This window comes from Platichthys flesus, chromosome 20 (assembly GCF_949316205.1).
Source record: "Platichthys flesus chromosome 20, fPlaFle2.1, whole genome shotgun sequence".
Taxonomy (NCBI): Eukaryota; Metazoa; Chordata; class Actinopteri; order Pleuronectiformes; family Pleuronectidae; genus Platichthys; species Platichthys flesus.
The window spans coordinates 10975397-11046943 of NC_084964.1; the positions used below are offsets into that span (position 1 = coordinate 10975397).

Here is a 71547-nt window from a genome sequence, read left to right on the forward strand (position 1 = left end):
CTGGTCCCTGACATATACTACGGGGGCAGTTCCCCTCTGCAAAGGAGGCACTTGGCTGATTAGACTTTTGGATGAAGAGAAAAGGTCTGACAGAGCTTTAAAGACAATAAACACAAAAAAAATTCTTGGTCATTTTGGGAAACACGAACGATGAGAAGCCAGTTGTGAATCTGATGCGTCAGTGAGCAGGAGTCTTGCTGCAGCTCCACAGCTCATATGTGGGGCACCACATGTGTGGGGCTATTTCTTCAGTGAGTTTGTGTAGTCATGAGGATGCCAGCCAACTAGCAGGGACTCACTGTGTTCATTCCGATACTAAGTAGCCGTCAATATCTGACCTCCTGTGAGACAGTGTAGTTCTGGCTGAGGTTGAGTTGTATCGACAAGGTTGTTTCTCTTCTTTTATATGCCGCTTTAACCCACTGAGGATGTTTCATAAAGAATTGAGGAGCAAAGGGAAGATCAACTTTTTCTTCAATTTCTGGAAAAAGTTCCTTTCTGGAGTGGAGTGGAGTGGAGTGGGAGGAGTTGTGTTGCCTCTAGAAGTAATATAACCAGCATTTTCTGCTCTTCACTTTTCAGAATATGCAGAATCTGTTGGCACCAGAGGCTCATTTGTCATCAGAAGATGGCCGACGGGCTCGTAGATTACTTTAACCCTAACCACAAAGCTCTTAAAGGACCCGTGACTATAAACCATTAAATGAAATAAATTGCATAGACATGACATATGTGATTTGGCTATTTAAACGTAATCCCACCATAACACAAAGCTGCGATTCGTTGTCGCCTGGAAGTAACTCGAAGATATTTGCACAAAGTTAAAAGTTTCTCAACTTTCTCAATAAGCCTTCTCTAATTCTCTTCAGCTCTCGCAGCCATTATTATCCCTGATTTTTTGCAATTTTAGTTGTGTTGTCCCACATGCACACACAGGTTAGGCCACACTAAGGCCTTAACAAATTAAGGACAAATTTAATCGTTCAAATTTGAGAGACGTCCACGGCTCCGAGCGTCACCTGTCCCGCTGAAGTGTCCTTGAGCGTAAATACTGCAGCTCCAGTTTGCTGCGGGACTCTTCGAGTGCCTTGAAGGGAAAGCCAAAAAAAATCCTCAATTAAACGGAGCACCTGCAGTGTATGGAAAGTATATTCCTGCAACAATGACGTAAGACGCTCATTAGCATGTTAAAGACTATTAGGAGTATTGGGATAATCTGAAAAACATACTGGGTGCTGAAGAAGAACCAAAGGAAGGCACCAGAGGCCGTGGGCTTGTGCCGTCACTGGGGCTGTGTGCTGGAGAGGCTGCTGCTGGAGCCGTGTTCCTTTGAAATCGAGGGGGGGGGGGGGGGGGGGGGGTTGTGTTGAATAATTGATAGTGGCTGAGAGCGATATGAGTTTAGTTAATGTGCCCAGCAGCGCCGGCTAAGAGAGGAGCTGTTAGCGAATCCACCTCAGGCCTAAAACTCAGGCGGTGGAGAGGGCCTGGGCTAGAGGTCACCATTGAGTCATCTATCTTCCTATATGTACAACTCTCTGCTACATACAGCACAACTTCTTCAGTGGTTAATGCATATGTGTGTGTGTGTTGAAGATTTCTCTTAATGTGCATGGGTTTGTCCGTGTGTCAATGGGTGTGTGTGTGTATGTTTGGAGGCATGTGCACAGCTGGATCTCCCTGGTAGCAGTGTTGTTTCCGCCCTCAGGTTCCTTCCTCTGAGTGGTAATAGAGTGCTCCTGTCAGCCTCCCCAGATGCCGCTCCATAAGGACCCGCAACTCCCTCAACTCGCCAGGAGAGTTGTGCGTTCACACGGCGCGACTCCACCGCTTCAAATGTGTTACTTTTCCCTGTGAACTAACAGACGTGTGCCCGCTGATATGTGTTCGCTTGTCCCCATTTGTTTGTTTGTTTGCTGGTTGATTTGTGCGTGTTAGTCAGCAGGATTGCGCACACACTACCGAACAGATTTCCATGGAACTTAGTGGAAGAATGTGAAAGTGTCAGGGGGGTGGATCCAGGAATTTATTCTTTACTTTCTTAAGCATTGCGTGATAGGACCTTTTTTTAAACATTTTCATTGAGAGGATAATACCTGAATTGCATTATGGGAGGTGTAGGATTTAATATTTGAATATCTGTGGCATTTTGAAATTATTTTTAAGGATCTGATACCTTGTGTGTCCCCCTAGATTTATGGAAGTGCAACGCAAACTCACTGCAGATAAGCTGATATAATTTATATGATTAATAATCAACTTAATTTATTATTAATTAACTGGATCCATCTGAAGTTTGAAGATTAAATTTAGTTTTTTTTGTTTTATATCATTACCTCGACCAAGGAGGTTATTGACTCTCCATTGTGCATTACATTGTGTTCTGATCACACAACAGACACTACAGACCCTAACCTGGTCCCATGTTAAATTTTTAAGATACAGTGATCACTCAATAGCTATGTGGATATATTATAAGTAATGTAATGCAATTTGAGTCAGGGGAAACATCACATATTACTCTACTTATTTTCTATTTAAAAAACTTAATATTACCAATGGATCTGAAATTATGTTTTATGTGAAATGTCCCTTATATTTTATATATGTTTTTTCCAGTGCTCCACTGTAGTTACTAGATATCATATTATAAATTATAAACAAAATATCAGGGATAACCTTTGAATCATCAAGCAGGCAAACGACTAGAAATCTAGAAATTATACAAACATATTTTACACTTTTTGATTTTTAATCTGTGCATTTTGGATATCTTGACATTTAAAACCAAATTGAAAAACAGCTGGATCTAAAAATGTGTCATTTTTAAAACTCCCAATCTCTTGTAAAACCAGAAAGGACAAAGAGGATGAAGGAAGTGTCAGCGCTGAAGTTGGTCAACACTTAACACATTTACACTTAACAGAGGAAACTGACACGTCTGTTTCCCAAGTGTCTCTGCAGTTGGAGAGAAAAACAGCCTCTTACTCCCTGGGAAAAATCTGACAACATCTCCCATGTGCCTACGCTTTCAGAAGAAGAGGATCCTTCTCCTCCTCCTCCTCTACCCGCTCCTCCGTGTCACAGTGCGCTCCTGTCGTTCCTCCTGATTTACCAGACATCCTCTTTCCCCTGCTGTCACATTTGGTACAGATGGTTAGGCTCTATGGAGTGGCCTGTCAGTCCCCATTCGGCCGCCTCCGTGTGACAGGGGGCCTGATGGTTCGTGAAGGGCCCCCGACTTCCCCCAGCACACGGACACTGAGGTTCCTCTAAAGGGGGGCTCGCATGCGCACTCCCCACCGCGCCACAGGAGAGAAATGAAGAAGTCGGAGTTCACCCAAAGCCCGCCATGGGCTAGGAAAGCCAGAGATGGAGGGAGGAAAGAGGGAAGAGATTGACAGGTGGAGGTTTGATTTGGGAGGAGACGGAGGAAGAGGAGGAGATGAGGAGTGAGTGGGAGACAAAGAGGGGGATGGAGGGGGCACGAGGAAAAAGGGTTAAAAAGGAAGTGAGTCTGAACTGTCAGTCATGGCCTGTGGATGAGGTCTTTTTAACCCATTCAGTGCCCTTTACCACTAATCACTCCCATCAGAGAGACGTTGATACAGATACCCCCCCCTCAACCCAAACACAATTCAGCTCCACGGCTGTTGTTGTGGACGGAGGTGAAGTTAGGATGAGATCTCCCAGCCGTCCCAAACACACCTCAATACCTGAGTCACACACACACTGACAGACAAAGATGTGGCAACAAATTGCATTTATTCTAATACTGTTACAGCAAAATCCTCCATATCAATAACTGAAATATTGATTGAAATCAGGAGGTTTAAAAATCAATGATGAGCAAGATTGTATTTTTGAGAGACAAGTTTTCGGTGTGTGGAGGATTTTAAAACTTGAAACAAACAATGCCCAACACTAATCAGCTATATTATAAAACAGTAGTAAATCTGTGTGGTGTATATTGTAAGACCTTAACTCTATCACAACGATGCTCAATAAGGTTTTCTCATGTGCCATTAATGTAAATTACAATGACAGGAGAGAAGAGCACGACCACTCGCTGCTGGAAATCGTACTGTTATATTATGAAATATTTGATCTTTGTCAAGTGAAAGTTGATTGAAAATTTGAAATCATGGATAACATTTTAGATGTTTTTTTTGTTTTTCCTCTCCTCTTTTTGTTCTTCTTGTTTTCCTTTTACCTATTTTTTTGTTTGGTATTCTTCTTTCTTCATTTTCTCTATAGAAAGATTTTAAAGAGAGAAAAAGAGAGAAACTCCAGTTTCATCTACTCCTCACCTGGATACTATTAAATTCCAGAAAAACACAAAGAATGTAATTAATTAATCAGTTAAAGTGTATAACTGTGTAGTATCAGTGCAAAACATTTGGTTTTTAAATTAAAGAAAACATGTTTCTCATAATGAATGAACTAACGGGGACAAATGCCACCTCCACCCTCCGTTATACAAAGAGAAGCCATCGCCATCCAAACCTTTGCCAATTTTGTGTAAGTTGTTATATTGCATCCTGGCTGCAAGGTAGAGAGAGAGTCTGACAATCCAGTGAGGGGCGGTGGAGGGTGCAGGATGGAGGGTGGAGGGGGAGCTGCTGTATTGTAGTGCCTCCGGGCACTGCTCCCAGTCAATATATATCTCCACACACTCGCTCCTGCGCTCCCCATTTGAGCGCTGCCCTCTCAGAGCCGCTGCAGAGGAGGAGTGACAGCCACACACACTGGGACAAGCTCTAGGTACGGACCAATGCATCCCTCCTGCACTTTCAAGTAGCTCATGGCACGAGAGCAGGTCAGTTTGTTAAGATTAAATTGTATTGTTTTAAAAAAAGAGTTTGAGAAGAGGCCTGTTACATGACGCTTGAACTGATGAGGATACTTTTAAAGCTTATTGTAAACTGCAGAGCTTTTATTTTGTAGTACTGGAACAAGAAAAAGCACAAGGTTTGAATTGTAAACTGTTTTTTTTAAGACGTAATTATGTTGATTTATATATCTATATGTCTATAATGTTATTAGGAGTAATTTATATATTGTACATACTTTTGAATTCAGAATTTTTCCAATTTTAATTTTCTATTCAAAATCACTAATTTGGCACATTTACATGTTACTGTATAATGTAGTTTTGATCCCTGTTATATTTGTTTTAATCTGAATTAATATTATTTTGATATATTACATTATTATTGTCACATTGCTTCATCTGGTGTTTTTCTTTAAAGATAAAACACCAACAAAAAAAACTAAATTTCATAAATAAGAATATTCACCTAATATTAGAGAATCTGCTAACAATGGTTTGATTGTAATATCATATGAAATTCAGGCAACTCTTAAGTTAAATGACAATAAAACTGCAATTTTTTAAATCACGTTTCTTCTTTTGCAGGTTTTCTTTTCCAGAGGGAGACCAACACACAACAAATCCTCCTGATTTTAGGTAAAGTATTTCTTCTTTCTTATATATGTAATTTTTTTAATAACCCAAAAGCTGTTAAACCTTGCATTCACCTTCCTTGTGTGATTTCACTGTACAGTGTATATCTGTCCCAGAGGTCGTCCGTGGTGTGGTCGCTGTCCCATGTAACTTGTCAAAGCTTTTACTGTGGTGAACCTCCTTAATTGCAACAATAGATGTTCAAGCGGTGAAGCTTGTTTGATCACTGGCCCTAAAAGCTTAAAACAAGACCGCAGGGTTGGGATATGGGGCAGCGGCGAGGGGAGGGAGGGAGGGAGGGCGAGCAAAGTGCACAGTCAGTGGAGAGTGGGGCGGGTAGCGGTGGCCAGGAGAGGCTAAAAACGACAACTGTAAAAATGATTTTTATTGATCGACTCGTAGCAGCAGCTGTTAGGCTCCATTATGAGCTCAAAGCCCAGGTCAGGGGCCCCAGGGAGCCAATCAAATGGTCCGCCACTAACGGGCCAACGCCGAGGGTCCAGTTGGGAGAGCGGTTGGCAGCGGCCTGCCATCCTCTGTTAGACTCACTGTGTCTTTGTGCCATGGCTTTTAATGACGAGGCTGCAACATGAAGGCCTCTCCATCACCTGTGTCTGCTTCACTGACCCCCCCATTATATTAATTTCTTTAATCTGAGACACTGATCAGATCAGCCGGGGAAGTTTAAAATTTGTGTTTTAACGCGCGACCCTGAACTTCCCACACACACTTTCATCTTTGAGCAACCCGAGGAAAAAAGACAAAAATAAAAGCCTCACAGCAAGTGAGTGTTTCAAGTTGAGGAGCAAACTCGTCCTCACATCTTCTCCCACCGCAGGCTTCTCCCACCGGCCTGGCTCCGAGAATGAAAAGTTTTCTTTTTCAATTTAACTAAAGAAAAAAAAACACACACTAAAATTTTTGTGCGGTATTTAAATTCATTTTGTAGGAGTGTAAGAGAGAGATATTAATTAAAGTTATTGTTGTGGAATTCACGTCTTTTAAAATGAAGAATGAAGAAGAGGTGGAAAATAAAATTGTTTTTAAACAGGAAGAGGATAAATCTAAACATGTGCATAAGAAAAAGGGAGTTAACTTGAAAACACAAAATATTAGGTGGACACACATTTCACAAATGGATTTGGATAAATTAAGATGTTATTATATTTCAAACAAATATGAAAAAAGTAAGATTGTTTTCAGCTCCTCTTATAATACATCTCAAGTAATCAACTATTACAATAATCAAAGAATTTTATAAATCTTATTTAAAACTTGAACATTGAAGCGAAATTGCTCAAAGTCAATGTTAATATTGCTTATTGAGAAATAAACTGAGCCAACTCCAAATGCAGACGAACAATCTGAGTACAGGAGATCAGTTGAACTTATGCACCATGTCCTGACCCAGATCCCAGTCCTGGCACTAATGACGCCCTATAGGCACGATGCCAGCCTCTCATTAGGAACCAGGCCCCAAACCCCCCCCCAAACTCCTCTCTCCTCCTATACCCGCCTCAATGCAACCCGCAGCCTGGCCCTGCACCGCCTGTAGCCGACCTCCGAGGGGCTCCGACCCCTAAACTTGAGCAGGACCCCGTGTGAGAGTGTCGCAAGGGCCCCCCCCCCTGCACAGGTGCAGAGTCCCCTGTGACGACCTCTGTCAGCCCCCCCCCCCCCAGCCCTGGGCCCTGCTATAGCGCCTCGTGCTGCACTGGAACTAATGAGTAGTGGCAGGTATAGTGAGAACGGAGCAGCGCGGGCCTCCCTGCAGTTAGGCTAGTGGCGACCCTCGGCCCAGGCAGACAACAAATGTGCTCTCATAAAACACATATGTGCATAATGATATACGGCACCCTTCAGTGCACACACAACTTTGTCTCGGATGTTGAGATTCTCAAGCAGGGCTTCGTTTCTGCAAGCTGTCTCCATTTTCTCAGAGTGAAATCAGGAAGAGAAGAACATGTGACATGCAGGCGAAAGATGAAATATCTGAACTTTCAATCGGTGTTTGATATGTTGATGTTCTGCAGTTGTATTCATACAAATCTGTTTTTTTTTTTCACAGATTCTGCTTCTCCTCATCGAGAAAATGTTCGTTTTCATCTCCACCCTCCTGCAAAACTGAAGCAAAACTGAAATGTACCCTGGCACAACAGATACACAACCCTAACAAAATCTAATCTTGAAGTGCCATCATTTGAATACAATCACAAAATCTTTATTAATATCAGAACTCAGTCATGTCCAAGGACGACGCGTGCAAAGTGACGTCTGCCAGCAAACACAAGGAGCGCAAGCCCAAGAAGCCCCACTACATTCCCCGGCCATGGGGCAAACCCTACAACTACAAATGCTTCCAGTGTCCCTTCACCTGCATGGAGAAGTCTCACCTGTACAACCACATGAAGTACAGCCTGTGCAAGAACTCCCTGTCCCTGCTCATAGAGTCGGACTGGCCCTATAAGAAGGGCAACATCCTGCACCCGGACCAGCTCCGGCCCTTTCAGCAGGCGCACGGCCTCCAGGCTCCCGGGAAAGAAGAGCTGGAGCAGGCGACGCGGGCCGCGGATAGACAGAGGCTGCGGAGGAACGTGGAGGAGGAAGGGGAGGACAGGGAAAACCAGGGACTAGAGGAGGAAGAGGAGGGAGGACAAAGTGAGGGAGCAGAGAGCACCAGGCTGGCGAAGCAGAGCTCGAGTAACAGCAGGAGCAGAGGAGAGGCTACAGAGTTCGCAGCCAAGAAAACCCAACAGCCAGAGTCAGAACTTCTGATGGCTGACATGCTCTCCCTAGAAGATCAGCTTCTACGAGCCCGCTCAATGGAAGTAGAGGCCCAGCTTAAACACTACAAGTTATCCAAGGCGTGTCTGACCGCTCCCGGGCTGCTCTCGGAGCAGTGGCGGCTGTTAGCGTCCAGCCACACGAAGGCCAAATCTGATGGAGCTCATCCCAGAGTGAGCAGCTCGATTCCCTGTTACCCTCCTCCCCCGAACCTGGTGGATTACCAGGATCCCACTGGACTCAATCTGTCAGTGCTCGGGGTGGGCTATCCCATCAGCCCCAGCCTCTTCTCCTACATGAACTCAGCCATTTCCAGCCCTGCCGCGGGTATGACAGCCCAGACCCACGCGCAGCTCGCCCAGCTTCCCTTCCTGGCGTCAGCGGCCCAGCTGATGCACCCAGCCTCCGGCACGCACGCGGACAGTGCTCTCATCCCCCCTCGCCTCTACTACCCGTTCCTGTATGAGCACGCGTTCGGACCGGCCTCCAGTCAGAGCGACGCCAGCAAAACCCTCAAGACGCCCACAAACAGTCTCGAAACAAATCCCCTGTCTGGCTTCCAGCCTAAAGTCAATCTGTGGAAAGTGCCAGCTCTACGGCCTGGTGCCACCGCTGGCTCCCCGACCGGCTGGGTGTCACCTCAGAGAGACTCCCTCGACCAGGGCTACAGGCCGGGGGATAAAGTGCAGGCTGCAGCCAAGGAAGGCAAAGCGAGCTGGGGTCTAAAGAGGACGGGGGCCCCACTGGGGAACCACGAGGCCCCCGCGGAGAAGAAGCCGGCAGTGGGCTTTACTCTGGACCTCCTGAAGGATATTCAGACTGGATCAACTTTGAACATGGCAGCGGAGAAACTTCCTTTCCACAACAGGTAAACATTTTCTTAATTAATTATTTTCTTATTTCATAATAATTATTGTTAAAAGAGTATCATAATTAGTTAAACCATAATATCTACAGAGATTCTTAGTCTTTTCTGTATAACTTCAATAGATGGCTTGTTGGAAAATGTCTAAATTTCTCTAATCCTTAGTTTACAGGACGCTCAGCTTCAGACCCGGCCCACTGAGCTGTGGTACAACAAACGTCTCACCAGTCCCAAAAGTGAAACATCCTCTATCTCAACATGTGGAAGGCCCATCCGCCAAGACTCCACTGCTGCCCAGACTACGGGAGACGATCCCTCGGAGTCAGTGGGTGCTCTGCTGAGTGACCTCTCCAAGGCCCTGCAGGAGTACCAGGAGGCCGAGCGCAAAATCTCCCACCTGGAGAAGGAGGACCTTCCCGCTCAGCTCCACCTCTGGGATCACCTGAGCAAAATCCGCAGCGAGCTCTCTCACATACACCAGGCGCTGGAGCGGACTGCACGCCAGAGCGACGGGCCCCTCGACCTCTCAGTCAAGAGGGACTCAACGAAACTGGCCGTCGACCAGGGCTCGAAGGAGGATGGCAGTCTGAAGGGCAACAGTACAGAGACGGAGGAGGACGAGGACGAGGAGCTGGAGGAGAGGAAGGAGGAAGAGGAGGATGAGAGCGAGAGGAAGGCGATGAAGGCCTCGCTGGAGAGCCGCAAGCAGTCGTTGGACATTTTGATCAAGATGAGTCAGGCATCAATGGTCAACACAGAAGTCCTCTCTCCGGGTGGACTCGGCATCAGGCCCAGTCCGGCCGAGGCCCTGTGGCCGAGCAGAACGACAAAGTGTGAGGCCGACTCCAGCGTCCTGCTCTGCCCCGACGGCCGCTCTGTGGTGTTCACCGACATCCCGGCCTCGGCCAAAACCTCAAAGAGACCCCCGTCCATACAGCGGCTGGAAGCTCAGTGTCCTCCGAGCCCACTGACAGCTACTGACAACTAAAGCCGTCTCTCTCCGACTGTAATATAACTGATTCTGTCCACAAATGCAGTTATTGTTACCAGCATGCCTTTGAGTTTCACTGGCTGGATGGTCACTATTATTCTCAGTTTACCTTCACAAAAAAACCTCAAACATTTTGCACCTTAAAAGAAAAATGAATGATAATTTGGATGAGAAGGATTTTAATGCACTAAGAACGTTGATTGTTATGACAATATTCTCCAGAAATAAATTTGTAAAGGTAAGCTCAGCACTTAGTTATTCCCATCAGGACGATTTAAATGATTAAGTCCATTAAAATGATGCTGAGAGACAATCCTCTGAGGGGATTTGTAAATACTGTATTTAACATACATGTAAGTAAAACGTTTTAAAAGTGTAAATGGTTTTATATGGATGATGTCATGTTGAGATGAATTAAAAAATTAAATGTATTGTACACACACCGTATTTCTTTGAATAAAATGCAGAAAAAAAAACAGCAGTGTGTCAGTGTTTTTATGAAGGTCGAACAATAAAAGAAAATTGGTAAACCCAAGAAATAATAAAACGATAATAGATTTTGATCGGATTGTTTAGTGAAATTATTTAGTTTGAATATGAATGTGTGCCTTTTAAAAATCAGTGAGGTTAAATCTTATCATCACTTCCTTTATCATTTAAAGTTTATGTAACAGAGAAACAGATCCACAGTGGCAGCTCAACGTCACTCTCCTCTATCGGCCCTGACAGAGTCGGCGATGCTAAAGGTGAACTAGCTCCTCGAGCTAAGTCACCGTCAGTGGACTTACCTGTGTCTCTGCTGCCGAATCCTGAGCCCCTGTAAAGGTCAGGGACCCCGGGGCCCGAGTACCTGTCTGCCCCCAGGAGGGGCACCCAGCGCTGGGTGGTGCGTCCCCTGGTCCCGTCACCACTCTCTCACACGGTCGAGATGCAGCTGCAAAGGTCACAGCTGCCAGGACCGGAGAGCTTCCACAGGACAATGAGCCTGAAGACGTCAAAGCACTTACTTTATTTATTGGATTTCGATTTGATACCAGAGAAACCTCCTTTCCTTTAATAATTTTAAAGTAAATATTTTGAATGAAGGTGTTTTACATATTATACACAAACACACATCCTTGTCTTACTGTATCAATGGGCACACAGTTGATTTATATAACCTAGTCCCTCTAAACCGTAACTTTAACCCTCAAGTGAGGCAGAGCAGTTTGGTCCCTACTGAGCTGACGGACCCCACAAGTACCGTGGCTCCCGGTTTTCAATCTACAAACCAGTTCACTCAAACCCACACACACACACAGTTTAACGCATCCTATACATAAATCAACTATGTGCACCATCGCAAATATTTACCGACGTAATATTTAGTAAAAATGTCTGTAAATATGTATTTCCTTGATTTTGTCCAAAAGACAAATCTTGTAGATCCTCCAGTCCTTTATAAGAGCAAGATTTAATTATTAAGTTTTAAATGAGTTCATGAATTTACGATGAATGTCTCATTAGAATCTTAAAGTTTCTAATGAGTTTATAAGCAAAACACCAGGCAGGACAGCAGCATGGCTTTGCGCTGTAGCGGAGGTGAAACCAGGCCCTGCTGATAGCGCCCTCCTGTGGACAAAATATTTGAAACCATTAATTTACAGTCCGAAGCTTTGATTTGCGTCTAGAACAAAAACCTCAAACAAAGACAGAAAAATAAATGAAATGGAGATACTCAAGAAAAGTAAAAGTATCTCAGACTTGAATTGAGGCAGTGAATGTACCGAGTCATTCATGAGGCAAAAGGGGGGTTTGTCAGACCACATGACTGACCTTTAACCACCAAAGTGTGCAGGATATCTTCAATTATTTGGATTAGAGTTCAAATTTATTACAAACAATAAATGTATGTCACAATCAAAACAATACATAAAACGACAGAGCGATTGGGAGGTCATCCTCGAGTCCAAGTGAACAATTGTTTGAAAAAAAAGCAACTGCAGAATTTCCAAACACTTCATTTATTTGACGTTATACATTCAAATGAAAATAAAAAATATTCATATATATATATATATTTCATATAGAGCTAGTGAGCAAGGTACAAGTTTAAAACAAAACACAGAAGTCGTCTCTGTGTGGCATATATATATATACAAGGCGTGGTTTGAATACTATACAGTGTGTATCCATAGCTGCACAGGTTTTATGGATGTTTATAGACTTCACTCAGTTGAGGCACGACTAGATTTCAGTGGGAGGTCAGGGACTGGGCCAAGTGCTTCAAGACTGCCGCTTACAGTAAAAACATTTCAATCTCAACACCTAAGCAGTAGGACTTGCAAAGCCAAGCTTAATAAGTGTCAAAGAGCTCCACACTAAAGCGTGAACGTAGGAAAATGAGGCAACGTGATCATTCTGCAGTTCTGTACAGTCATGCAAAGTCCCAACTGGTTTTTATAGGAGATGACACCCTCTCACATCATGAGTCGAAACTGAAGCAAACACAAATTCAGGTTTAAAGAAATTTTAAAAATTAAAAAAATTAAATCCAGTATCACTAACAAGTCACGGCTGCTCACTACAGAAGTCAGGATGTTTGGTTGCACTGCAATAATCGACTCAATGCCACAACACCGATTTGAGACGGAGAAATAAAAAGAAGCTTCCTCAAGTAGTCAAGTGATAAGTGCAATCCCACCCCACCCCCCCATCTCCCCCTTCACACACAGACACTCCCTCTTTTTGTTTCCTATAAAACTTTCATACACAAGCAAGTTAAGCATCACATTGTTTCTCCACTACCAGTCAAACCATAGTTATAATACAGCAGATGCCCCAAACGATCAACAGCAAACCATACTCTGACATATATCCGGTAGTTATGTACAACACAACTGGTGCAACTTTAAACACATTTAAAATCATTAGATATAGAAAATGTAACAATAATAAAATACAGCAGATACTTAATTCATATTGGGAAATATATATTATTACTTATACTGTGTACTGCTGGCTGTTTTGGCATTTTGGAGGATCAATAAAAATGTTGTCGTGAATCCCTCTCACAGCTTATTTGACACGTCTCCAGTTTGGACAGATTATACATCTATATATTCTTTAAAGAGATCTAACACAGGATTTATTCAATAAAACTGTTTTATATTAATTAAAAAAAAATCAATCAAACTAATGACAACTTATCGAAGGCATGGAAGCAGCAGGTCCATGTTCAGAATTGACCTTTGTGAAGAATTGTCTCTATTTCCTAGGAGAGTCTTCAGCTGATGTTGCTCTTTCGGACCAGGAACCAAGACAAGGAAAGAGAAACTTCAGATTCTTGATGTTCAAATCTTTTTGGAATCTTTTGCCTCAAAAAGCTTCATGCGCTCCTGCACAGTAAGTCCCTCTTTCAAGCTCTGTGGAGGATATGGAGAGGAAAGTGAATTATCTTTAACAGATGGTGAGGGCACATGTGGGCAAAAGAAAGGTATTCAAAAAACACAAAAACACTCAGACAACACCACACACATGTTTAAAGAACCTGTTGAACCCACAGATTTCTCTGCTCTGGATGACAAACTGTACTTTAGGTCAAACAGTAAGACGCACAGGAAAAGGTGGTTAGGAAGGAATACGGTCATGCCACACAAGAGCAAGAGATTCAAACACAGATTCAAGACTCACGAACAGGAGTCATCAGGAAATTTAAATAATCCTCTGACACAGACCAAACCTATTTACCTGATCTCATAATATTTCCTTCAGTGATAAAGAAGAAGATCATTCCTCTTTATAAGCTCTCTATGATCCAACCCGGCAATAGCTGCTTCCTTTCTTTCCAGTTTACATGTTAAGCTAACTGTCTATACATTGATATTTACTAAAGAGGTTTCGATTTTCTCATCCAATTCGTAGTGAAAATCCCCAAAAGTATGCTTTCGTGGTGCAGGCTGGGACAAAGTTGGGGGAGGATATGGGAGATCATGCGGGGGGGGGGGGGGGGGGGGGGGGGGTTAGGGCATGCTTTGCTCTATGTCATGCTATACCTACAGCACATCTTGGAGTGGGGACTGGGGGGGGAATCAACCCGCAATGGGAGTGTCAGCTATCCATTGAGACCTGTTCAGTGACAGACTGACGGACAGAACAGACAGATAACAGACTAATGGGACTTTTCACTGACAGCGTCCTGATCGACAATTATGGAACACACTTCTACAAATGTGTGTTAAGTCTGCACAACACAACCTTGATACACAATGTCACACACACAGCAAACTGACATGGTAGCTTTAGAGTGTGTGTGTGTTTGAATTTGAAATAATATGCCAGTAACCAGCAAAAGAACAACTCACCTTTGACCTTATGCCTCTCAGTTGCCTGGAGGCTGCTGATTTTTCTTTTTTTATGATATCTGGATTACTCTTGGATTTCATGATATCTAAAAAAACAAAACAAATTGTTACTATCATCATTTACCTCACGAATTATCGCATGAAGTGTAATTTCCAGCTACACAGGTCGTTATCTGTGTCAGAAGTTTCATGACATCGCTCATAAATGGTCTAATTTCTAAATAAAAGTAATAAACTTTGGTATGAGAAATTTTTGTTCAAACAGTGCTATAATAATAAAAAAAAAATTGTTTACTCTCTGTACCGTATCCAGATGTGACTGTTCCATCGACCGTCTTCTCGCCTAAAGCTTCCGTGGCGATGAGCAGTTTCTCCTTCAGTTTGCTGATGTCACAGTCAGCCTTTGCTTTCACTATGCTGAGCTCTGTATAGATGCCCTTATATTTGTCGGTGGCATATTTCTTGTCCTGGAGGAATGAAGGTTAATGATTTTTTTTATTCGGTTAAAAGACAAACGGGGTAGAGGTAACATGGCTTCAGTAAATAAATTGTCTTTTCTTACCCTTAAAGCAGACTGCAGCTCATCTTTCAAAGAGTGTATTTCCTGTTTAAGATACTGGATCTCGGACTCCTTAATACGTAGCAACACCTACAAGATGGAAAAAGAAACCCAGTTAGATTAAAGAGATGGAAGAGCAAGTCAATAGTATATTTGTGTGTTTGTGTGTGTGTTTGCACACACCTCTAGTTCATACACATCTTTGCCTTGGGTAAGTGGTGACAGCGCCGTTTCACCGCTGTAACAGGAGCGCATCCGGATGATCTCCGCACTCATTCGATTATTCAATTCCTGCCAAACAGACACACATTACTCTGCATCTCTATGGACAGTGATGGTTTTCGTATGTGTATCTACATGCATGTGTTTTCATACCTGGTTGTGAGCATTTAGCTCCTGGTTCTCTCTCTGACACTGCCTGAGGGCCTGCCTCTCAGCCTCCAGCGCCTGGTTCAGGTGAGCGTTCTCCAGACACTTCTGAGAGTACTGCTCGGACAACACCTCCAGCTCTCTCTGGAAGGACTGGAGCTCCTCCCTGGACAATCACAGCATCAGAAGATCAGCTGGAGTCTGATATTTACATGTGTTTATAGTTTTCCTTAAGATAAGAGGATGGATCATTTCGTAAATCAAAAATAACATACTCGTATTGTAAGCGAAGCTCATCGATGTCAGAGTTCAGTCCACTCACTGGGGAGCGCTGGTTCTTCTCCAGCTCCTCCTTGTGTGCATTTTTCATAGCTTCAATAGCTGCAGTGAAGATCGATCACACACATTCAGTTAGAGTATGACAGCGTTGTTTCAACCACAGCAATTATGGGTGGTATCAGAATTATTTTCTTTACCAGCGATTGTCGCAGCAGTTTCCTCAGCTAAGAGTCTCTCTCGCTCTTCCATGAGTTTGCAGATCTCCCTCTGATGCTGCCTCTGGATGTCTTCTATCACCTTGTGGTGGGTATCTTCCATTGCAGCGAACCCACGTTCACACGTGGCCTAAAAATCCAAAGGGTCCGGATTCTTTCATCACATAATTCATTGTGCACACAATACAGCACCTGCATTCTATTTTGTGACTATAGATTCAGTGCAACATCCATTACTGTTCTAGCTCACTACATGTTGTGTCATGCAAGATCAGTGACAGGAGCCATGCAAGCATTTTTAGGATTTTCAAACCCAGCTATGTTAAAAGGTAGCGAGTTAAAGCAGTTCAATTCTAATCCAGCGAGGCTGCACTTTTGTCGGTTATAGAGCAGACTTCCCTTTAAGTTTTGAATATGGGAAATGGTGTGTCAGTAATGCATGAATGAAGATGCTCTTTAGGAATTAATGAGACATTTTGGATATTTAATTGTCTGAGTGTGCTTAAGTCATGACAACCTGTAATTGATTCATTTGGCTTGATAATGTAAAACTAAGGATGTCCCATAGTAATTCACTGGTGTAACCAGATCCACATTGTCGGACACTTCTCAATTTAAAGTATTCAAAGACTATCAAGACATTATACCATAAATTATAATACTTCATGTGACGTATTCAAACTGTGACACAGGCTTTACGTTCCAAAAATAGTTTTAATATAATATAAATAGAGCTTTATATTTAGAGCCCAAGCAACATATGGATGTTTTTTAAATACAGATATAATGGCCAATATATATATATTAAAAGTTAAGTTGTTTATATCAAACCCTCATATTAAAAGAAATTATTTAGAAAGTAATTATAATTGAGGATTGGTATTTTACAGTTTAACCGTTACCTTTATTATAAACAACTACATATAAGAGGAAATAAAATACAACTAAATTTATAGAATTTGAATTAATGCAATATATGAAATATTTTTGGTAAAATACAAACGAATACACATGCTCTTTACATTATTCAGTGAAATAAAAGTTTTTATATACGCCATTATGGTTAAATATACTCTACCAATATATCTCAGTCTAGAACAAAAAGGTGAACTGAAAAGAAATTTCCTAGAACCAGACAGCTAACGTGGCTAAAAGGCTAAATATAAATATTCCGGAAGATAACGAAAAACGCAAGCGGGACATCCCTAAGAGCTCTGATTACACTTATTATAAAGTTTGCAAACTTATGAATTTAGGTTTGCGGTTATTCTGAAATCACACCATTTCCCAATTCAAAATGATTATTGAATATTAGTTGATTGACGAACAAAAGCAAGGTTAATTCAAAATAATCCTCTATTTATCTACTAGTCTAGCACTGACACAAACAGATAAATCTAACAAAATATTGAAAGAGCAAAAACCTTAAGACTTTCAAAGTCTCTCTGGTATTTCTCTTTCAGGCTGGCCACATCTCCTTCGAGGTGCTTGCTCTCCAGTTCGTCCCTCATGGTGTTCATCTGAGTCTCCAGCTCCTGGATCCGGTCCTTGAGAACCACCATTGAGGCCACCTCGGACTTATTTTGAGCATCTTCCCCCTTCCCCTGCTCCTCCTCTTCCATTGGCATTATGGCCTCATCACACAGTAGCGACTGTGAAACCTCAGGACCCTTTTTGACCTTCAGGTGCTCTTTGAGACACTGAATGTTTTCCACATACTGGGAATGTAACTTTTCAATCTCCTCTGTGTGGATGTGCTGGAGCTCACAGATCCTCCGTTCAAACTGCTCCTCCAGTTTCTTCACATGACCCTGTTGCTGCTCCTTCATGGTATCCATGTCCACCAGGAGAACCTCTAACTTCTGTTGGCTGTCGGCCATTGTCTCAATGAGGGCCAGCTCTGTTGAAGCACAGCCTTGCTCTGCTCGCTGTAGCTCTTTCTTGTGCATCTGATTCAGGTTTTCAGTGTCCTTCCGGTAGTGTTCCTCCAGGAGGGCCAGTTGCTCCTGCTGCTGGGAGAGCTGATTCACACGTTGGCTGATCTCACTCCTCAGGGTTTGGTTCTCCATTTCAATAGTGGCCACTGTCTGCGTGAAACTCAGGCGCTCCTCCTGTAAGGATGCTTCAAACTTTTCTTGGATTGCACTGACATTGTGGGCATGCTGCTGGACAAGAGCATCCATGTTCTGACCTGTCTGTTTGCACCAACCCAAGTCCTGTTCATGCATTGCCCGTAACCTACATGCCACATAAGCCACCTGAGCCTGAACTAGGGCTTCACGCATACACACAGAGGTACTAGAGAAATTCTCTGAGGTTTGCTGCCCAAAAAGAGCCCGGATCATTTTAGCCAGCCCTGGATGGGTTTCACCACCTTCCATCTCTTGAGCGTACTTATGAAGGATTGCTGCTTGTCGCTGAAGCTCATTGGCCAGATTGTCGTGTGCATTTTGCAGCGTATCGATAGAGTCAACACCACAAGAGGGCATTTCTTCAGCCAAGTGTCTGTCTACAATTTCCTCAGCCAGATCTCGCGCTGCTTCCATTTCAATCTGCTCCATGTAAGGAGCAAGTTCAGGGGGTTGAACGTCAGCTAACCGTTGTTGATTAAAGCCAAAGTTATTTTTGACTTCCTTTATTACATTTTTCAAATCAGGCCTTTTGGAAGCTTCAATAATCGCTTTCAGAGCCATTTCCCTTTGATTTAGGTTCGTGTGAGCTTCAGTCAACTCCCTTTTCAGTATTTTGAATTTCTCTTCATAGCAAAGCTTAAGGTTTTGAATAGAGTAAACTAGTTCTGCTTTAATGAAGGTGTTAAAGATTGTGGCGTCATTTACATCAGCTGACGCACTGCCCTCTTTGCATTTTGCAACATCTGCCTCAGTTTTCTCCAACTCCTGCCAGAACGCACTCTCTAACATCAGCTTCCTGGTCAAGACATCAGCATAAACTATAGCCAAGCAATCTCTGTCACTCTTTTTAATGTTGTCGATGTCTTCCCATATCTCTGCAAGAGCATGTAGAATGTCAGACTTTGACGTTTGTATCGATAAAGCCATTTTATTCAAAATTACTGCCTCAAAAGACAAGGTTTTGGCAAAGAGCTGAAGAGCTTCTCTATCTCGAGTCTCTGGGGTTTGATTCTGATGGACAGCTGGTGTTTGTTCTTCCAACGTCTTTTGTCCTTGTTGGATGTACAGTGATGCATTGAACAAATCGCTCTCTATCTCCGACAATGAATGCAGCTGCGAACCAGTGGAAGTATGAGATCCAGTGAGAATAACACTGACTTTCTCTCGACTCTTTTCAACGCACATCAGAGCCTTGGCATAATGCTTATTGGCAAGACAACTACTCTGCATCCCACAACTCAACTCTTTCTCTGGGTGATGGTCTGTTTCTGTCATCTGTACATCAATCTTGGACATGTCGTCTTCTTGGGTGGATTGCTGCTCTTCTAGATTCTGCGTGAGGTTCCTTAGCTTGTCCTCAGTGGCAAGCAGTTTAGTTTCGAGGGCATGTATGATTGAGATAAACTTCTCTGGGTCACTGGTATGCGGCATATCAGAGGAGATATTTCCTCCAGTTAAACCGATGTCTTGATTTACATCTTGGTCATCTTTTTGTCCTGTCTCCACATGACCACCACTTGCTTGGCCCGTGACCAGGCCCTCTAAGCTAATGTATTTTTGGCACTGAATACTGGAAAAACGTATCCTTGATCTCTTAGCTAGAGACTCCTGATCATCTGGGGCTTTCTCTGACTTGGATGTATTATTAAATGAAAGAGAAAGTTCTGTGTTTGGTGATATGGAGGCTGATGTTTTAACCCTTCCCTTTTTCCTCAGCTCTGGGGTCTTATGTCTTTCCATTTGTAGGTCAGCGTAGCCCAACTGCAGGGCATTGAGATGCTGTTCGAGCTCCGCGATACGGTCCTCTGCGACCACAAGCTTGGCTTGCAGATCCTTTTCAGCACTACAGGGCTCAACCTTTTCTAAGAGGCTCCGACTCATATGACAGAGAAGCTCCTCCTTTGCTTGCAACTTCTGTTCTGTTTCCTCCAAGCTGCTGCCAAGAACTGTCATTTTAATAAGTGCCTCTTTTAGGTCCTCTTCCTTGCGTTCCACTAGCCGTTCATACATCTCCTTAGTCTGCCGGATCTCTTCCTCTTTTTCCCTAAGGAACTGACTCATTTTCTGAAACTCCTGGGTAGCCCTATCATATGACTGCTCCAGCGTGTAGTACTCAGCCTCTTCAGTTTCCAGACATTTGCGAAGCTTATTCACCTCACGATCAGCTTCTGCAATCTGGTTGATAAGCTCCTGACAACGGCAAGTGAGGTGGCTCTTCTCTTCTTCCAGCCTCCGAACGCTCTCCCTCAGTGACTCAACCATGTCAAGCTTATGAGTCAGTTCCTCTTGTAACTTCAACATTTCCTCACTGCAATCTTTGCCTCCGGAGGAGCACCTTCCTCTCAACAGAGCCTCTACCTGCTGTTCTGCCTCTAGCAGATTGTCCTCCATCTCTTTTTGGGTGATTTCAGCCTGAGTTAATTTTCTGCACAGATTCTGTCTTTCCCTCTCATGACTCTCTTGCATGCTATGCTGCTCCTTCCTCAGACGCTCCTCCTTCAAAGCTTGGCCCTCCTCAGTAGCAATGAGTCGAGCAGTCACCTCTTGCAGCCTCTCCTGCAACCTCTGTACCTCTCTAATGTGGTCTCGTTGCAGGGCCTGCTGGTGCTCGAGGTGCCTGAGGGCCTGGTTCCTCTCTAAGAGGCAGGCCTCTACTTCACGGAGTTTGTCCTCACTGTCCTTTAGCTGGGCACGTAGGGTGGCCTCACTTTTTCCATTTTCTACTTCTTGTTCCTTTGAACGCTCCTGCTCTAACTTGAGCTCATTGCGCATTCGGGCCACAGCCTCTTCACTGGCCAAGATTTCAGCCATTGCACAAGCTAGTTTACCCTGCAGAGCCTGAATGTCAGCCTCGTGGCGGTCTACAGCGTCCTGGGCATCGGTGTAGCTTCTCTTTAATGTCCGAATCTGCTGCTGAGCAAGGTCCTGCTTGCGCCTTTGGGCCTCCAATTCGCTCTGCAAATCTTGATTAAGCTTGTGCAAGCGTTGCCATGGCACTCTGTGCGGTGAAGAGGAAGGGGGTGTTGCACTCTTGAAAAAGATTGATGAGACATTTCATTAATGACATCACCATATTTCCCTACCAAATACGGAGAGCCACATCTCGGGGGTTACCAGGAAAACAAGTTTTGTTTTTCTCCTTTGTTAATAAGCACCTCTTTTGTTCAGTGCTTTTCTCCACGCTTCCACTGTGCTTTTTCAGAGGTGACTTGCAAACACAAAGGTGTACATGAACACACCTTCCCAAAGAAATAAACAAACAAACAAAGAAAAACCTTCAATGGGTGACTAACACAGAATAACTATTATGTGAACAAAAAAAAAGGAAATTAGTAAATGTATGCAGTTATGAAACACAAAACAGCATGCAGATGTCAAGCTTGGAAAGGACACACACAAAGCACAGATGAACAGAGAGAAAAAGCACAGCGCAAGGCCTATTGATTACTTTTCTTACCTTAACATATCAGATCAAATCAATTGTTTTCCCAGGAAATGTGAAACTCCGTAAAAACAGTTAGTGAAAACTCATGCCAAGAAAAACCACAACCATGCGTTAACAGTTTCAGTTTCAGAAAGCACCCACACCTGTTAGTTGAATGCTAGGAGTAACAGTAAATACACACCAATCTGTGATGAGCCAAAACAAATATACAATCTATCGAGTACTGTGGCACAGTTGATAACATTACTGCACCACACATTTCACCAGCAAATATAGCATAAGACCTTACAAACCTTGCAGTAACATTTTGTACATTGTTAAGCTTTCTTTGTCGATACTTGTATTGCTATGCTGTTTGTATATGGTTACTTTTCTAAAACCTACTTATCCTGTGTGATGGATGGTGAGTGTAGTACCTGCAGCACATAGCCCTCTCTGGCACTGTGTTCTCTCCCTAGCGCATCATCCAGCTGTTCTTTTAAAAGGTTGTTCTGCTTCTGTAGTTGGTCCAGCTCCTTCTGCTTCTGTCCCAACTGAACAAAGACGGAGAGATAATATAAGAATAAACATCACAACATGGTCTGATAAAATACATGTACATGACCACAGGCAGTACACAAACCTCTTTGTCTAGTAGTGCAGTGAGCTCATCGGCAGGCAACCTTTCAGAATCAACCAAGCTTGCTGCAGCCGTGGCGATCGGCACTTGCTTCTCTTCCCTCAAAGGTGTCGTCTCCACCTGATGCCATCGCTGCTCAATCTCTTTATGGACACCTGAGGTTCTGTTGTCCTTCTTATCCTCACTAGCAGGGTGCATGGCTGTAGGGTGGTCCACTTCCATGGTCCCTTGCACTTGGCTTTCAGGTGTTGATGGCTGTACTGTTTGCGTTGTATTAAGTGTGGAAGTCATGGTAGCAGTAACAGTATTTGGCATGTGGGTTGGACTAGTAGTGCTGTGTGGAGGGGCGCCCCTCCTGAAGTTCCCCTTCTCTGCTTCTTCTGTCATAAAGGGTGGATGAGCCCCTGATACTGAGGAGGTAGAGACCGGAGAGGACGCTAAAGAGGAAGCTGAAGAGGAGGGAGAGCAATAAGAGGAGGTTGTGGAGAACGATGAGTTGAGATCGACGGTGTCGGCTCGCTCCTTCACAGGCTTTTCTGTCTGCTCCATCTTGAACTCAGACCAGTCGTAAGTCTTGGAGCGGCCCTCTGGTCTGCGTTCACGAACTCGGCTTTTACGCAGCTCAGAGGGAGGGACTGAGACGTGGTTGCCAGCTGGCTGTCTGTTGACATCAGACCTGGGGGCCTCACGAACGGGGCTTGGCTCACGGGTGGCCTGCGGACAGGGCTCCAACATCACTTGGGCTTTTATCTTCTCATCAGGGAGAGATCTGAATGAACAAAAATGAAGCACATAAAAAAGATATATAGGCAGGCTTCAACATAAGCTGACAATTAGTTTTGCACCAACTCAAGCGATAATACTATTACACAAACCTTTGCTGGACAAGACAAGAATGCAGATAATTCCAGCAGTGCAGTATCAATTGCCAGTGCGTTTCACAGGGTTTCTGCAGGTTTCACCAAGACTTATGAAGACATCATTTTTACCACATGGAATTAAATCTTATACAAATTTAACAGTCATGCCCGGCAAGGTAAGAAAGTATGCTGGCATTATTTTTAACCAAATTAGATATGTACTTCCATAAGGCATATGCAATACTCAAATGCTTATTATGATATGATGAGACTTTAAGCGACTATAAGTAGCAGTAGTGACAGTCTTTGCTATAGGTTTGATGATGCGGACTGAAACTCAACAGAAAGAATTGAGCAGCCTTTACGAACTCTACTGCCTACACAGCAAGCGAGGGAAAATATTTTTGCTAATTAAAATGATACCTTCTAAAGTTTTTTTTTATTATTTATTTTCTAAAACCTTTTTCAGCACCTGCAGAGACCCTGATTGACAAACAGAAAAACAATCATTGAATGCATTAAAGTCAAAGCATTAGCATCGGAACATTTATAAGGCACACGTTGCACGGGGCTGAAAGCAGCTTTGGGGTTCACTCATGATCCGTCGTAAGCCTGATGGCAGACACCAGCCTATAAGCTACTACGTTATTACCATTTATATAATGGCTAAATGTGAAGAATGTGTTTGCAGTAAACAGCATGCTGATTGGCACTTTCGAAGTAGAGGGGCAGAGCATTTTTTTTAAAAGTGACCTGACGGAAGGATCTATTTTTACCTTGTTGCGTGGAGGTGTCGGGAAGAGGAAAATGAGAAGGGACAGGAGCTCAAGAATGAGCAAGAGATGTCTGCGAGGTGTCTGTGCAGAAATACCAAAAATATCACGCATTCTCCCCAGGGAGAGAGCTGCCTCGGAGACACTGGCAGAATAAAACTTGTGACTATATTATATGTGACGAGCGTTCTGAAAGGTAATACTCCTCTTAAAAACTCTGAAATAAATGATTGGGTAGTTAAAAGTATCCTTAGGTGAACTGTTGTTCTGGAGCAATTCCAAAAGAAAGAAATGATTATATCCCAGGTCCTCTACTCAAGCTCTTTTCTTTCTCCGTTTCAGTTATGATTCTTCTGTTGTATTAGTTAACAGTCACACAACGGCGATGATCAAAATCAGTCTCTGCTGCTGATCGAGGCAGGGCCGGTGGATTATTCTCGTATGTTGATGTGATTGCAGCTTGTGTCACTACGGTGGCACAACCGACACGGAGACATTACTCAACAATCACATGACATAGAGCAGGACGACAAACACGTTGGGGCGGACATTGCTCAGCAGTTACATCACTGTGTGAGGAGGGGGGAGATATTCAACACATAAGCACTCCAACCTGGGCTTCAGAACGGATAGTTTCAAAGAGATGTTTTTCCTGGCAGCAGGTTGAACATACCCAGTGAGGGAGGAAGAGAAAGAAGGGAAGAGAGGGTGAGGAGGACAGATGGATTCAAATAAAATAAGTGAGAAAAGGAGCTGTTGTTATCTGCCAGGGGTTGAAGCGTTAATCCTCTTTGGGGCTTACCGGGTGACGTCGGGGGCAATAGTGGGTCGCACATTCTTCATAATGGCCTGAATCCAGTTGCGGCGGATTCCAGAGGTCATGGCTGACAGGGTGCACGCTCCCTCTGTGCACTGAAAGCAGACAGGGATGGTATTAGTGGGACTGACAGGGATGGCGACAACTTGCCGATTAAAATACCTTTTGGTTACACGTCAAAGAAATTGTCAGCATGTCTTTGTTCGAGCTTTAGATAAAGGTATGTAGCCATAGACAATGGAAGCTCCTCTTTCACTTGCTGAAAACAAAGGTGGGTAGAAAAACACACTTTACATTGACTGATGTACTTAAGTAACCTCTTAATAATAACCACATTTGAGAGTAGTGTTAATGCAGTACATGTTGAACTGATTCGAGAGTAAAACTTTCCCCTATGTTACTATCTCAATTCTCATACCCCAGTCTGAATGCTGTTTAATGAGCAGAATGATAAATGCTGAAAAATGAAAGTGAAATGAGGTAAACATTCTTGGCTTCACTTCTCCTTTGATTTACTCTGTTGTGCTGTTAAACTGAATTGAGTTATTGAATGATTGTGTCCAGAGCATTAAAGAACCAGTGTAACGGAGATGAGAAGAAGAGTTTGTAATTTAAATTGTCATCACTAGTCTCACATCATCTAGACGTAAAAGAGGATGTCAAATCAAATCAGTATAACACAACTCATATTTCTAATATTACTCAATGTCAAAATGAAACACTTTCACCAATGAATTAAATGGAGCAAGACATTTTAAATGTCAAGGTGCAACTTTGATTTGACTTTAAAAATGAGTTCAGGCAAATGAGATATGCATTGATGTACTTACTTATACAGAAATATAGATTTAAAGCAATATAATGCAACAAATTCAGTTTTGATGCTACACTGACTTGTAATAGGGAGAGTGGTGCCTCTTTCATTCTGCCAAAGTCTGTTGTTGCTCTATGCAACTTTGGTAAGCAGGTATGATATTCTGTGAGATTTTTGTACTTAACTCAATGATTAGTCATCAACTTAAACTGCCAAAATTAAGTTATAATGAAATGCCAAAGTATAGTTGTAAAAGTCATTAAAACAAGCTTTCATCTGTGATATTCATCAAGGACAATTTAAATATCAACAATAATTCTAAACAGAGTTTGTTACAGTGGCAACAGATGTGGTTTGGTAAGCCAGGGATCATTAGGAATAACCGGTCAGTTGTGATTCAGTTCAGTGAGAGGGACTATGCAGTCTTAGATATGTTGACGCAAAAGATAGGCATTGTTTTCCATATATGACACAAATTCACAAACTTGTTTGTTTGGACATGGAGTCCAAAATAATTACTACCAGCTTTAAACTGAGGTATCATGCACTCAGCTTTTGTGAAGTACATTTAACTGTATATACAGTGACCTCTAGTGGCACTCTAGTCTAATTTCTGCAAGATCAAACGTAATGCATTAAAGTCTCTGAGGACACAGTGATCAGGTTTGAGACACCAGGTACCTCATCCGAGTGTTCAACTCTACACTGAAGCTCAGCCACTGAGAGAACAACAGCACTATCCAGTCTGACCACGGGGAGAGCAGATATAAATACTGGAGTTATTAATTTCTCGACACACAATCCCATGTTGTTCTCAGCCAAAGAGACAACGATCCCCTCGACTACTCTATTTCTGACTTCCTCCAGAAAAGAGCTGTGGAAGCTGCTTCAGGCAAATGTAAACAAAAGAAATCACCTTGTAGTTCCTCTTCTCCTCACATAGGATTAGTAATTGCGTCGGTCCTGCTACATATATAAATCTATATGTAGCAGGAACAAAACCCCTGCTGACATCAAATGGATAATGTGTGCATTGCCAGCCACTAAGTACAGCACGTCCAGTAATTTGCCAGGAACAAGTGCTAAACCATTTTAACAGCCAAAGGATTATATGAAGAAAGACCACCGGCTTCATCCCAGGATCAATATAACTGCAGGGTTGTTGTGAAGATGTGTTACTGACCAAATGTGGACAAGGACAGGGCCTTTAAATGCAGGAGGTTATGTAAACATATTGTGAAGGATGAGGGGCACACAGGGTCAGAGAGACACACGGCGCTAGCAACGGCTGGAGCAGATTTAGACTACCATGATGTCAGTCTTGCATGGAGAGATGACAAGTCAAGTGACATCCCTCGTCGCAGACAAAGAATCATTTCAACATGAGAAATGGTCAAACCTGATACCTAAAGTTCAGCTGCATGCACGGTGTCTAAAGCTGTTTATAGCCTAGCAGAACAGTGCAGACAATAGGTTTCATCTTCTCCGGTGATTAATGATGCTGGACAATCGATGACACGAAGACTCAACACTCACCTGGATTTGGAAGCCGTAGTTTCTCTGAACCGGGAACTCTTTGACGTCGCAGCATGTGGAAAGGTCGATCTCCCCATCCAGTTCGGAAGCCTATGGAATAAAAAAAAACATCATCATCAACATAAAACATAAATATATTAATTCACATACAATCAAACAGCTTCAACATGGCTTGGTAAAGTCTTACCTCCTCAGCTATCGAGTCCTTGTAGTACCTCAGACTCTGGTCTGTTAGTACAAACCAGTGTTTCTTCCACTAAAGGAAAACAAAAAATTGTTAATTGGATTCCATGACAGCTCGTTGTGTGTCATGAGACAGTTCTTTCAATTCTGCGAATGAAAACTATTTACCATTCCGTCCTCATACAGCTTTGTCATCCATCCTTTTTTAAAGTTCAGCAGATCTGGCTGTTAAAGAGACAAACCAGAGTGATGTGATATTAAGTACAGCAACTAGAATATTTTAAATTAAACGATTAAGAAAAACTATTATCATCACTAATAATGGGAAATTCAGATACCAGTTGAACCTCTTAATATGTCATTTGTCAGCACATAAACAAAAAGAAAATCAGGACAGAAAAGCAGGATTTTGCAAAAAGTTTTTTTCCCTCAATCAATATAAAAGGGGCTATTCTTCACTGATGCAATTATATGCATTTGTTTACACCCCTGCAGCTTAGGAAGTGCATGTCCTGATACGTTGCTCCAGCTAAAGAGACCGACTGGCGGGAGCTGGACTTTCCCTGTGAAACACAAACTGCTGCACATTGACACCAAGCTCAGGTCTGTTTATAGACTCAAAAGTAAACCATTCGCCCCAAAGCTGGCTCCGGCTCACTCAACAATACCTTTCTTTTGGTGAGCTTCATCAGGTGTGGTGTCACCGTCTGGCAGAGAGTCATTCTGATAGCTAACTGCCCTCACTTCATGTGCTGACAATCTGTTTCTCTCGGTCTCTCCCGCAAACATACCCCCTGACTGACACTGCTTCTGTGCTTGCTATTTATAATCAGCAGTAGCAGTGACGGCAGTGGTGTGTACATGAATGTGATTGCGTGTGTCTGTGTGTGTGTATGTGTGTGAGTGGGTGGGGGTTCAGGCAGCTGCAGCTTGGACAGGGAGACTGACAACACACTGACATGGATCACCCCCGCAGTGCCCTCTAAACAGACCTCAGATCAGTAGCAGTTTGTCAGACTGGAAGGAGTCAGACCCCAGGAAGATACCAGTGCTACCTTCAGCAACCAGGCAGCATTGCTATATGTAAAAATATAATTGTTTGTGTGTGTGTGGGTGCGTGAGCGCGGAGTCACAGTGGTGTTTGGTATGTCGATTATCTGAAGTTAAATCATAGTATGTCAGTAATATCAAATTCTGTTCTACAAGAATGTGCCTCCCAGCTTTTTTTAGTTTTCAATGAAAACATGAAAATGAATTATATTTTTAGTAGTTAGAAGCTCTTAATAACTATCTTTTTTTATATACCAAATTGTTATATAATCTGCCACATTCTGACTGGACTCAGTGTTCTTATTTCCCATTTTATTTTGAGATAATTATGATACATATGTCTGTTTTGAATTTTTTGGCTGTGTCTCTGTTACCAGTTGTGATAAAGGCATTCATATTTCTCCTATGGTCCAAAACCTGATGCTTAAGCAGTCTCTACTACATTGTTTAAGAATTGGCTTGAGATACTATTAAACGCAGTTTACAGTTTTCATACAAGCAGTGAGAGATCAGATTCCCTTCTCTGCAAATGAAATCCCAATCTTAAACTGGCTAAGCCATTTAATTGGATCTAAAAGTGTTTATAAGATCTGTATACTTTAATATTAGTACTCACCGTCATTGAAGACTCTGTCACTCTGCGGTCCAGTGACTTTGCTCTTCTTAGGTTGGAAAAAGTGGGGCTGGTCAAACTGGGAGCTGAACGGTCTGTTCCTGCATCCAGTGAATTCTCCTATAAATATAAAATTAGAAATTGTAATTAACCCTAATTATATCAATGATATCAAGTAAAGAGAGCATATATAACTCATTATAAATGACACATTCAAATCAGTGAATCCTATACATCTTTGCTGATTTAGTATTTACAGTGAATGAGGATAATAGCATACATGTTTGTTGGCCAGACAGCGTCTCTCGCTGCGACCTTGTCTCTGGATTAGCGCGGTGTTAGTGGAGGGCTCACTGGAGCTGCTGGTTTCCATATGTTCTACATGCTGACCCTCCCGAAACCTCCCGATGATTTGTGGACGCCTAAGAGTCACAAAGATTTTCTTTTCAAAGTCGTACTTCAAACACAGCTCATGTTACACTCAACATAAAAGTCTGAGAATGAGAAAAATACTGAGCAAACAAAACACATCAATCTTAAATCGTAAAATAAACATATTCATAAGAAACATAATGATGCAAGACGATGTCAGAGTCAGAATAGAAAAAAAAACAAAGCATAATATGCAAAGCAACTTTGAGTCAAAATCAATGTCATAAAACGAGTAGTTTCAGTTTATTGTGTGCAGAGCGTAATGTTGTATTCACATGTAGAAAGTTTGACATCATTCTCGACTCAAAGTCCCTTTTTGCAATCAACAATGTGCAACATGAGGTAGCGGTATATCCCCAAAGAGAACAATCCAGAGGAACACCAACAAATTAAAAGTAGTGTAATGTGATGAGATTTAACTTGAGAAGAAAAGGAAAATATCTAGGATGTTGATATAAACAATCTGCAGAAGTAGCAGCAATGGAAACACAGTCTGCATTACCTTGAGGCAATGCACTTGTTATTATTAATGTTAATGTATTTGTGAATTCAGACCAAGGTAGAAAAAAAGAAGAAACTGTATGTATAACCAACCAGTACAAACCATTGGTGTGGTGTGTTTCAAGTGTGCACAGTATATGTGGAAACTCAGGTACTTATGTGGAAGAGTGTATGATTGTGTGTGCTTCCAGGCAAAGATGAAATGATAGAAAGCAGGAATCAGCGGTGACCAGCAGGGAACAGCATTGGGACAGGGATGGAAGGGTTGGTTGAGCATTAGCTCTGAAAGGTCGGTTCAGGAGCCCCTGGAAAAGATTGAAAGAACAAAACAGACTAGCAAAAGTAGCAAGAGCAAAAGGTAGCGATCAATAGAAAAGAAAGAATCACATGCATTTAAATCCCCAAATCATTAATGGCAAACCGCTGTGAGGCCAGGGTGGACAGCTATACTAAAAGATTCTCAAGAGATGGCTCATGGACAGCTGCCACAGGGTGACAAACATGATGCATGCTTTCAGCAATGCATAAGCTTTATTAATGATTATTAATCATGTTAGCTTCCATTATCACGTTCAGGGACTTTGTCTAGTATTATTTCCCTAAGTGTCGAGGCAAGACACTTATCCATAACCGCTCACCTGCGCTCCTCCCCGAACAGCCGAGCCACCTCCTCTCTACCAGGACTCCTTGTCCGTGCTCTCAGCTCTTGGCGCTTTTTCTCTGAACGGAACGCTTCCCGGTAGCTCAGTCTGCGAGCCCGTGGCACGTCCGACAGCGTTGCGTACTCCCTGCCAGAGCAGCCCACTCTGCCTCCTCCATTACCGACGTTACTAGTGCTCCCTCCACCACCACCACCACCGCATCCCTCCCAGGTGGGCGACGTGACGCTGGGATCGGAGTCCAGCGAGCTCTGGGAGGAACTGATGGTGGAGTAGCTGGGGGAGACGAGTGCACCTGGAGAAGGGAGGGGGTCTTGGGAGGGTTGACAGGGGGAAGATTGAGGTTCTGACTCAGACTTGTACCTGGGACTGGGAGCTCCTAAAGAGGAGGATGATGCCGAGGAGGACAAGGGCAGGTGCTGAGGCGGCTGTGGGGACTGGGAGGGCTGTGCAGAATATGGAGAAGGCTCCAACTTGGTCTTTTCCAAGGAAAAGTAGCCGCTCTCCACACGTACTTTGCGCCCAGTGCTCATGGTGCCACCGTCTGAAACAAAAACACAGTGCGACTGATGTGAATCAACAAAAACAATCACATTATGGGATGTTTAGGAATTCATACGCCCCTTTCTTAGTCCTCACCGTCTTGAGTTGTGATACTGGAGTCTGGTTGGCTCTGGCTCAGCTGGCTGAGACAGGAGGCACTGCGGCTGCAGGGGATGGTGGCCCGGCTCCAGCGACTCTCCTCCTGCCACAGTGTCGCACGGCTCATTGGGACGCGCTCGGCACCGGCAATGCTGCTGGGCAGGCACGAGATGCTGCCGCCGCCACTGCTGCTGCTGGTCACTGTCACCTTGGCTGGGCCTGGCTCCTGGGGAGGAGTTCGGGTTGGGAGGAGTGGACAGGAAGAGGTGAGGGCAAAATGGGAGGTAAGGTCAGACAGAGACTACAACAAGGAATGAGAAGGAAAGGGATCAAAAGAGAAATTAAACACTAAGTAGTTAATTCCAAATAATTACATACACCTCATTATAGTATAATTATGTGCTTTAGTAGATACCTACACTCAGCTGCAGTGCTTTGACATCATGTGCCAGTAACACAACCACCAAATCATTATAACAGGTTTTTTTCTCACCTATTAGTTGCTCTATGTGAAAAGCTCAGCCCACTGATCTCTCTCGTTTGGAGCAATCTCTTGATTTTGAGTGGCACATGATTTTACACCATAAGTCGGTTATTCATTTGCTTTTCTGTGCGGGTTGGATTTTCTGTGTACGTGTTAAGTAAATCCAATATTACAGTGACGAAGCAAAATCACTTGCATCAATGTTAAAGAGAGAAGGAGGATGCGTGGGAAAGAGAAAATGATGGGCAGACAAAGAACAAAGAGTCTATTCAAGACAAACACAACTGTAATGAGAACAAAAAACAAGCAACAGGTGCGATTTTTCCGGAGCTGGAATATAATGGAATAGAATTGCTTAGATCAAAATCGTAGAGATCGTTTTTACATGACTTATGAATACACAATCAAAATCAATTTGGCGTAATCACAGTTTGACACCAACAGTTGAGTCTTTTCGGTGATCAGCAGACCAACAAAATCATTCAGAGGAGAGAGCAGCTTTCCAGAAGCAAAGCAACACTCACACAACTCTTCATCCAGCCTTTTTCAATCACCAAAAACATTCTGCCGTGCTAAGAATCACTCTTTGATTATCAGATTGAAGAAGAAGGAAAATCCTTTTTATTCCCCCTTCACCTGGATTGTTTGGGGGGGGGGGGGATGTTTTAATAAATAAGTTTTATTAGGGCTGGGATTTGATCCACTGAGGGTAAAGCAGGATATAAGAGTTTGGCCGAGCTGAACTCACTGGGTGTCCATTCATGTCTCCAGTGGAAAAAAACTGGCTTGGAGTTACTCCACCCTGCCAATTACAAAAATCTTTTGATGATTAACGTTTACTATGTAGTGCAGATTATCATCAACAGAGGTAGAACAAAAATCAGTTTTGACATATTCATAGTTTCTGTATTGTCTGATGGGCCAAATTCATGCAAATGTATGATACAAAGCACATTTACAAGACATCAAGAGTTCTGTTGCATCAGAGCCAAGACAAGGATCTGACAGTGCAAAGTCCGTCCAGCCTCCTTTCGTATACAGCGTGAGGCGCGACTAGTTATCACCGTTTTCCTTTCACGCAAATTCCTTTTGGTGCCCAGAGTTAGGTGATTCAATTAAGTGGCACCACCCAGAAGGCAAATACGTTACTGTACTGACAACCATCTCCGAGCAGATGTCTACTGTAAAAGTAGGAGGAGAGCTTCATTCATTACTCATATACCTTTGACGATCTTTAGCATATCCTTCATGTCAAAACAAACAAACAGCTTTCCAGATTTTTGGTCTAAAACTGCAAAACATGGAAAATGAAATGACAAAAGTGGTCAGCAATGACATGGTTTGGCCTTGACTTGTTGACAGCAGATGAATTCCTGCTCTGCAGGGACTAGTCTCTCGGCTCATATTGTGTAAAGCAGATTATCAATAATTTATGTGATACAAGATAATAATGTTTTTCTATCTGGGGTGGCACAGTGCTGACACAGTGAAGGTCATCACTGTGGCACAACTTCCGTATAAGAATTCCGTTCTTTCTTATACTAAATTGTTCTACAAAGCAATATTTTCCCCGGCTGGCCTCCTCTACAGTTTTTGTCGAAATGCAAGGTCAACTCACGGCACTTGTGGGGATTCAGTGGCCAAGTCCCAAAGTATTGCTTTATAGACTCACAGACTTAAACATGGATCTTTTCAATGAACAAGGGCTCAGGCAATTGTGGTGTGAAATTGGAAAAAAATTGTAGGATCCCACACGGACATTCTGAGCCCTTTTGACAGAACTGTAACGTTAAAAACAGGGACCAGCTCTGAAATGAAAAAGGAACCTCCTCTATGAGGGTATTGTTGTTAATTTATATTACAGTGGAAATGCAGCTTTTCCTCCTTAATTACAGAGACTGTGAAGGCGCATCATAGTCAAATTTGTATGAATTAGTCTTTTTACACACTCATAATGACATTTATGGTCTATAAATGTGTTTAGCTCCAATGCTTAATGGTAAAACTTTGTGTATCACTCTTTTCCTCACTATCTCCCTCCCGTCTCCATCTTTCTTCCTCCCCCTTGAATATACAGCCCCTGGGAGACATCCTGCCACATCGATGGGCCATCACAGTGGAGACAGCAATCTTATCAGTCGCTCAGGCCATGTGATGCATTGGAGCGAAATACATGCCCTCTTGCCTACTGCCACAAAAACTGTAAGAGACATGGAAATGTGTCTACTCCAGTTGACATGAAGTATTGCCCCATCCATCACAAAGCATTTTGAGCTGCTGCGTGCCCCTGAACTTAGTCACTCACAGGGCACATATAGGTGACATCAAATGAAATCTGTAATATTTCAGTTTTTAGAGTTAGCCGGTCTGTTGGAAAAAAATGAATTCTTCCCGACCCCTAAATTACTGCCATTAACCCTTAAAGACCATTAGAAGGCCTGGAAGGTGTAACAGCAGCTGACACTGAAAAAAGGTGATCTAATCAAATGTTACCAATTTAATGGTTTTGGTTCGGTATACCAATGAAGCCTGTAACTAATTTAGACAAGCATGAGGCATGTAGTACATTCATCCATCAAGACAAAAACATCCTGTGACTCGAGAATAGAAATATGAATTACATAATCTGTTGAGCATGTCTCTAGCAGAGAAACAATATGTCATCTCTGAGGGGTAAACAGCTGGTGCAGTTTGACTGGAATGAAAAGCCTGCACACAGCATACTTCCATGACACAAGTCGTCCTTGAATATAGGGTATGTATATCCTTTTTCTTTGTTGCTGGCAGCAGCCCATTTGTCACATGTGGATCGTTTATAACTGTATCTTGAACGGTGTTGATAGGACCTAAATGTGTAACCATTACATCATAACAGGAGCCAAAAATGGCGCCTTTATATGTTATAGGTTAAATAAATAATTTACTTTAAAACTGAGCGAGATTCAGAACTCAGAACTGTGACAAAATATGACAAACGTAATAATCTTCATCTGTATTCTCACAGAAGTTGTCGGACCATCCACTCCTTGTTATCTGCAGTTTGTCATCTCACTCTTTAACAACTTCCTTTGCCTTGTTCAGGTGGAACAATACAAAAAAAACCCTTCACCATGGATAGTGTGAAGCGCTGTGTTACCTGGTGAGTCGGGGGATCGACTTTTCGTTTCTTCTTCTGGTTCTGTTTGTTGGTCCTGGGGTACACAGTCAGAGCCTCCTGCCACCTACGAATAGTGAGTCAGTCAAAATGCGGTTCTCAGAAACAGTAAATGCAGACTGTACAAACAATGCTTCCACTGCAGATCAATATATGAGCAGGCAAAAGTTCTCATCAGCAAAAAATAAATAATTACAGTATAATTGCCATGACAAGCATGTGCATGATGTAAAACTATTAGTATTATAAACAAAACACATTTAAGTGATTTGTTGAAATTTGACTAAAGTGCACATTCAAACTCTGATAAGGAGTAAAACACTTCTGAGTAAAATGATAACATAAATTCGCATCTATTATGAACTTTTCATATCAGAAAACAAACACAGAACCCAATGTGTCAGTGATAAGCTAAAATCTGCAGATTTGTATGGCCCTACCGAAAAATCTTTTCAAAGGTTCACAAAGTCCTTGTCAACAAATCTCCTGATGACTGAAATAAACATGGGTTTAGCTGAATAAATCTAGACTTCATGATTTACTTAAGACTGAAGGGTGCAGAGTTTTTGTCTACAAAGAACTGACTATAATTAGGATTTGTTGACAAAATATAAATCAAACTCACATATTATAAAGTCAATAATAGATTTAACACCTAAGTTAATGTAACCTTGTCAAATAAATAAAGTCCTGGCTCTTCAATGGTTACAATCAAGTCGGTGATGTTTGAACAGAACACTCATGTGTTATAAAATATTTCTACTCCAAACACTTTCTAAAGAGACACACACTTGAAACATCTATAAATGAACTGAGTGCCCACACAGCACAGTTTTCACTTTGTAGAATCAGGGGCTTAATCAAACCAGTAAAACAGGCAGGTTAATACATTTATATTTAAAAACATCCTTGTAGTCTGTTAATGTAAACCTCGCAGTGACAAATATGATTGTGTAATGGCCCAGAACCAGCACATTGGGGGAGAGATGACAGGTGAGTGGGAGGTGTACAGTGAGCAGATAGCATAGCGGAGAGGGGGGGGTGCAGTGCGTCACAGCTCCCTAAGAATAGCCATAATATTACGTGTCTTACATCCAGGGATGGAGAGTGGTGCTGATTCACCCTTTACATGTGCAGCAGAGGAGGAGAAGGTACAGGGGGAAACTGTATTATTGAGGCTTGCAGGTTGTGTATTGTGATCTGTGTGCAGGCAAATGGGGATTTGTGAACGCAGTTCAAGAATGTGCACTGTCACTGCAGAGTGGCTTGCCACTCTCTGGAGAGCAGAGCTCAGAGGAGACAGCAGGGGGCAGAGCGGTTTTCGCTACAGCAGCACACAACTACTCTCCCTCATCCAAGTCTCTGTCATCCCTATCAACTCAGCTAAACAGAGAGAGCAACACAAAACATACTGCACACCTGAAGCCACAATTTAACAGTGTATGTCAAGATATCATAGTCCTACGTGAACAGATCCCATTCCTGGTTGTAACGTCTTACCCGTTGATGATTTCTTTGCATTCCGCACGTATGAAGTGCTCTTTGTCAGAGGTCAGGATGCACAGCGAGTTCTTCTGGCCAGTCCTCGCCTCGCCATTTATGACGTCACTGCACTGGTTCATATTGATTGTACCCTGGGGTAGAGTGCTGGGCTGGGGGACACAACACAGACACGTGGAGAAAGTGTTAAAGCGGGGGAAGTGAGCAGACGTGCCCACTTATCCCTCCAGATGGACTTCCTGTCTTCTCACACAATCCACCCCAGCATCAATTTCCATGCCAAGCTTGGCACACCACACGCTGATATAACAGGCTGGGAACAGGCAAATGTTCTTGTTAGAGCTCACTGTGACATTTTGGTTTCTTTAGATGCATATTGCAGCATTTATAAGAGAATAATTACCTAATTGAATCAGCTTTTTGCTTCAGTGGGTCTATTTGTAAGGGAAAACATCCCTCTAGTAATAATTAGGGTGATTTTAGGACAGTGGAACTGGGTGGTTGCTCACGATACGGGTGGGCTCAGTAAGTCGAAGGGTTGCCACTAAATCCAGACTAAAGGATAATCAACACTATAATGATGATGTGTTTTTTGTAGCTAGGAAGAAATTTAGAAAGTGAAAAATGTGGACTCTACCCTTGCATTTAGTTTAGGCTAGTTTTCCATCAGAGTCTAGTATATTTCAAACCATATAAACTAGACTGGTTCATTTCCACATTAATGATTCAATCTAGCCTGTGTGCATCATAGCGCTGGTTGTAAAGACCATGTTGTCCATTGTACCACGAGAAAGAACCTGAAAGGACCTAAGAGCAAGCGTGTCTGCTCCGTTTATAAACCGTGCAAGTTCATGAGTTCACCGTGCGGTTTTAAGTTTAATCTGTCTGATGCCTGGCTGTGAGGTGTAAGATCAACGACACACAATGAAATGAATGCCACCTGTCAGCCATAAATAACATTACCGCAGGACTTCCACAATAATACTACTTTGTGCACAGTGATAACGTTTATAGTCGCAGGTTTATGTAAGCACACAGGGGCTTTGTGTGTGTGCACGGCTTATTTACAATGACTGGAGACAATGTCGCTCCATCTGAACCTGTTGTGCTAGTTTTTGTTAGATTATGTTTTTTGACTGCATCGATCAGTATCGCACAAGGTAGAAACGTGCACACAGATAAACATAAAAAATATAACAAGTTCTGAAACTTTTGCTTGGTCTGACCTCCACATGACTTAACCTGAACAATTCATAAAACCTTGATAACCTCATGTTGACTGAAGGACTTGAATGTGTTCAGGTAAATGAGTAGCGAGCAACCGAGCACGCTGGGCATGGGAAGCTGTTAGAACAGACCTTGGGTCGTACCTTCTCTGCACTAAACATACAGGCGGAATTATAGACACCAAAAAACCATAGCGATTTCAAGTTATAAGTACCAGTTAGCCACAGATGATAAATTACAGCTCTCGAATGAATCGGAATATATTAGGAGATAGAGCTTGAAACAAAATTAAAAGGTTTCACTTTCAACTTAGCCTGGAACCAAATAAACCTAACTCAAGGATCCAATTTGTACAAATGTAACTATAGCCTGTCAGTAACACGGCAATTTCAGCCTCTAATGTGGACAGAGAAGTCAATAGTTAACAGGCTGTGGTTATCCCACCCTGAGGGCAGATGAGAGGCCTTGTTTACTTGGTCACTGTTAAATGTCACGTTCATTCTCAGCTCGGTTGCCGCTGTGTATATTGTAAAAGGGTGGCAGTGTCAGAATTTGGCACAGCAAATTGGATAGTAGGTTTGATCTAAGTACACTATGAGTCAGAGAAATAATTAGAGACTTGAACATTGAGACAGCGTGGTATGACCTTTACAACTTCACTTGTACTCTGGTAAAGCATAAGTGCCACAGACGCTATGACTCGGTTGGCCATTATGTTTTGGTTCAACTTCTTATGCTGGGGGCTTAAAAATGGTCAATCACCAAAGGACTCTCGACATGGAGGTGAGAGGCCAGGGCAACAGCCGGGCTTGACAGAAAGACAGCCCAATAAGACATTGGGACAGCTGGGCGAGGGCCTGGGCCTGTTTCAGACTGGACTGAGAGACTGGCATCAGCTTGACCTGAGAACCCTGTCACTATCAGACATGGAGAAATTACGGTGGTTTGTTGAGAGAAGAAAGATTAAGTCTAAGGATGGATGTCAAGGGGTGCAACAAAAAAAAGGGAGAGGGGGGGCTATTTGGACTGCACGGCGATCTGTCTGTGTAAACAGATCTAGAGTACACCACACGTGTCCTTGAGCTGGAGTCAGAAGAGGATAAACGGCAAAATATTTCAAATTCTGGGAACAGCAGCTTAAGCCGCCGGTTTCATAATCACGGCATCGGATTCTCCAGGATGCAGAAAATAAATCGGACACTGACAACAGCTCTGATTAACAATCTATTTTCATAACACTGTTCACCTCTGAGAGAGATTTTGAGTGCTTATGTGAAGTGGGTGATGGCTGTGTGGTAGCAGAGTATATGTTTTACTCTGGAGCTGCACGGGACTCCTGTCACAAGTGTGTACCGTTCCTGCCTCTGCACTGTCAGCTGGGCACCCATACACGCCCCTGCTTTGGGCCAGCCACTGCAGCTCAAACCCCCAGACCCAGGCCCCCTGAACCCACACCTCTCTGTCACCTAGCCTAGACCCAGTTCCCTTTCCCCGGCCACCACCCTCCACAATGGGCCCTTTGTGAAGCAGCACCAGTTCACACAATGTGGGATTGTCAGCCACCACAGTCCACCGAGCCACTCCTCCCCTGAACCCTCAACAAGGAAATGACCGAGAGACAAGAAGCACAAACAAGTGTCCTTTTGTGATCAGAGCATGGAAATTATGAAGCCAGCATAAACTTATTGTTGTCTCTGAAGTTGTTCAGACAATAGTATGAATGCCGTCTCGATGGGAGTCATTGAACACTGAGTCTCAAGGGGAGACGGGACAAATCAGACAGAGATTTGGTTTCTCTGCACCAGTCTGTGATGACTGGAGGGGCAGTGGGGGGATTTCATATCAGCAGCAATATTTACTTGCTTATGACTCATAAGCAAGTTTAGCTGAAATTATACTCCTAACAAGAATACTATGCTGCTGTGGAAAACATAACTTAAAATATTGTTGAACACTGCATTAAGTGCATATTTGGGTATTTTTTGATTCATTAAAGAATAATCTCCTGTACTATTTTGTTGTATTGTATTGATGTCAAATGTTAAGAAAAGCGTTCATAACATAAGACCGTTTGCTTAAATGCTTTCTTACATAATTCTTCTGTAGACTTTGCAATCTGCAAAAGAAGTGAAGGAGGCTGTTTGCACTTTATCCTCTCAGGGAAAACAAGAACTGCTCAGGCTAATGAAGACCATTCACAAAATTGTGCTTGGATGCTTTGAAAATGAATGCTTCTTTTCAAGTTCCACATTGAATTACTATGTATGGACACCCCACTTGTGATCTCTGTCCAAATGTTGTGTAGCATTACCAAAGTGTTCATTAGGAAGCAGCTCTCTGTTTAGAAAACGGTAATTATTAAGCTCCATGCATGTATGCCTTTGCAACCTTGGCTTTCTTTGGTCTTAGATTCTGCAGCTTAGCAAAACATCCCATTCTCCCTCATGACACAGCAGGAGAAATATTTGCTTCTTTTGGCAGCTGGCTGATGCTCTAGATATTTATTTTAGGTCGTGAAGAAAATTCTCTCCCTCTGCCATCAACATTTTTTGGGGGTTTGATTGACTTTAGGAACTTTAAGAAGAGCATGAAGGAACGAAATGGCATTTAACAATGGAATTGAGTGAAATATTGCAACATCTTTTCAATACATCCAATTGCTCATTGGTTTTCTGTCAGTATGAGGAAACGCCTGGTTAGATAAGAGCACCTGTACGTCAATCAGAAACATCTGGATTTTGGTATTAGGTGCCGGTTTGTCTGCCAACTTGTGTGGTGACAAATTCAAATGCCACTGCTTCACTCATTAACTGACAACCTTTCTTGAGGCATGTAACAGCAAGATTCCCAAGCACCAACTTTCCAAGCTCCTCACCCTGCATCCAGAGACACCGAAGCCAAAGGAAAGCTGATGAAGTGGCATCGCTTCATCCTGACTCATGGATATGGCCTAGGATCAGGTCTTTTCAGGGTCCAACATCCTCTGCTCATTCCTGATAACAGCAATTATGCAATAAATCTTTCCTTAGCAACTTAGGACAACAGAGGTAAACACGCATTTTTGATACTGGTGAGCATGCCGACAGCCAGCTGCGGGGAAATATCCTCAGGTGCCAGACGGATGGAGTCACCTGTAGTCTTGCTACATAGGGATATCAACTACAGTCTGGTCTTTCCTTCCTAAGTCCACAATAATCATAAAAACACAGATATATATAGCAATCAGTCCAGGAACTAGAGTTGACAGATTGGCCGTGGACAAGATTACAATCATCTCTACCCCAGAGTCCTCATGCTCCTTTAATCTTACCCTAGTACCAAGACATTTTTTAAGCCAGTACAATCAGACAAGATATTTACCTTAGCCTCAGCTGTAATACCTTCCTTAAGCCCTGCCTGTACTTATAACAAACATATAGCTGTATAAAAAAATCAAGCTACACCATAAAGTGGATATCTGACATCACTCCTGCAAGGCCGAGTGCAGTCCTTCAGGCTTTTTCAAATACACCTCACCCCACTGGTATGTATTCAAGACTTTCAAAATAATACAACAGCAAAGGCCTCAGATCTACACCAACCCTGGTTACACAGCAACCACACTACAGTGAAGGCAAACTGCAGGGTTAGCATATTAACACAACAGTGTTAAAATAATGACTAAAATCTTCACACCACACATTTCACATTTGTAGCGGGTATTTCAGAGAGAACTGTGGGTGGTAGCAGTAGTGGTATTCTCATGGAGAATGGAGAGAGCGTGTGGGTGGTTTAATGCTGTGTCAGGAGGCCAGCAATTGACAACTGCAGAGGAGGAGGAGGAGGAGGAGGAGGAGGAGGAAGAAGAGGGAGAGTTGGAGGATGAAGACGTTTATTTTTCTTTTTCTCTGCTAGGATGACAGAATTCTTTTCAACAGGGGGCGAGGATTGATCAGTCAACTGTACTGGAACAACACAAACCAGATCTTTGGCTGTTACAGGGTACAACAATGAAGTACATGTGTGTGGGCACCAATTGAAATCGCCTGTCTACGGTGTTTTATATATTTTTTTACAACATACAAGCATTGCAATTACATTCCCCAAGGAAGCTGTGTTTTCAACCTTGTTCCTTAGATTGTTTATTGGCTTGTTTGTAGGCAAGATTAAGCAAAATCTACAGCATGGATTACTACAAAACATAGAAGGTCACAGTATCGGGCAGGAAAGAACCCATCAAATTTTGGTGTGGATCTGAATCTATGACGGATGCACTTTTTCAATTTCTTTAACATTGTGAGATAAGGTGTTTTTCAAACATTTTCCTTCATCTCTCAAAGAACAAGTCATGGATTTTGTTGACAAAAAACAGGCATCTTTAGGGGATGATTGTGTGCAATTTGGTGCTGATCCAAAAAATTTAAATTAAAGAATCAGGATCTGGTGAATTTAAAAGTGGTTTCATATGGGAATGTTGGGCCTTGGCAGAGGTATGAATTCCTCTGACATTCATTGTTGACAATAGCGTTAAAGTCATGTCTGTAATAACAATGACATCATAATGAATTGCGGGAAAAGAACGGCAGAGTATGAGAAATCTGTCAGTTTACATCTGAGTGGTGACGGAGTCGATTTGCCGGCTGCAGAAACAGGTGCTGCACTCGAGTTGTGTCATGTTGCGCTGGCTGTTCAGGCTCAGACTGTCCGAGCAGAGTTATTGTGAGTGTGTGTGTGTGTGTATGTGTTTGTGTGTGGTTTCCCAGGCTGGTAACTTTTGTCCTCTCTTTGCTCCCTCTCTCCCTCCCTCCCTCTGATATTCGTCAAAGCGGCTTCTTTCTTCTTCTTGCGCGCTTGTCAATGCCTTGTAATATAGACCATTCTCATTTCAGTGTTTAAACTTTAAACTTCTTTCTTCCACTTGTTATTTTCTTCACCATTTCCCATCTCTGTTGAATGGATGTTTTGTCTACTGGCTGTGCTTATCAGTTCCTTTCCAGACAGAACTGACAGTGATAACTGATCACTGTGAGTTTATTTGTTGTTATCTCCTGATTAAGCATCACTGAAATTAAATGATATGAGAAACATCAGAGAATTAAGAGTACGGGCTGAGGTGACAAACTAAAATGAAAGCAGTTTTTTCACATGCCTCTGTCAGGGAAATATACCTCAGAAGCTGGAAGGAATGACTTATTCAAATCTCTCGGTGGCATGTCACAGAGATGCCACAATTAGTTTCTAACTAAAGCATAGCTATTAACACCAACAGAGGTTATTTGAATACAATGGCTACTCTTGCAAGGGCCAATAGTGATTCCAGCTTGGTGCTGTGAAAGTTGGAATGGTTTTAATTAGCAACAACACTAATAATACGAGTATTGTTCACCTTAATGTTCTCTTCAAAATAGTGCCAGTCACTCACTTGTAGAGCAGTAAATCCTAGAGTTGCAGCTCTACAATTAGCTTTCAGTCTCAACTACAAAAACAAAACGAATAGTAGTAGTTCTAAAATAACAAGGTTGCCTGGCACAGCAGCATTTGGATCACTGCAGTGTCCCATACAGTGCACTGACAAAGCACATTGAAAAGTAGGCCAAGGTCAGTCTGCACCCAGTATATGCTGTGGCCATCGTAAAGTTCTGGCTGTCAGTGAAAACTATTCCGGAAAGCTCATGAAATTACAATTTAGAAGGAGTTATTCTCTGCAACTCTGTCTACAATTTGTGAGGAAATTATGTAAGGACTGCAGTAAGGTTTCAAATACGTCTCTGATAGACTGCAAATCTGGCAAAGCCTCGCTAAGTCAATGCAAATTAGCCCATCAGGCAGAAGGGAAGGGAAAAAAAGGGAGGATAGGAAAAAAAAGTTCTTTTGGGAAAACAGCTAATATCTCAATGCAGGAGCTGGCGGTTTTTCCACAGGACTGAAGAGCTGCTTCCTACAGTTAATGCCCGGCTATTCAAAAGAGCCAACACCAGTGCAGTACTTTTCAGCCAAAATTAAAACTGATTCCTTCTCATGCCGAGGATATGTTTCATGATCTTATTATTCCACAAAGAAAACCATGCATTCGAGAATACATCACATAAGCGCAAACAATGACTTTTCAAATATAACACGGTTAATAAATTACTCAAGAGGTAAATGAGAAAATGTACTATCAAATAAGACTAGGGATATGAAAAATGTTAATTCAAGGGTTAGTTCTATACATGGGTCACTATTCTCCGACCATATTAATGAAACTGAAAGTGTACATCATGTGTCCATTCACGTGCCCTTGGCGTGTGGTGCTATTGTAAAACAGGAAGCAGATTGTCTACTCTGCAGTTGGTTACTAAGTAACAGAAAATACTACAAACGAGAAACGGCAACAGTAAAAAGAGTACGACGGGTCCCATGTTGAGGTGGAACATATACTAAACGTTTTGTATACACCACTGAAAGTCGAGGCATGACTGATAAGGTCCAATCAGGCAGTGAATGTGGGTGACTGCTTCCATATTACACAGCCGCAGAGTTTTCAAAATAAGAAGGGGCCGGCAGAGTTTTTCAAATTTCTCCATTATAGGCACTTGAAAACTCCGGAGTAGTGTGGACTGCAGTTTTTAATATTGCAAAAGGGATGCTTTTTTAAACTATAACATGGCAGTGTGATTGTAGCCAAGGTACTTATTTAGTGCTCAAAAAGGTCAAAAGTGTGATGTCCATAAAAAAAGCAGAATACAATCTATCAGATGTAACTGAAAGGGCTAACAGTATGAGCTCTGGATCAATTATCTTAAACGTATGTAAGTCTTATCTGAATATAATATGTTCACTCGTGTAGGAACACAGCAATTCATCATTCATTTATTGGTTAATTTCAGAAGGGACTGTTGTTTATTTAGTAGCGGGGGCATTTTTGCCGCTTTCTCTTTTAAGCCCGAGAGAAAGCATGGAGGAGAGCAGCACTAAGCCGATTAGGTGCTGAGGCTGGAGGTAGGCCAGTCCATGGTGGCTCGAAATGGGAAGTTTGGGCCAGGTCCTGGTAAAGCTGGAGTGGGTTATTAAAGAGCAAGTGGTTTACCCAACAACAATTAGCAACAAGCCAACATACTTGAGTTGTAGGTAGTGTGGATTTTATTTTAAGACTTAACCATGAAATAAAACCCAAAGCTGTAAAATGTTCAAATGTATGTAAATGTTTTTGTAAATATGTCATGAATTGATGTCTTACCCTTGCTAGTCACCAGACACAACTTTAAGGCTGCACTTTCTAACTCTCACTTAGAATATCTTGGCTGCAGAATTCTGACCTCAACAGATGGTTTGATTGGCAGGTCGCCAGGCTGAGGTGAAGGGTTAAAGGTCATCCTATGCACCTGCACCTGTTGCAGCTCTGAAAGACAGTTGACTGCAGCTGTGGCTACCACAGGCCATGGCAGCGGCTTAATAGACACCCGCTCTCAGGCCAGGTTACAACTCGATTTAATCTAAATGAGACATCTTACTACAGAGATCTGACTAATCAATGCTGACATCCATCCCCTCAACCTTAAAGTTTCTAGTTTAGTTTACCGGTTTTCTGTCTTTAAAAGAATTGTACAGCCAAATGCAATTTTAAATGGAAAATAGTTCCTCCTTCTATACAAATGTGTGAAAATGACAGTAAATCATAATAACTGCAATTTCACATTCCTGCTGTCTCAGTGCCCCACACCACACACCGTGCTCTGCATATGCAGACACCTACCCACCTACCCCAGTGTTTTATTAGCGGCCCTGTCTCGGAGCTGGCTAACCCCTCGCTCTGATGCTTTAAATGAAACCTTTTGTCAGTGTCCTGTTTTAGTGTTTAGAACAAACTGAGCGAGCAGTCCGTCAGGCCATGTTTGGCTTTATAGGCAAGGGAGGGTTTGGGGGAGAGAAGTTACACAATACTGCTGGCTGCTCTCTCCAACACAAATGATTTATTGGCCAGAGAGAGCTGGAATGAAAGACAGAGATGCGAGAGAGTGGCAGAGTGAGAGAAAGTGAGGCGGTAGAAGGAAGGAAGGGTGAATCGGATTGAGTAATGGGAAAGTGAGGACCGTGGAGGTGAGAGTGGACACTGGGTAAGCCAGAGCCTCCTGGAGCCAGCCTTTCTCTGCACGGTGAATGGCTGGAAATCATTAAAAAGAACGAAAAATGAAGGAGGGCACAAAGAGAAGGATGGTTAAAATACATCCTTAAAAAGGAGTCTTTTAGAGACTTCTCACCATGGTGCAACAGTAGACAGCCATTAAGAATTTTGCTCAACCTGGCAATCATATTCACCGAGAGAAATTTGAAAGCGAGCACAAGTTTGCAACTAACTGGAATCCCGCTGATACTTTTCAAGCAACCATTATGCCTTAATGCTGCTGAGAGACCTAGTGCCCGGTGTTAAATGATCCTGTCCACAGTCTCACGCAGCAGTGAGCACAAATATAACAACAGAGTGGAAGGCTGAACCAGAGACTTTAGACCAGATAAACTCCAAGCACATAAAAGAAAAGTGTGGAATTCCAAATATGGCAATTGTATGGCATGTATCCCAACCCTCCCACCAATAAGCCAATTGGCTGTTTTATAGCAGCCAAACAGCAACACATTTTAAACCAATAGTGCTGTTGCACTGACACAAGTGAACAGTTGAGGTTTGTGACAGTTTAAACTGATGTGGTATAAGTTAAGTTAAGGTAGGATAAGGTAAGGTATTCTTTATTGTCCCAGAGGGAAACTTGGTTCCAAGCCACTGCATCACATACAGTACAATGGAGCACCTACATATAACAACAGCCTAAATACATAATCAAACAAAACAACTTTTGTTTGGAAACCTGATGGAAGATGGGCTGAATGAGTTGAAATCAGATTTTAAAAGCATTATAGCGATTCAGTCCACAATTTGCATCCTGAACACTATTAACCAAACCAGCCTCCATAAACAACTTCTCTCTCTTCAAACCCCTAGAGGGGCAGCTTAGATTCTTTATCTGTGTGTGAGTGCGCACACTGGGGGACAATACAGTTTTACTTACTGTAATTAGATTTTAAGTGCCATTTGAGAGACATTATTTTTAGACTCATTAAGCATTTTGGCTGTTGAACACACACTCACACAATAAATTGCAAATAGGGGGTGGGGGAGAGGTCAGCCAGAAAAACTGAAAAAAAAAGTCTCCCTGTCCTTCACATTTGATCTGAAAGAGTTTCAAACAGGGACAAAACCACAAGCTGAGATTCACATCAGCTGGAATCACGTTTTTGGGAAATTCTCTTAGTGTGTACGATAAATAAAGTAACAGTTTTAACAATTTTTTTAAGCTCAGGAACATAATGTTGAGAAAGGATTCTTGGTCCTGACAGAGTTAGTGTTATTCTTCCCTAAGGAACTGAAGCATTCCAACAGTGAGTAAATGGAGAGTAGATACGATTTTTATCTTCTAGCCACATCCGGAAAGGTGAAGTGATTAAAGCCAAGGCAAAAAGTAAAGACCAAAGATTAGACAACACTGGAAATATCTAGTAAACATGTCTTCCATAAGGTCTGTATATAGCTTAATCATAGTCGCATCTTAATGGTTAACTCATTGCTCCACAGCAGCACTCATATGAAAACAAACATGCATATTGGGTTAATTGGAGGAGAGCAAAGGTTCCTTATCAGCTATAAGTGTGATAAGTGTGAGCTGTTGGCTACGAGCCACTGCCCACACAGGGACATATGATCACTTTTCATAATTCCAAATTACTCTCTGATCTTATTTTCAAGAAACTTTAGCAAAGATCACGGTCTTGTGTGTCAGGTCAATCAACCTTCAGGGGTTCAAACTAAAAGTGTGACTTGGTTAGAGAAGACAAGACCTTGCCAAGTACCTTTGACATATAGAAAACTAAATATAGTCCTGTCTTAAGTTACAAGGCTACAAGTGATAATCCAATATGTTTTCTGATGATGCGAGAGAGACACTTCTACATCAAAGTGTCTGTTGTCCTGATAATTCTCTATTTCCAGGAAGGGGTGGGCGTGGTGCTGTATTTTTAGGAAAGTGTGCTCTCGTAAAACAACCTTTTGACAAATCTTGTGCTCTTGAGCATGGCTCATACCACAGAGGATGGTCTATAACAATCTAAAGAAAGACATTTTTGAAGAATCATTAACCCTGCGCAAAGAAGTCCTGCATCACTGCCAGAATCGTTTACAGTGTCCTTGGAAGAATGTAGACAGTAGGGATGTCTCAGTGTGGAAATGTTACCGCAGGGTGATAAACACATGACAACACTGGTGTTACCTATTACAGTGGACAGTTAATGAGAAAAGATGTGTCAGCTCAACATCTGTAAAGCGTTTACTTTGATCTTTAATGCTGGATCTGGCTGCCGGCATTGGCGTACTTGAAGGTGTATGTACATATTAGAAGTGTTACCTCCAGATGTTCCCGGCACCTTCATCAGACAAAGTGGGCAGATTGCCTTATTATCATCATGTTTGTTGGGGTCATTCAAAATGTTGCCTAATGCTTTGACACCAAATCCTCAGCTTTGTCAGTTAGCTCTCCTCTCATCACCTGATCTGCTCTGTCACCCTGATGTGATACTTCCCACTGGAAAGTGGCCATTTTTTATTTGATGAACAAGGGCTCTCACTGATAAGTGATGATGGAGATGAAAACAAAATGCAAGCGGTAGCAAGTGTTGCTTACACTGTGGCTCACCAAAGTTACACTCCTCCAGCCAACAGCAGAGACGACCATGACAAGATCTACAGCTAAGAATTTGGAATTGGGATAAAAACTGAAAATCTACAAGTGTTTTCCATTTCTGTGCACAAAAAAACAAAACAAGGGAATATTCTTCATAAATACATAACTGGCCCGACAGCCTTGGGATGTGGGGTTGCCATTGGATTGAGTGGCAGACAGTGTTGCAGACCCTGATGATTACAAGCTGTATGAATGGCTGTTCCCATGGTTTTGTGGCTTTGTGCAATAGGAACAGTGACCCCACTGTAATCCATGGCTATTTACATTCCAGCAGATCAGTTCCTACTGGAACCATGGGGAAGGAAGGGCAGGGGTTAAAGAAGACTCTCACGCACCATATCTCTACTACACCAACACACGCCTCACCCAAGACCAACACTAAGTAAACAATCTACAATGACACAATATGGAAAGCTTACACCATCTTATCGACCTGAGCAGTGAGCAGCATCTAATTTGAGCCGTTTAAGACATGAACTCCAGAGAATGTCCAGGAAATAGGGTTTGGCTAATTTTCTGAGTTTGTCTTTTACATGTCAAGAACGCAGCAAGACATTGTCCAGGTTAGATGTGTTCAGAAAAACAGGAAAATGTCCATGTGAAAATGTTTAGGTGACAAGTGGCGTTTGCATAAAGACTGCTGGAGAAAGCACAGTCTTCTTGTTTATGGCACATCGCCATTGGTTTTGGCCCATATCACCAAATCTTGAAAGTCATTGTCATTCTACGTCGACATCTTTGTCCGGGTCTTCTACGTGTTTGGCACTGCATTTTTATCTCGCAATCCTTCCTTTCAGTTTGCATGCTACAAACATCATCAACACAACTACTAGCTTGCTGTGAACTCCTGCTGTGTTCTCACATGGGCACATATGGAGCTAAATTCACCCCAAAACTAAACCGACAGACAAATCACGTTTTACAAATTCCCTACCATTCACTTGCAAACGTATGTTGTGTGATTGCAAATACAATTTTCTGGAAAATGTCTGCAGCTCATTGCATGTTTGAATGCAGAATCATTATTCACTCATCTTCCTCTAAATCATGTTCCCTATTCACCGTTCAATCCTACATCTAGTAATATAACACTAACTCATATGCATTTACTTCTCTCTCCACTCATGATTTGACATTGGTGAAAGATTGGGGGTCCCTTGTAAGTAACCTCATTTGATGGGGTGGGGTGGTCGGTCTCCACTTGCATGCAGAGGGCCTGGAGGCAACAACAGAGCTCAGAGGCCTTGTCCACTCATGCATCCCCTGGACAGCCCTCCTCATTCCCAAACCAAACACAAGACAAAAGCTCCTCAAAACTGGCTGGAAATAGCCCTTAATTTCATGTTTCACCAGGGTAGAATAGGGAGAGGGTTTATGCGTGTTTCAGCCTGTCAAAAGGTCTCACAAGTCTGAGGGCAAACACAGGGCTGAGGTGGTATATGCTCACATCTCAGAGATTGCGGAGAGGCAGCAGAATAGCGGGCCTCAGTTTGAGGAATGCACAAATGTGTAGCAAATGAAAGGACGACTGACCAAACTTAGTTCTTGGATAGTGCTTCGGGGCAGTGGTCCACTATTTGAATTCCAGTAAACACAGGAAAATATTTCCGCTAAGATAAAAATGAGAATGACTTCAACAGCTGAAATGTCATGAGAACACCATGTTCTTGTTGGACTAACAGTGGAGTGAGATGAGGAGTGAACTTCAGCCAATACAGTGTAAAAGCAAATGCAAGTCGAGTGTCTCTGAATGGGTCTTTTGTTTTCTGCAACTCAATAGGTAGCCTCCTTTTTATCTGCAGGTATACTGTGCTGGTTCAGTCTGAACTCAAAGACATTAACTGAGCAGCATGAGAACACAAAGTGCAAAGTCTGCTCCGAGCACCAGCAACGGCCTTGAAAAGAAACGAGGATACATTTGCAACAATAATAAAGAAAATGAAAAAAGGTAATCTAAGTATTAAAACACGTTAGGCTTTGCTTCAGTGCAGGCTCAGAGAACACAACAGAGACTGAGACACGGTAAAGAAGAAAAAATAATCAGCCGAGATCATATAATGAGCGGATGAAAGGGGTGTGTGTGTGTGTGTGTGTGTGTGTGTGTGTGTGTGTGTGTGTGTGTGTGCGTGCGTGTGTCAGCAAGAAGAGTTTACAATTAGGTCAAAGTATTGTCAGTAGGCGCTAGGTGTTGCGTGGGACATTTAGGACCTCAGAGCGAAGCGGTTATTAGAGGGTGGGTGTGATTATTTTAACTCGCACTGATGTCATCTAAGTGCATTGTGGAGCTGGATAGTTCTTTACACCCACATACCCAGCCACAAAGTGATAATGGATTTTGAGAGGGTATGTGTGTTTCTCACATCACTTAAACAATTTACACAGCAAAGTATGGTTTGACTTATTGTTCATGTTCGTTTTTCTTTATCTCTAAATCCTTTCCGAGTCCAGTATCAACAAAGGACTGCTAAACCTGAACCCAGTTAAAAGCTAAGGGTTCTCCTTGCAACACCTGCTCTTGACAAGGCCTCAACATTCAAGCACCCTCGGCCCCAGGTGCATTCACTTTCTCCCTCACGCACACCCACACACACTCAAACAGAAAACATGTGCAGCTCAGCACAAACTGAAACTCTGTCCAATCCAGCCTTGCACATTTGTTTGGATGCTGTGTCTGATGTTTTGTATTTTTCCAGCTACCGTAGAAAGGCGGTCCGCTCACCATATGACTGATTTTAGCGACAACCTCAGCCCAAAACACTTGTGTACTGCTTCCAGAGGGTTCTGTCCTGTGTCCCTAAAGTCGGAGCAGAGACAGCCAGAGCTCTCCACAAAAAAGAGAAAAACTCTGTTCCATGCTACACAAGCCACGGTCAACTGTTGCCGAACAAAGGGACAAAACACGTTGCCTTGGCAACATTCCCCTGAAATAACCGTGCTGGGTGTCTCTAGGAAAATCTCGCTTGTACATTCAGCAAATTCTGGAGACTGAACTCACAGTGGATTTTGTGATTGAATTTATCTTAAAGGATACTGTGCTTAAATTCTGTGAACTTGCTTAGATTCATTTCAACTTTAGGCATGTGCCAAGAACGACCCACTAAAGCTGTAACACATTAGCCTTGCATGGCCGAACATGCTCTATTCAGGCCAATATTTTCAGCTATTCACCATCTCTATCCTTTCATTCGGTGACAGAACGCATTTTCTCTTCATCTTGCTCGTACTGAAGCTAGGTTCTCTTCTTTTTGCCACTTGTCTCTTGCTTGATGGCAGTGGTGTGCCGTGTTGGGTGTTCACCGTAGGTGGGCAACCCCAAATCAATTGCTCAGATAACTGTGATCTCTCCCTGGCTTTTTCTAACCCATTCGATTCCCCCAGAGCTATGCCACATCCTGCAGGTTGGGACCACAGCCCATCTGGGTTTGGTTAGAGCCAAGATACAAGAGCTATAAAACTTGGCCGAGAGGAAAACAGAGGGGCGCCTCCTCATCTACAGCCCTAACTAGTGTTCTTCGATGGGAGCTCTGATGTGGTCAGGCACAATGTTACACTAGCGAAAGCGGGCAGTTTTTAGGGTTGACCTGATGTCACTCACAATAAAGCTTTAAACTAGTCCTAATGTCAGTCTCTTTCATGTATTGAATGTTGATTGGGGCCATTAGAAACTTTCTGAAACGTGAAATTGAACGGTCCATTTTAAATGTAATATGCATATGATTAAGTGAAGCAGACCAATATTTGTGCCCGATATGTATGCAAAATAGCCATGTTTGTGCAGCTTTTTGTTCAACATAAATCACATTATTCTAATTTGGATTGTGAAACCAGTGAGGGTCTATATTTAGTGTCACTTGATATTTCCAGCTCTAGACCCTTCTAACCCCCTCTCCTTTTGATCCTCCATTCAGAAGGGAGATGAAAAGATGAAGAGTGGCATCCAGAGAGAGCGTTGAGTGGAAGGAGGACATCCGCCTCTTTCCTTTGTCTCTTTCTGTAAACACATCATCCATCTTTCTCATGTCATCCTCCAGCAGCGCCTCACGAATACCATTTATTGGCTCCAGTTTGAAGATGACATTAAAGACAGTACAGTGTTAACTTCCATTTGATTGGATAAAATGCCAGGATAAGAAAGATCTCCACTGCTCTTGGAGGCAAAAGTAGCCAGATGTAGCAACACAGCCTCTGCTGCTTCTGTTGTATAAAGTGCCTCTTCTCTCACAACACACCTCACGTCACAATCGGAATCAGGTTCAGAAAAACATCTCTTTATGATCCCTGCAGGGTACATTTTTATTTGGAAAGCAGCAAAGGGGTCAAAGAAGCGACAGAGCCAGTGTTGTTTCAACTACTAGTGCTTTCACCTCATTTCAAAGCACATCCCACGCTTAGGAAAAAAAGCTGTCAAACACTGCTTTAGGTCAATCAATATACAGTGTGCCTGTGCCCACATGGTGCACTGCATATAGAACTGAAAAGCTGTACGTTTAGGAACAAGTGACCTACAAAAAAAAGTGTTCAAAGTAAAAAGGCATTTAGTCAACATGTTTTTTTTTTTATAATTGTAAATATATTTGTTACCTGCGCTGATTAAGATCACTAAAGATTTTAATCTCCCTGCGTTTGAGAGGATTTTCCAGTTTTTCCCCCTCAGAACAGGAAGTTGCCACGGGGCTTTTGCACAATGTGTTAGCCACTTAAACAAACACACACAGCTCGGAACATGACTTTTAGTATCAACACCAAGTGGTGTCACTTCATTCCTTTTGACACCGCAGTGCTAGTTGGCTTAGTGTTGAACACATTCACTAAACACTGTTGAATGCAAGAAAGCACGGGTGTTAACGGTGTGGTGACTGCATGGTCAACTGGCAGGGAGCCCGTAACTCTCTCCATGAAGGTCTCAGAGTAAAACCCTAGGAACAAAATAACTGTACTTACAGTTAAACTATTTACCGACAGGTCTTTAGAGATTAAAAATCCATCATCATCCTTTCTAAACGATAACGAGACTTTCACTGAGATTTTTTTTATAGCATAGGATTTTATTTGCTCTAATAGACCACAGCAACAGCTATTATTTGATATCAGACCGTTATTTAAACATCTGGTTTATTGTTTTTAGAAACATCAAAGCAAACAAAATAAAACAACAAAGCCTCGACTCACCATTTCGTCCAGAGCATAGCGAAGTAAGCCATGCTCGTAGAGGATGAAGAACCTCCTTTGCCATTTCTGTAAAAAAAAGTAAAGAAACAAGTGAAATTCTTCAATTAATGACATGGTCACTAAAGTATGGATGCCTCAGACCAAAGTTTTGAAATGAGGTCAAGTTCGGGTCAGGTTTGGTCCCATCAGCTGGGCTGCATGCTTGAATTTTGACAATGCACACATGACGATAGTAACCCATCAAAAATATTTTTCCCAATTCACTCTTTATGGAAGTATTTTATGGAATAAAAGATGGGGCCCTGCCGACTGAAGAAGATTAAATTTATCATATTTCTTGAACTACAAGGTCAGATCTAACATAGAGGGGAGTCATTCTATCTTTTGCTATTTTGTGCAATTGACATGGTAACAGCATACAGGGATCTTTTCCATCATTGGCTCCATCAGCTCTGTGCGGCCCCCCCCTATTCTTAATGCACCATTTTGTCTCAGTATTAAATTACCTGAGCTCCAATTCCAACAGAGCCCAATCCATGAAATATTGAGAAGTACTTTGTAACCTAAAAGGCACTGGAAGGTCTTACTGCTGATAACGCTCAGAGGGGATGTTAAAGCCAGAATGTAGTCATATTAAAGGTAAAATCAATTATATAATTCAAAGCTCAGGTCTGTACAAGCAGCCTGTCACACTACAGTGATCCTAAAACATGACTCATCCTAACGCATCAGCACTTTTTCTGTCATTTGTTTGTCGGTCAGTCAGAACCTGACCAACATTGCTCACCTCAGCACTACGTACAGGCCACCAATTATACCCCCACAGTGAAAGGCTGGTGGTAAGAATAGGCAGAGCACATGAGTGATGATGTCAAAGCAGCAGCAGACTGTTGACAGTAGTTGAGCTGAAGGATCCAGAGGTGCTTTTCTTTTTTTAACCCCATATGGAATCCATCAGTGCTGCTGTGAGAACTGGGACTTTTCCCCTTCTCCTCCCCCACATTCTCCCTACCCCTCTTCGGGATGCACCACCACAGTATAATCCTGGAGCTGATAAAAGAAGTTGTGCGACCGAGTGAGGCTCCCGTTACATGATGCTAGGGGAGTAGGAGTCATGAAACAAAGTCAATATAAGACTCATTATTGTCTGAAAAAGGGGCGTATTTAGAGCCACAGGAAACTGCTGAGTTCGCGAAACAGCTACAGGAGCTGCCACACAGACCTCCTGTTAGTCAGATGAATCAAACTTCATCTTTCTCATTTGTGTTTAACGCAAAATTATCTTACGGACCTAGAGTAAACAAAACTGTTCCCCTTTTATTGTTCTACGACATTGTATTCATACATTTCGTGAACCAAATGTTCCTACATTAGAAGGAAGCCAAAAACAATGCTCACTTGTGGGCTCATAATAAACTTGTAATTAATTATGAGCCCAGCAAAGGTAAACACTTATGAAACCACTTACTCGAGATCTGTGTAAGGGATTGTCGAAGTTTGTTCCCTCAGGTGCCAGCAGCAACCATCCTCCATATATGGGTTTGGCCTGTTGAGGGGAAAACACAATTACAGTGTTGAAAGCAAATTCATAAACAGAGACATGGACATACCGTCTAACATTTCAATCATGCACATCTTTAAGTCCTTGTAGATACAAGCTAGTCCCAAAGTTTAAACTACTAATTCTGGCCCAATATCTAACAGCAGTGAACTACCACACACGCATTTTTGTTCAACTGCAGGGAGGTGTGTGTTAGTCACTAGCTGCTTCAAGTTGACTGCAGGCTACATTCTCCAGCTGGCTGTATTCCAGAGCACCATGCTGCCCTGGAAAAAAAAAGGAAAGGCTAACACACATGATTTTTCCCTCTGATCCTCTAAGTGGGTGGAGGGGGCAGCAAGAGGCAGAATTTAGCAGGGAAAACAGTGGATGAGAAACAGGAGAGAAAAGTGGCACAGAGCCTGAGAGCTTTTGTGGTTACGGATTTGCAATTCAAACTTGTCCTGAGATATACAAGTTGGCCTGACAGTCGTTCTTAAATAGTTCTGGTGCATACTTGAACCATAGCCACACTAGTAGTCAGCAATTGTTTGCAGGGATAGAAAAAATAAAAAGCACCCCTGCATTACCACAGTGCGGTTGTGTGTAAGGCGGGCACACATTTTAGAAAGCGTTTACACTCATTTCTTACCTGCACCCAAACAGCTTAACAAATTAAGTCCCTTACGTAATTCACCACCACACTTCACCAATTCCGTGCACAGTAGCCTACAAATTAAGTCAAGCATTTACAGCCGTCTGGCACCTCCGCATTCCTCTATTGGTGGTTTTGATTACAGTCATAACTTCATCCCATGTAAAGCCAAGTATAATCCACCATAAAATCCTCTTTCACTTTGATTGCAGGAGGTACAGTGCATTTCTCAGCCGACTGACTCCGTAAACAAAATGACATAACAGGAAGTTTCAATCGTAAGTCCAAGCTTTGACCTTGAACAGTTAAGAGTTGGAGCAGATGTGAAAGAGAAACAACGTTCAGTCAATGTTTGACATTTGAAAACAGTGAAAAGTGAAGGCGCACGTGACCATTACTTTAAAGATGAGACTACAGCAATATATTTGATAATGGGAGGTTTCTATAAAGCTTGAGAGGGAATAAAAAGTTGATACTGGGACACTAGCTGCTTCCATTCCATAGTAACATTAGTCTATAACCCAAGGAGAAACACTGAGACTCAGAAGAGTTTACAGCAACGTCCCATCTCTCCTCACATGACCTGACAGCAGTCCTAATGGGGGGGTCTCTTAAGCGAGAGAAATAGGCGAGGTGAATGTAGGTCATTTTTTATCCTTCGATTGCACTATGGTTAAAACAGAGTAATTTGTTCGTGTTCATGTGTGTTCTCATCTGTGTGTTAATTTCGCAATGGCCCCGAACCTCTTACTCCCTCCCATCATAAACGATGAGTGTAATACTGCACCGATTGAGTGGTGAGTTGGTGGGGAGGGTTTACAACAGTTCTGGCTCAGAATAGTCACAGAGCATCGGCATCTTCTCGTAGCATGACTTTAAAACAATGAGTGACACAATCTGCATGCCGTCAGTCGTCAGACCCTGACAGCAAAATGATAACCTTCCACTAAGTGCAGTCAACACAGCAGAAGCATGATTGCCAGTGGGTCAGAAATTCCAGTCAGAAGGACAAAAACCCTCAAGACTATTTCCATCCCCACGGAAGCCACAGATCATGGCGGAGTACATTACAGGAGAACGCGGAGCCATGGCCTGACCCTGGTATGCTGAAGATATCAGCAGCTGGAGAGGTGTCGGTCAGATAAACTGTCTGGACACAGAAGACACCTAACCTGTCCTGTCAAACAGCTTAGCAGAAGGAATGATCATGATACAGGCTGACATTCTTTATCAGTGCCACTATTCACAACTTGCCAATATCAACAGCACAGATCAGCCCCCCACTGTTAGTTAATAAAACATGTGCAAACAGACATTACTCAGGCCAATGGAGAACACATCATCAACTTGGCAACACATCTGTGGCCGATAGAAAACCTGCGGCAAATACGCCAAACACGACCAAATACTCCCAACAGAAGTGTCTCCAGGGGAAACTACAGAGAAGCTTGTTGTTGCCATGGTTTATGACTCGTGAAGTTACAAGTTGAAGTTGTCTCTCACTGTGTTGTAATTTTAACATTGTGTGATTGCATGATTCAGATGTTTTTTGCAGATTTCTCACCGACCTCACACGCATCATTATCTCACCAATTGGTCATCTGATGAAATACACTAAATAGATGAGAAACGGGCGAATATCATGTTAGCTAGCTAAATAACTAGTGTTGTGTTTTTCAGATCAACAACACCAAGGTGAAGACAAATCCCCTTGATCTAAAAAGAACAAAGTTAGCATGCTATCTTACCAGCTACCATGACTTTAGTGTGTTTCTCAATTAGTTAAGTGTATTTAATATAATCACTTGAATTGACAGTGTTGCAACAATGCTCATCACATTTGTGGGTCCCCTGGAAACATTTCTGTTGTGTCGCAAGTATTTGGTTGTGACGCGAGTATTTGGTTGTGTTGTCAGATTTGGACGGGTTGCTGGGATTTGGCCAGGTTCAGAGTATTTGATCTCGTTGACAGTATTTGGTTTTGTTAGAAGAAATTTCTATTTTTTAGAGTATTTGCTCGTGTTGAGAGTATTTGCTAGGGTTGACAGTATTTGGTAGTGTTAGGAGTATTTGCAGCACATTTTCTAAGATCTTCTGGTAGACCTGTTGTATATCTTTCTTCTTAAGATACATCTCTGTATATAAAAAGCTTTCATCGCATTATGACTATGACTTTTTTTATCTGTATCCTTAATATTACTTTTTACTCTTTTTGTGACTTTCATACTGTTTTTTGTAAAGCACTTTGTTACTTGTATTGAAAAGTGCAGAGTTATTATTAATGGTATTACTAGTGCCTGTAATTGTGACAGAGGCAATAGTGTGGGGAAGAATGGGATAAAAAAAAAAAACAGAAGCATTATCGCAAGTTTTGACATGACAGCAAGATTTGAAATGCTTTCACAGGAATAACGTTAACCCAAATAACATCAAGTGACAGCAGGGTCCTGTGCTGCAGGGCATGGGGCTGGGTGGAGGCCTATATCTGCATGAATTAAGGTCAATAAGCCCCCTTGAGCTGGAAACTAATTATGTCCAATTAACCCAACCTTTGCACTTCGCGGTCTGTTGACATGACTAACCCCTTTGAAACGTGCACGTCAAACTGAAACTCACACACACAACAATAAACAGACAAGCCCACAAGTATGTGTGAGACATTTGAATATATAAAAAAATCACCTGATTGAAGTCCTCATCGTTGAGCAGATGGGATTCTCTGGGCTTGAAGCAGTTCTGGCATTTGCTCTTGTTGAATATGTTGGCTTGAAATTTCCGGCAGGGATTGTCTTTGAGTGACATGATTGATTTGTACAAATTAACAAATAAGATAAAAAAAAAATCCAATAAGTCTGGATCCGGATGAGCCGCGGATGGAGAAATGTGAAGCAGAGAAAATGTCAAAGTAGTGCGCGGTTCACCTGTACCCGGCGACCTGAGAAGGTGACTGACCTCCGGGTTAAGTGATATCTATGTCGGTCATGGCTGGAGCTGACCTGCGAACTTTTTCTCGTAGCACACGGGCTCGGGAGCACAAGTTGTCGGCCAAAGTTGAGGACAGATGTGCGCGGGCGGTGCTTCTCCTCCACCTTCACCCACGACCTCCGGCGGGGTGGCGGCGGCGCCTCACAGGTGACATACCGGGCCTGGAGCTCGCTGCGAGGGTCCCGGGTGCCTCCATCGGGCGGACTGGCTCAAACCGAGGGAGGGAGGGAGAGTCCACCTCGGCCCCCTCCTCCTCCTCCTCCGCCTCCTCTCTCTGTATGTATGTTTCTATCTAACAAGTGATACCGCGCGCGTTGCCGTCAAACCTACTTCCCGCGTCTAACGTCTCCCGTCAAGGCCGAACACCGTGGTCCAACTTCAGCGACGACATGGCGCGGTTGTCCCCCCGTTGGTTCCGCAGTCCCTCTGCCCGGAATGGTTCGCAGTCTGCGGTCGGTGTGTTTTCGTCAAGACCGTCGCTCGGCTCCGATCTCAGTGGTGGTGGTGGGGGGGCGGTGAGGGACAGCCACCCGCGGCCAATCAGGTGCAGCAACGCGCCCACCAACCGAGCCCGTCGTCCAATCAGAACGCCTGGAAAAAGACCCAGTACTTTCGCCCAGGCTAGGTGGGCTTTAAAGAGCCCGTGACAACAAATACTAACTTCCATGTTTTCAATAACAGGCCGAGCTCACGTTGATCATCACTGGTGGGGTTTTTTTTGTGGTGTGTCCAAAATCCACAAGAGCATAAGAAAACAGAAAGTTAACTACATGTCAGAAAACTTCACCCCCCCCTCCCCTTCCAATATTTTACATTTAGAAACTGGTTGTGTAACATTCAAAACTGTCCAGGAAGATTTGTAAGCACGACTGATGAACAACAATGCATGTGACTTGACTGTGTGAAATGATCTAGGTCCCCATAACATGAGGAACATTGAGGCCACACAAAAAGAAAATGAAAGAAAGAAAGAGAGAAAGATTTTTTGAAAATCAGATTATTGAAATAAATATATACAAATGACAAATAATAGAGTATTGCGTTTTCTAGTCGCACTAAAGGTCACACATAGTAGTGTTAGAGTTGCACAGCATAGTGTGTGTAATAGCTAATAGTTTGTAATGCACTTTGCTCAGGTATATTATTACAAAATTGTATATAATGTTTTAATTCTTGCTAATTCTCTCTCTCTCTCTCTCTCTCTCTCTCTCTCTCTCGCTCTCTCTCTCTCTCTCTCTCTCTCTCTTTCTCTCTCCACACACACGCACGCGCTCACGCACACAGGTTTGCACAGCTATCATTCAGTCCATTCATTGTATAAAGCATAACCAAAACCTTATCCTTAACCTTAAGCATTATCAGTTCATACCTAATCCTAGCCCTAACCTAACCCCAATTCACATCTGACCTTTAACCCTAACCAGGACCTCAGAAATTGAGGAGCAGTCCACATTAGATCAACTTGTTCTGACAAGGTCAGAACCAGCTGACAAGAACACAAAAATTAGTACACACACCCTTTGTCCACTTTGGTGTGTGTACCTGCATAAGTCCTGTACAACTCAAGACATTACTGTATAAATTAATATTAGGGTGACAAACAAATGGCAATAATCGAACAGAAGGCCATACAGCAAATTCAAGTATTAAATATTTTATACACATAATAGTAACAATGTGAAACCGTGTAATACCATTTTCTTTTAAGAACAACAAATGGGTGAATAAAATAAATAACCCTGCTTCTCATGCATTTTATGAGGATTTAATATGCTTACATAATCCATTGTGTCTTGTTAATGGGGCTGATATAACAATGCAAAGTATCATGGTGTAGGCTATTTATACCACTTTCAGTTCTGCTGGTTCTGCTGCAGCTGCTGCATCATCAAAGTTAAAGAAAAAAGATGTCTCAAAGATACTGCTCAAATAGCAGCTTAAGCAAAGTCTGGCAGGTGTTAATTTAAACACGGAGTGATCCTAGTGCTGTGCTGTGGTTCCAGAGCACCACCTGTTGGTTTTAAATTTCCACAGGCTGGGTCCTAGACTGGGTCAGAACGGGGGGGAAATGAAGCCTACAAAAAATGAGACAAATCATGTGTTGGTGATGGATAGCAGGTGGAGTTGAGTCAGAGTACTTTGCAATTCTTCAGTCCTGCAGCTGGTGTTACGTGTGCATAAAAGATATGAAGTGTTTCTTAATACTGTGACGTTGTTTCTCAGTGTATCTGTACAACACCTGTTCTCTTACCAGAACTGACTCACATTCAAAGGTTATAGTCACGACATGTATTCCATAAAGTTTTCATGCCACTAAGTGCATTCATGGAAAAATCAACAAGATGAGTTAAAAAAACTTTTTAATATCTTCTATAGAAGGTGAGCAGGGACGTGTACAGATGCTTTGGGGGGCAGGTGCTCAAGTGAAAAATGGGGCCCCAATCTTAAATGTATTTTCAAATACAAAGTTATATACAGTATCTTTTAATAACACTTTGCATCAAATCAAGTTTTTTTAAAGTATTTGTAAAAGGGGTGAAAAAAGGATCCAGACTCTGACTCTTTGGACATGCACCAAAAAACGTGAAATGATACACAAAATGAGGTGCTCTAAACACTGAGTGCATGCATACACAAACTCATTCATCCAGACAATAAAAAGGCACTTACGTAATCAACTTTTAGGAAGTAAAAAATCTTTATTTAGATCGTTCGAGGTGATGTGAACAAGCATCAATGTTAAAGTATAGCAGATACAGTTTACCACAGCCAAGTCAGGGTGAAACATAAAGCAAAAAAACATCTTAATTCCTTTAAGAGTCCAAAAAGCAAATTTGTGTTAATCTATTGACACAAAAATATAGTTATCACATATTTGCTCTATTCTGATTGTGCTTAAGCATGTTGAAACGTGAATAACAAAAAAAAAAGTTCACTAGTAATTTTTAGACCAACTTGAAAAAAGACATCAGTTAGTAACACACAAATAAATAAAGTTTGTTCAAATAACATTATAAGTTATATAAACATAATTAAAAACTATAAAGAAAAATAATACATTTGTATGTCACTATTAGATGAAATTATTTTAAGTTGGTAAACAATTTTATTTGTTCTTTTTTTAGAGTATTAAGAGAATAACAAAACATATATCACATACAAAGTAACAATGTGGAGTGTGCAGGTAAAATCCATTCTGTAGTCATTAAACACTGTGAATCAGGTATCATGGGAAGCTTTATTCTCAAAGAGCTGGACCAAAGGCTTTTGATTGGTAAACTCATATCTTTAACCAATCTGTACATGAATCTGTCTGAATTTAAACAGCTTAAAAGCTTTCAAACTGTGTGTTTTATAGGGATTCTCAATTTTTTTGAAAGCAGGCAGTAAAGTGGTATTTTTTATACTTTTAGGGATCCTAACCTTTAGCATACCTCACCCAAAATCTTGTAAATATGTTTAGAGATATTTTAGACATACCTTAGGAGGATTTAAGTGATCTAGCGCCCTCATCAGGGCTGTGAAAAGATACAAGCAGCACCTTTTTTGTATTGGTTAATATGATCCCTTGATAAAGGTTAGATTAGGTTTGACTTCCACCATTTTCTGAAACAGGTTGCAAAGCTTAAAAAACACATTATGTTTTGCCAAGCCACATGAACACCACACAACATTCTCCATTTGTGAAGAATGTGCAAAAAATTAAATTCAGCTGAATCGTCCAATATGAACATAATTCCTGGGGACACAGGGCTGACGAAGGAAAAACAAATCAAGGCTATTTATCACTGAAGCCGAGGTTAGAGCTAAGTTGAGTTCCAGTGTTCATATCTGCGTTGAGGTTATTGGACTTTAACCATCATTCATCACAATGACCTCCACTGACTCGCTGGGTGGCCGCTGCAAGCCTGTGATTTGTGCTGATCTAATGTTTGTGAATAAATGTCCAATAAATAAAGACGTGCATTAGGCAGCAATCAGAAGAGGTTTGCACTCTTCTTCATGTCATTGCGTTTCCAGAGTGGGAGTATGTAGAACTCTCTGATCTCCATGCCGAATATCTCATAGAAAGAACCCGGGGAAAGGTGGCACTGCAGGAAAGAAAGAAGAGAGAGTGGAAGAATTAAGTAAATGTGGAAAAGCTGCACTGTGGCTCAAAGACAGGTTCAATTCTTTGAAACTTTACTGTACCATGAAAACATAAGCATGTACAGCATGCATGCATGAGAAATTTTTGCATAAATAAAAAAATACTCTATCTTTCCTTTTAATTCCTTCGCTCTCATTTCTCCTGTTTTGTCTTTCTAAATATTCTTTTGCTTCTCTTTTCCCTTTGTTTCTTCTTTTTCCTTTCAGCATATTTCTCTTTGTTCTCTCTCTCTTTCTTGTCTTTCTCCTCTTTCTTATTCCTTTATCTTTTCTCTCTTTCTTGTCCTTTTTCTTTCTTTATATTTCCTTCTTCTCTTTACTTTCTGTTCTTTTTTTCTCTTTTTCTTTCGTCGACTCTATTTCTTATTCTAAAATAAAACTTTCCAATCAAGATCTGTGCTTCACTTCAAAGATGCTTTTCTCACATTTCACTTTACCTCCAGTCTCGTTCTGTCAACGTCCCTCGGCAGCTTCACTCGTCTTCTGTTGGTCACTGCGAGCATTTCATATGGGTAGACCTTGACAAAACAAAGACTGGTTGAGAACGCTGATCACAAACAAACGAGTCTCTGAAACACAATCTTTTCAAGACGTGTACGAGCTATTGAAATAGAGATGGAGAGAGAACATCATGTACCATGCAACTATGCATCTATTGTAAAACCACTGCACAGTTAGCAGCGGTTAGTGCTTTAAGCTTTAGAGATGAAAACACTGTCAAGGACCTGCAGGCATCAAATGTTTAGCTATAAAGAAAGGGTGATAATAAAGTTGTCCTTGAAACCTTGGTGCATTAAACACTATTCTACTGCTGCTAAACAAGCTTGTGTTTGAATTCTGTTCTGAGCTCAACTGAAGTTTATTTTCAAGTATTTTCTAACTCCACAATAGAGGTTGTGTTTTCACCCCTGCTGCTTGTTTGTTGATTGGTTTGATTGTTACCAAGATTTAGCAAAAACTACAAAAGGGATTACCAGAATTGTTTTTAAACTTTATTTAACATTGCGATGTGACATTTTTCAACATTTCAACTGATTTCTCAGGAAGTCATACATGGAACTGTGTATTTGGTGCAGCTTATCGAATTTAAACAGTTGTGCCTTGGTGAAGGACTAAGCTCTACTAGTTTTTGTTGTTCTTACATGACAAAATCTGAATTAAATGATGGCAAAATTATGAATATACAAATAATACTTGCTTTTGGTTCCACCAAATTAGGCATGGACATTCCTCTGTCCAGTCTGGCTAATGGATGTGGACTGTCATAGATGAGCTACAGAATGAAGCAAACACATGCAGTCGCCAAAAATCATCACTTCAGAGCTCAGAGCTGCAAATATGTTAGTAAAGCATATTTATAGAGTCAGTTAGGCAAATCAATGAAGGTATAAGTTCAACTGTAACCTGACCCTGAGTTCACTGTATTTAAACATGCAATAGGGCTGGGCAAGAAATAATTAATTAATCAATACATATGTTTTTCTTTATTAAGTTCAATATATATACAAATATAGTGCTTAAGTACTGTGTAAGCATGGTGAGGAGAATTAACTTGTCTACCTGAGATTTTCTTCACAACCTTTACTCAGGAGCAAAAATCTTTAAACCTAAAATAAATAATAATGTGACATGTATCATGATAAGTTTCAATATTGAATAATGTGAATTTCGGCCGTATTGCCCAGCCCAACATGAAGATGCAGACACGGGGTAAGGTCAGTTGCACACATGGGAAGTTACCAGTCATTCAAGATCACCTAAAAAACTCCATTCAGGGCCTATTCACATACCTTAAAATCTGAAAGGCAAGGGAAGAAAGCAGAAGCAACAAATGATTAATTTTCATGATCTGATTTAATATTGAAGTGGTAATGATAAACAACAGAGACATGAACATACTAACCTCTGAATCTGTCTTCACTGTAGTGTGAGAAATCCGCTGACCGAGGCTTAATCAAGCAAACACATAAAAACACCAAGTTCATTTCATTTCTTTTTCTTTTTCAATCCCCAATACCAACATTAACAACTCAGATATTTGTGTTGTTCATCGTCAAACTTAAATAGGAGGTGAATAATTACTGATATGTACAATATATGACAAATTGGTTATAGGTAAATGATGCTGCTCCTACCGGATCGAGGCCGTTGCGACCGTATCCGGGCAAAGACAAAGCTTGGGATGTGGGTGAATTTGGATCTAATAGAGAGTGAAACAGCAGAGACTGGAGATTAATTAACCATGAGACTTCTCGCCCTCAGTCTCAGCTCTTTGCCCAGATTAGATCAGACTTACTGAGTGAACGTAAACACACCAGGTATAAGCACCTTGTCAAGATCTGTTCTTAGGCTTTTGCTAATTGTTCTGTAAAACGGTCTTCTCAGTACTGGTCTATTTTTAAACTTACTTTTCCTATAAAAACTTTTTTTTACATGTGGTTGTACTTCTATTCTTTAGGTTACACAGGGGTACTTTCAAACTGTTGCAACATTTTTTTGCTGTCAGCTTAGATGCATTGAGTGCTGACTTATAGTTTGACCTCATATGACTCTTATGGCCTCAGACACGGAAGGGTTTAGATCCTGCTCAGTGATTCAAATAGACTTTGGCTGTTCTGTTGTCTGTTTGGTCTAATCAACCAGAACTAACTGGCTGCATCAAACTGTGTTTAAAATGTGCAAATCAACCTAATCGTTAACTTAGCTCCTAACTTCATCTGCAGAGTTTTCATTATCATCTTTTACTTGCTGAACAAGTATTAGTGAAAGTTGAAGTAGAAAAACGTGCAAGAACACAAATATTTTAGAACGCAACATGTTAAGTTTAAAATTGTTCAGTAACAATTTGACTGTAAACTGAACAATGAAAAAGTCAAACTGTACCTTGCTGTTTGTAAATTGGAGGCCTCCTGTACATGTGAAAGCCTTCATCTGCACAATGAAAATGAATGTTTATATTTATATATTTAATCTTAGTATTTATCACTCAAAGCAGAAAATAAATAAGCTGATCATGCAGAAAAGGGAAGAAAAGCAGTGAAGAAGATGTATTTTTCTGTCTGAGGCAGAAACAGTTCTCTGACACTTTGACCACTAGAGGGCCGAGACTCGGTGCCATCCCTCTCTGCGTGTGTTTGCATATTGTTGTTAATCTCAAATTGCACTCACAACTGATCTATTGTAGTTAACGTAATAGATTAGTAGGTCTCCCATTAAATATTAGTGTCTGGGTTTAAGAGGCAGCAGAGGGTTGCCCTAACAGCAGGGTGGAGGCAGAGGGTTACAGGAAAGGTCAGGGGTCAGGTGGAAGGTGGGGTCTTACCTTTGGTTTGAGGGAGAAAGTGGGGACATAAAGGGGAAGTGGAGCAGGTTTCATTGGTGCCAGAGAATAAAGAGGGAGAAAGCATCATTGCTGGATAGGGAGTGGAAGGATGAGGAGGAAGAAGAAGAAGCGTCGTGGGGACAGAGACAGAAGTGAGCATTGGACATTGAATCTCTTTACAAAAGGTGACCTGAAGACTGAGGTGATTTACGTCCAAGCGCTCCCCTCACCTGGCCTGTGGAAGTGCTGCGGCGATCTGGACAGACCTGGAGTGTAGCTGTGTCGTTGGTACGTGGTGTGAACTCCAAAAGATCCGTGGCTTGTGGATTTCGGTATGTTCCTCCTCATTTCGAAGCCCTCCTTGAGAACAGAAGGAAAACCAAATAGTGAGGAATACGAGTGTGACCTATTATGTGTAAAGTTGATAGAGAAATCATTTACCTCTGTGGTTTCAGATACATTTCCTGTTGACTAAATGAGAAAGGCAGAAGAAGAGATTTGTATGAATTAACTTAATAACACATAAATATACATATTGTAAGTTCAGGTAAAAACCTGGTATCTCCAAACTTGACAAATACTTTCTTTAACTCTGCGAGATATGATAGAAAAGAAATCAGACATCTATATGGGACTGATATCCATGAGTGTTTGCAATCTGGTGCAGATCCAAATCAAAATAAAGATCAGGTGAGTATGTATTTTTGCATCAAAGTCGGGGGGGAGCGGAAGACACAGTATTTGAAAGATCATACAGTTTGGAGTCACGAGGTTTCACATGAAGACGTAAGTAAGGTAGGGAACAAAAGGATTCGATCATAAGGGCACAGTACATTTGACTTATTGACAAAGTTGGCTTCTGGTAACCTGGCTGTGATCATTAAAAAAGTCAGAAACAACAAATAATTAAATATTGCTACCTCCATTTTATATGTGCATTGGACAAATTCTTAGAAAAATCTGACAAACTGTGAAATTGCTGTAAAAAGACATTTGTCCATTTTTATTAAAGAATGTGATGCATTTTGGGGCTAAACACAGTTAAATATGATAACAATTTATGACGTCCTCACTTGGTTTGATGCATAAATCAAACCAAAAAACAGCAAAACAGCAAAACGATGACACACAAACATGTCACTGGATATGACTCGGAGCGTTGAATGAAGTTACCTCTGCAGGGTTTTGCCTGTCCTGTCTGCTGCCTTTGTTGTCCACAGCAGGTGGGTTGTTGTTCACAGACTTATAGGATATCATATCAGGATACTCTATATCATGTATAGCCTTGACTCTGGGAATTGCCGCTAAGTCTCGGTAGTCAATGATCTCATTATCTACTTTTGCCTGGGGAGCAAAACAGGGGGAGAGGAGAGAGGGAGAAGGAGAGGAAGAGGGAGGGGATGAGGAGGACACAGAGGACAGGAGATACGAGGATCAGACAGTGCAAATAAGGTCAGGTGAAAGGTCAGAGGTTGCCCATTACGTCATTTCAAGGAAGAATGAAACTTTAATCCCACAGCACCATGCTGGTCTGACTTTGGCACGTGAAATGAACAGATCTACTGTAGGAACTTATCCTTATTTACTATAAATTGATTGTCTTTGGCGATCTATCAAAATCTTGTGTGACTTGATGGGGGTAAAGTTCACTCCATTCAATAAACCAACAGGGTGTGGATCAGACGGGAGCGGGTGGAGGAAGGACAAGCTACTGGCAGCACCAATTTTCTTTTTTCCAATCAGTGTCAATCTGAATTGTCAGCGCATTCAAATTGATGAAGCAAATAAATCTAAACTCTTCTTCAATGTGTGGTTGTTTTTCTCAGCGTATGAATATATCGATTCAACATTCAACCACAATTGAAATCACGTTTTTTTTTCTCTCACAAGCAAGATGACACTAGTTCCGATCAGTCAAGGTAAAGGTTATTTACAGATTTTTTTTTTTAATATTCTTCAAATTATCTATTTTGCTAGTTGTATGCATATTCAGTTACAGTCAAAGAGAAATATCTTGCAAGAGAGACACTTTGTCCATGCGACCCCCCTGTATGAACAAAGGGATAAATGACACGTGAATAAGCCCACGGGGAAGTGTGCACCATGGAAGATGCTGAGCAGATGTTGGCGGCAGAACTTACGCAGATCGTTCGACCAGGACTGCCCGGGGTGCACGAGCCCGGCCTGGAGCACGAGCTTTCAGAGGAGGATCTAGTGGGCTACGGACAAGACAAATGTAGTTAGTTAGTTTGATTCATAGGATGATTCAAAGGAGACCTTTCTATCCTCATAACCAAGTTCATAAGTTCGATGTAGGTTCACTTCCTCATATTGACTATTGCTGCAGCTCCTCTTTTCAGCCTCTGTCTGAAATGCCAGGTTTTAGTTTCTGTCTCTTTAAGGCCCACCTCCCGATAAAGCCCAGTCTGCTCTGATTGGCCAGCTGGCCCACTCTGTTGTGATTGTCACCCTGTTCAAGCGCATATAGGAAATTATTCATTTTTAATTTTTTTTAATTTATTTTTATTTATTCTGGCATTCGCTCTCACTTTTGTGTTTCGGCTTAGATTCCTGTAGTGCAACATATTCACATGCACACACAACTTGGTGCTTGCATTATATCAGGAGCACTTTTCTATTCACCCTTGTAGTGTGCAGAGAAGCCCCGATACATTATGTGCAATACATTGTTCTGTATTGTAATTTCTGCTTATTTGCACAATGACACCAGTCAGGTGTGGCTGTAACAGTACTTAGTAGAGGAATAGCACACTAGTGCACATTAAATAGTGCAGGTTCTAGGTGATTACAAGGCCAGAGATGAACACAGCCAAGCATGCAGCACTATCAACAAACAAAGCTCAGACTTCCTTTTAAAAAGGTTATGTGCAAAATGCATTTTCCATTGCACATAACAAACTGTTGCTTGTCTTAGTTATTCTTGAAAGCCAAAAGGCAAAGTGTCCTCGTTGCATGTGAAACAAGCGCGTGTGGTTAATCCCAGACTCTGAGATTACAGCCGGCCTCACTCAGTGCACACCGCAGACTTGCTCACAATATTAACCTTCAGTTCACGTGAGGGGAAATAGAAATCGAGGCAGGGTGCTTTTGCTCTGCTGACCTGGGAGGGAAGACAATGTGTGAAGACATGACACCAAACAGCTAAAAGTCTTTATCAAGTTACACAGAAATCTGTAAATGAGATATTAACGCTTTATTTGGGGTAAACTGTAGCAGTGGTATCATCTCATGCTCCCTCTAACATGGCAGGCTTCTGAAACATTAAAATACAGTTGAGTGTTAAGTTTAGGAGAACTCACCCTGTAACTGTCCTCCGTCCTGCTGTTGTCTCTGCAGTCCGGGTGCCACACTGTCGACCCTGTGAACCATCAAAATTAGCTGCCGCAGCCAAAGTGTCCCGGTTTATTAAGAGACTATAAAGCAGCGGGGACATGGCGTGACGACAGTGTATCTCCACAGAGTGATTAAGATCTATCACCGACCTTGCAGAAACATCTCTTCTCCCTCTTTGAACATCTTGTCACATCGGCTGCATCTTGCACAACTCGGGTGATAGTGTTTGTCTCCTGCCTGCAGCAGATAACGAGACAGGTAAAAGCATCACCCATCGTCACATACACACACACTGCACAGAGTGACTCTCCGATGAAACTTACCTCAAGAACTTTTCCTGTTATAAACTTATGACATGCCTCACACTGTATCCCAAACTTAATCTGGTAGTCTCTCTCACAGTAAGGCACCCCATCTCTGGAAGACAGAAGATTTATTGTGAAAAAAACTCATCATCTTATTCATACATCAGCTGCACAAAGACGTCAGCTGTATTCCTGGTGTCATGGTGTATTTTCTAGTACAGACGCACGGAATAGAGACAGAATCATGAATATGAGAACGTGTGCATGAGAGATTTGCATTTACTTGCTGATGTATTCTCCACTGAGCACTTTCCTGCAGGATTTGCACTTGAAGCAGCCGAGGTGCCACTGGCCGCCCAGAGCTAACAGAGCCTGGCCGTTCTTGATGTCTCTGCCACAGCCGGTGCAGTCTGAAAACACATATCATGATTTAAAAGAAAGAAAATCCTAACAAATATGAAATACATTAGATAGTAGAAAGACTGGTTGGACAGATTCAGCATCTCATTCCCTACAAATGCAGTTTGTGCTTTTTCCTACTTATTTTCTGCACAATCCTGCACAGAAATCCTCTTAATCCTCTATTGATCCCTGCTGTATCTGCTTTATGATGAATTAGGTCAAGTTGAGTTGGAGCGTCGGTTTCTACTGAGTCTCTTAATCCATACAGAGTTGTTGTCACTGTCCAGATTTGTGAAGTATGACCAGATTTGAAAGGTAACCTCAGCTCATTGCTTTGGAAAATGAATCCAGTCTACCTGGGGGAGATCTGACTGGAAATAGGGATGATGCTTTAGCCTGCAGACAGTTGACCAATGTCAAAAAGCAGTTGTCAGGTTCTCTGGAGTCATGATGCCTTGACCCTAAAGACACACAGCTCTGTGGCTGATCTCAGAGGAAATGCAAACCCTCTGGTCTTAAATTAAAGGAGATACATTAAGCCCATATTCACATTCATAAGTTTAATTTGGATAATTACTTGAAAAATGTCACATTGTCTTATGTTGAGAAAACACTTCCTCATACTGTATGGATCTATTAAGGGGCCGTGCAAGACCAGCGTCAAGTTGTGCACTATATGCAAATACGGGGCATCATGACATCACAATTATGCGGAGATATCAGCCAGACTTTCGATGAGGCTTTTTTGTGATTTCTGCAGGAGAGAGGAATTCCCTTTATCACAGAGTTTGTTTGTTTTTCACCTTTTAAACGTCTTCCATTCACAAACCCACACTACAGGAAAAGAAAAGGTGATCGTATGTGTCCCTCACAGCTTCATCACTCAATATTCTTCAATGTAAACACACTCACTCCCATACTTGCTGCAAAAATATGAAAGGATGCACTCACTGCTAGAGTACTTCACGTCGGTCGGAGCAGGAGACACAGGTTGAATGCAGCGCTGACAGAGGCAGTCTTTTCCACTGAAGGTGACACAGTCCCCAGCGGGAAAGGGCTGCCTGACAAACAGAGGCAGAGAGAGAGAGATATCCGACAATTCCTTTCTCTCTCCAAATATGATTAAATTATTGAATGTTTTTAGTATTTTTTTCAGTTACTTGCAAATGGTGCACACAAAGCAGGCTGGGTGATAAGTCTTCCCCAAGACTGTGACCACCTCCCCCTCCACGAACTCCCCACAGTTGTTGCAGAGCGTGCCGTGGAGCCTCTGGAAGTCCAGCGGACAGAGGAAGTCGCCGCTCTTCATGAAGAAGCCGCTCTGGGCCAAGTCACAGCCACACACTGCACACAAGGAGAAATGAACAGAGGGAGATCAATGTTGAAAAATGATGACCAACCAAGCAGATGAATACTGGAATGGATATGTTTGCATTTGGCCTTTATGCTGTTTTAAAACTCTTTTCATTCAAACTTTTAATGCTTCAATCTGTAGCCATGGTCTCATCAGCATTCCACACAATAAACACCACCTATCGTAGCATAATCTGGATATAAAATGACTAACGTTTTGTTTTGAAATCCACTGTTTGACTACTTAACTGC

The 71547-nt window shown here is 42.1% G+C and overlaps 3 protein-coding genes across 13 annotated transcripts in view; 1 reads left to right on the top strand and 2 right to left on the bottom strand.

Moving 5' to 3' along the window:
* The first annotated feature begins 7706 nt into the window (after window positions 1–7706).
* On the top strand, window positions 7707–10543 carry prr35 (proline rich 35). The gene is made up of 2 exons (XM_062378543.1): window positions 7707–9119; window positions 9282–10543. Exons 1-2 carry the CDS (start codon window positions 7711–7713, stop codon window positions 10102–10104), a joined length of 2232 nt encoding a protein of 743 aa, XP_062234527.1. The 5' UTR covers window positions 7707–7710; the 3' UTR covers window positions 10105–10543.
* A 1548-nt stretch (window positions 10544–12091) lies between these two features.
* On the bottom strand, window positions 12092–58910 carry si:ch73-103b11.2 (myosin phosphatase Rho-interacting protein). 11 transcript variants are annotated; one of them, XR_009911937.1, is made up of 27 exons: window positions 58108–58910; window positions 54699–54776; window positions 53231–53296; window positions 36087–36238; window positions 34569–34653; window positions 32181–32234; window positions 30946–31174; window positions 30286–30850; window positions 28995–29136; window positions 28718–28834; window positions 27220–27276; window positions 27056–27124; window positions 26869–26958; window positions 24504–24613; window positions 24315–24353; window positions 22072–22837; window positions 21866–21982; window positions 17297–21034; window positions 15855–16002; window positions 15654–15759; window positions 15385–15544; window positions 15193–15300; window positions 15013–15099; window positions 14755–14917; window positions 14451–14536; window positions 14146–14229; window positions 12092–13511 (listed from the first exon to the last, which is right to left on the bottom strand). XR_009911937.1 is itself a non-coding variant. In XM_062378991.1 (26 exons), the coding sequence occupies exons 1-26, from the start codon at window positions 58225–58227 to the stop codon at window positions 13440–13442; spliced, it is 7533 nt and encodes a 2510-aa protein (XP_062234975.1). In that variant the 5' UTR covers window positions 58228–58910; the 3' UTR covers window positions 12092–13439. The 11 variants fall into 11 exon arrangements, 8 of the variants coding, with proteins under 8 accessions (XP_062234975.1, XP_062234979.1, XP_062234976.1 ...); XR_009911936.1 differs by having other exon boundaries at window positions 14746–14917; XR_009911938.1 differs by lacking the exon at window positions 17297–21034 and having other exon boundaries at window positions 58108–58904.
* A 2174-nt stretch (window positions 58911–61084) lies between these two features.
* LOC133931599 (actin-binding LIM protein 1-like) overlaps window positions 61085–71547 on the bottom strand; it is a 17040-nt gene continuing 6577 nt past the window's right edge. The window contains exons 3-20 of the mRNA XM_062378508.1: window positions 71103–71286; window positions 70894–71003; window positions 69824–69950; window positions 69559–69652; window positions 69385–69472; window positions 69202–69260; window positions 68023–68100; window positions 67055–67225; window positions 66323–66352; window positions 66112–66241; window positions 65882–65971; window positions 65443–65490; window positions 64695–64759; window positions 64463–64508; window positions 64350–64357; window positions 63758–63832; window positions 62997–63077; window positions 61085–62501 (exon numbers count right to left, since the gene is read on the bottom strand). Coding sequence (XP_062234492.1) covers window positions 62388–62501; window positions 62997–63077; window positions 63758–63832; window positions 64350–64357; window positions 64463–64508; window positions 64695–64759; window positions 65443–65490; window positions 65882–65971; window positions 66112–66241; window positions 66323–66352; window positions 67055–67225; window positions 68023–68100; window positions 69202–69260; window positions 69385–69472; window positions 69559–69652; window positions 69824–69950; window positions 70894–71003; window positions 71103–71286 — 1598 coding nt within the window. The 3' untranslated portion in view covers window positions 61085–62387. The remainder of the gene's footprint in view (window positions 62502–62996; window positions 63078–63757; window positions 63833–64349; window positions 64358–64462; window positions 64509–64694; window positions 64760–65442; window positions 65491–65881; window positions 65972–66111; window positions 66242–66322; window positions 66353–67054; window positions 67226–68022; window positions 68101–69201; window positions 69261–69384; window positions 69473–69558; window positions 69653–69823; window positions 69951–70893; window positions 71004–71102; window positions 71287–71547) is intronic.

Excerpts from the sequence above, each read along its gene's own strand:
- prr35 (XM_062378543.1), top strand. The coding sequence starts at position 7,711 with ATGTCCAAGGACGACGCGTGCAAAGTGACGTCTGCCAGCAAACACAAG. Across the intron at positions 9,120-9,281 it reads AAACTTCCTTTCCACAACAG|TTTACAGGACGCTCAGCTTC; the intron begins GTAAACATTTTC and ends TCTAATCCTTAG.
- si:ch73-103b11.2 (XM_062378991.1), bottom strand. The coding sequence starts at position 58,227 with ATGTCACTCAAAGACAATCCCTGCCGGAAATTTCAAGCCAACATATTC. Across the intron at positions 54,777-58,107 it reads ACGATGAGGACTTCAATCAG|GCCAAACCCATATATGGAGG; the intron begins GTGATTTTTTTA and ends TCCCCTCAACAG. Across the intron at positions 32,235-34,568 it reads TCGATCCCCCGACTCACCAG|GGTGGAGTAACTCCAAGCCA; the intron begins GTAACACAGCGC and ends TGTAATTGGCAG.